General features: G+C 36.4%; 2 protein-coding genes across 5 annotated transcripts; one reads left to right on the top strand and one right to left on the bottom strand.

The window, feature by feature from the left end:
- Nucleotides 1–29,274: 29,274 nt before the first annotated feature.
- On the top strand, nucleotides 29,275–31,347 carry LOC131643890 (methyl-CpG-binding domain-containing protein 4). Its single transcript, XM_058914243.1, has 2 exons — nucleotides 29,275–29,527; nucleotides 30,612–31,347. Exons 1-2 carry the CDS (start codon nucleotides 29,480–29,482, stop codon nucleotides 31,089–31,091), a joined length of 528 nt encoding a protein of 175 aa, XP_058770226.1. The 5' UTR covers nucleotides 29,275–29,479; the 3' UTR covers nucleotides 31,092–31,347.
- A 977-nt stretch (nucleotides 31,348–32,324) lies between these two features.
- LOC131643889 (piezo-type mechanosensitive ion channel homolog) lies at nucleotides 32,325–64,322 on the bottom strand. Of its 4 annotated transcripts, none has more exons than XM_058914239.1 (21): nucleotides 63,893–64,322; nucleotides 63,110–63,190; nucleotides 60,893–61,049; nucleotides 60,647–60,804; nucleotides 59,893–60,049; nucleotides 59,599–59,785; nucleotides 52,834–52,949; nucleotides 46,387–46,471; nucleotides 44,596–44,811; nucleotides 44,333–44,510; nucleotides 43,015–43,143; nucleotides 42,675–42,848; nucleotides 42,317–42,550; nucleotides 40,263–41,804; nucleotides 37,415–39,906; nucleotides 35,934–36,329; nucleotides 34,361–34,519; nucleotides 33,548–34,054; nucleotides 33,303–33,450; nucleotides 33,056–33,200; nucleotides 32,325–32,849 (listed from the first exon to the last, which is right to left on the bottom strand). In XM_058914239.1, the coding sequence occupies exons 1-21, from the start codon at nucleotides 63,939–63,941 to the stop codon at nucleotides 32,714–32,716; spliced, it is 7,446 nt and encodes a 2,481-aa protein (XP_058770222.1). In that variant the 5' UTR covers nucleotides 63,942–64,322; the 3' UTR covers nucleotides 32,325–32,713. The 4 variants fall into 4 exon arrangements, with proteins under 4 accessions (XP_058770222.1, XP_058770223.1, XP_058770224.1 ...); XM_058914240.1 differs by having other exon boundaries at nucleotides 43,015–43,140; XM_058914241.1 differs by lacking the exons at nucleotides 60,893–61,049; nucleotides 63,110–63,190; nucleotides 63,893–64,322 and having other exon boundaries at nucleotides 60,643–60,779.
- Between the last annotated feature and the right edge of the window lie 7,767 nt (nucleotides 64,323–72,089).

Genomic DNA, 72,089 nt, shown 5'->3' with positions numbered 1-72,089 from the left:
AAACATCCCAAAGAATCTCTATGTAAGTTATCAAGCCAATCAAAGCAAGTTGAGTCCCTCAAACCTTGACTAGGTCAGTAGTTGATTCTAAGGGCAAAATGGTCATTTCAAGTCAATATACAGTCAAAATTCAAGATATTTGGTCAGCAACATCCTCATAACCCTAAAATCATCATTTGATCAAGGGTTGATCATGATGATGCAAGGAAAGATCAGAAAAGTCAAAAGTCAAAAGTTACTATTTTTGGCATGAACTGAAAAGGTCAACCAAACTTTGAAAATTCACCAAATATTCATACTTCATCAGAAAAATTCCCACTAAAGCTCATTTTAAAGGGAATTCATTCCTCTATCCAATGGTCCAAGAATCAGAGCTCATAGGTCAATGATTTAAGAGATATGGCTTCATACATTATAGGTCCTTTTCAAAAGTCAACAAAAAGACACTTTTTTCAAAAAGGACATAAGATGAGAATGGAAAAGGATTTTGATATGAGACCAAGGACACTAGTTAGAGGACTCTCTGAGGTTTCCAAAAAGTCCTAGAACACCTCCATACCTCAAAAATTGAGGGAGATATGCTTTGTCAAAATTGAGCCAATTTTGGAGGGAAAGTGTGAAGAAAAAAGATCCAAATTGAAATCTTTTGCAAGTGAGCCCATATTATTTTCATCCAAACCTCATCTTAAGCCCATGCACGTCCCAAAAATATATCTCACTATTTTTTATTATTTTTATTAATTATTTTATGGTTTTTCTTTCATTTAAATCATAAATTAATCATATAAAATAATAAATAAATAAAAGATATGATTTTTGCTTTGATTTTAAGTCAAGAAATCAGGCAATATATTCCTCTAAATCAATGAAATTCGTGCAAGACAAAATTGATGAAAAAGATTGAAATTATGTTAATATAGAAAGATTTTAAGATGATTTCCAATCAAATTTCCAAGGTTACAAATATTTGATTCAAAGAGATTCTTCCTGGTTTTATTAACCTAATTCATACTACTATAAGTAGTGAACGAATTCAGACCCCTAGGTTGACAAAATTTTTCTGGAGGAAGAGCATCGATTCGAGTTCCAAAAAATCAAGAAAAGCATCAATTCGTTTTTGGAGATTAGCAAGGATTCAAAGTATTCCAAAGGCTCTAATCGATTCTCTGGTCCTCCCTGAACGTGTACCAGTCCCTATCATTGTTTGTGGCCCTCTGAAGCACGAGTTACAGGTTCTTAAACATACCAATATTGTTTGAATTCGAATACCATGATTCATGCACCATAAATAAGTTTCGATTGCATATTTAGGTTGGTTTTGATGTTTTGAATGATTCTGGTATGTTTGATTGATGTTTTATACCGTATACACTAAAGCGCCATTGTTAAGGTTTTGGACCTTGAAATAGGGGTTTTTGTTTTAAGTAAAATTGGAACTAATAATTGGTACCATTAGAACCGTGAGACCTGGACGATCACGTCCATGGGGTCGCGAAACATTTCTTGTTGCATTTGGTTGTATTCGTATTCGCAGGGGCTATAGCAACGAACCTGTCCGTAGGTAAAACCTATGGCAACGGACGGAGGTTGAAGATGATGTCGTGGCAAGACATCATTGGACCATTCTTACGGAGCGCGCGCGTGTTCTTGTTTGAATTTCCAGGGATCACGTGGGCGCATCATAAACAAGGCCATGGTACATCTTCCTCATCCAGCCATCAGATCTCGCCACTGATCAGATCCAGCGTCCCTGAAGCCGCGGGTGCACCATGGATTCGCAGAGGCGCGCCACACACGATCATACGCTAAGTTCCTCAATTTTTCTTTATATATTTAATTATATAAACCCCTTTTTTATTATTTATATTTCTATGTGCATATGTTTTTTATTTGTTTTCTTTTTTTTTACTTATAAAAAATATATTTATTTTATAAAAAAACTTTTACTTAATAAATATTTATTTATTTATTTATTTTATTTAATTTACTTATTTTATTTAAATATTTGTAAATTTATATTTATTTATTAATACCTAACATTATATATTTATTATATTATACTATATCTATTTTATTTTATTTATGTATTTATATAATTAATATTTATATTATTTTCTAACATATTTATTTAATTTATTTAAATTATATTTATTACTTCTGTTTATTCAAAAATTCGTACTTACTTCGTTTTAATCCCCAAAAATTCATAAAAAATCACTTTTACATTCGATTTAATTTTATTACCCCGATTTAATTAATTAGGTCGCGAGACCAATAATTAATTAAATCGTTTATATTTTCTTATTTAAATTCGTACCCTAATCAGGGTTTACGAAGATCATGCCCTACACTGAATGTTTTATCTATGCCTTTTCAGGGTCGACTTTCCAAACATCTCCCGACAATGCGCCTGATCAAGATTCAAAGCTAAGTACATTATTTAATTTAAAAACTATTTTGTTTCCTTTTAAATAATCAGGGTTTGCCTTGCCTTCATTTCTCTTCTGCCTTTGCCTTTTCAGGGTTAGTCTCAAGGCACCCTCCGTCCGCCAACCATATCAGATCAAATTCGAAGCTAAGTGCATATTTACTCTGCTTATTTTATTTTTCTTTATATCTTTATTTATTTTTTTAGAGTTAATAGCATTTGCCTCTGAACTGATAATGCACTTACCCTATTTTGTTTGCCTTTTCCAGGGTTTGTCAAATTGCCGAAGCCACGAGTTTGGTAACCCTAAACTCTAATCTTTTATTCTTTCTGTTTAATTATTACTTATGTCAAAACCTACTAAGGGATCCGCTGGTTTCATTGTCCCCTCCCCATATTACTGTTGTTCTTGCCTTATATTATCCGCGTGGCTAGTAATTTAGGGAGTGATAACCTCGAATTGAACCTAGAATGATTAATTACAAGATAAATAACTGAATCGAATCACGTGATTGGTGCACACACGCACGCTTTTGGGTAACCCTCTCTGTTGCCTGTTGCCTTGTTGCCTGTTGCCTGTTGCCTGTTGCCTGTTGCTTTTGTGTTTTTTGCAGAATAAGCCATGTCTCTCGAATATGAGGATACCTCAGCCATGCTGCCTCGATAACTAAAGGTCATGCGACCCTAAATGATGCTGCCTTCGATACACAAATATGACCTCGACCCTCGGAAGTTGCCTACGGAAAAAGGCTGAGGTATCTTCTGGCTGCCTACGAATAAGGCTTATTCTGATCCTTACCTTAGACTACCTGCCCTTCTATGGCATGGGACAGTCTTATGGCAAAGGATATTTCGATGACCCTTCTACCTCCAAACGAAAGGCTTCCTACCCTCTTATGGCAAGGATTGACCCTTTCATTCTGAAAGGCTAAAAAGAGACCTATCATCTGAGTTTAAGGTAATTTCCCCTAATTGCCTTGCAATGCTCATCTTTAATATTCTTTCTCCCAATTCTTCTAAAACTGGCTACGCTCATTTACGAGCTAAAGTCCATTTTTTTCTTTCATCTACTTCTTCTAAAAAACAAACGAGCAAGCAAAGCAATTAAGAGCCCATGGAAAACCATGGATGCAAAGGGTGTCTTACACCTTCCCTTTGCATAAATTACCCCCCGAACTTAGATTTCTTTAAAAAGGTTTTTTTCTGTTTCTTTTTGCCTTTCCGAATTTGTTTGGATAAAATAAAAGTCGGTGGCGACTCTTGCTTACCGCGACATTTCGATCGATAAAAAGTCAGTTCACCGTATTACAGAACTGGCGACTCTGCTGGGGATTTTTGGAATAAAAGAGGGGTTACCTTAAAAGTTTAGGATTCACTTTAAATGTTTTCTATTGTTTGCTTTGTTTGTTTTATTTTTCAGGGGCGTTTTGGGAATTAACTGAAGGACGAATCCTATTCCCGGATTCAAGTACATCTAAGATAGGAAGTGGCATAGTCATGGCGACCTCCTTCATGTATATGGAGGATTGGTCAATATGAGAGTTCACGCTTGAGTTAGGCCTCTATAGGTGTTTACATGCTTCTCTTGTATGAGGGAGGTTCGTGTGGATACCTGTGGGTGAGTCGGAGCTTAAGGACCTTTAGTTACCTTTAACCCATCTTGACTTTTAGGAACGTAGTGGGGGGACTACTCTTGGTGTATGTTGAGAGCATAGTCGCTACCCGATACTACAACTCAGATAGGTTCTTTCTCAAAGTATCATTGCATGGTATGTATGTATCATGTTCGATGGTGCTTTAGGAGGGCTGACAATTCTGGGTAACTCGGTAGAACCCGTTGCTGAAATCTCCTTATCCATAGAAATACCCTTGGGAAGGACACCTGATCAGACTCCATGCAAGCCTTAAGCCAAAAATTGTGTGACTTGCGTGACTTGTGTGACTTGTTTGCGTTTGCTACTAACCTTCGTTTCCTTGCAGGTTTTGTTAAAAGGACTTGTTTGTCCTTACCATCTCATACTAAGTCCAACGAACTACATTCGCATAACATCATGACATCATGACATCATAAGCATAACATGATTTAACTAACCCTTTCAAGGATCTTAAGAATTTAGGGCGCACAATTTCAGGTGCTCTTATCAAGGACTGAATTCCTATCTAGGGGCAAGAGGACTTATTTTCCTCTGGCCACGTACCTTCCAATTCAAAGACACCGCACCTATCAAGGGGCAAAAGGATTTATTTTCCTTTGGCCTTATACCTTCCAATTCAAAGACACCGCACCCATCAAGGGGCCAGAGGATTTATTTTCCTCTAGCCATGTACCTTCAAATTCAGAGGTATCCCAAATCAGAGGCGATGACCCACTCGATATGGTGAGCTTGATTCTCAAAGAAAGACGTTCAAAGATAAAGTTCAGATTTCTTCAGACAAAGGCGCGACCAAATCATTTTCTAAAGTTGCTAACTAAATTCCTAAAGATCCTTGAAAATATTCCATTTGCATTCATAACATCGCATAACAGGTTTCTTACAATAGGTCTCTCATCCTCCCTCGCTGTTTATTTCAGCATTATGGCCTTGAACAATCTGTCAAAAATCTCCAAACTCAGAACAACCAATTCCAAGAGATGATCTTTAACTTGGCCAAGGGACAACAAGAACTAAAGGCACTTCTGATCGAGAAAGAGAATGATCAACATAGGCAACAAGATGGTCAAGGTAAATGGAAATCCACACCCAAGCGATCATTCACTCCATTACACATGCCGATGTCTCAAGTTCTGCAACAACTGCTCAACCAGAACTTGATAACCTTATTACCTTCATATTCAATCCCTACAAACCCTGCTCCTGGGTACAAGTACCATGCAAGATGTGCTTAGCATTCAAACAGTCCTGGTCATGATACAGAGGATTGTGGACCGTTGAAACACAAGATCCAAGACCTCATTGATGACAAGATCATTGACTTCCACTCACCTGAGGAACCTCATATGGCTAATGCTGGGCACAATCGGAAAGGTCGCAATGAACCCAACCAATCTGTGAGGAAAATTCTGATCACTACACCAGTTCCACAACAAAGACGCAAGTCAGATACACCTAAGCGCCAATTCACAAAGATCAACATGACTTTGGCCGAAGCATTGCAACAATTGCTGAAGAAAGAACTTGATTACTTTAAGGGATCCTCCTGTAAAGCCTAACACTTCCGCCCCTAGCTACAAGCCCAATGCGAGGTGCGCATATCACTCCAATAGCCCTGGGCATGATACGAATGATTGTTGGCCATTGAAGAACAAGATTCAAGACATGATCGATGCTGGTGAAATTGAATTCCATCATCCCAAGACTCCTGTGGTGATCACTACTCCAATGCCTAATCACAAAAAGATTGATTAATACCTAGAAGGATGAACTTTTTAGATCATTAGATTTACTTTCATTTGCAATTTCTATTCTGTTTGTTTAAACACTCCAATCATGATAGACATTATCTGTTTTAATAATTATCATCAGTGCATTGCATATGTTTGTCTTGAATACATTATTTCGTTATCACTCATTTTAAATTGCGTATTTACTTTGCATATGTTTTGTGTTTATTCAACTCCTGCTAAGCTGTAAGCCTTTTGAGGGAGGATGACGAAAATGATACCGCAACCTCATATAGTATGCTTTTGAACAGACTATGCTGACGATGTACAGGCATTGTTTCAATTCCTAAACAGTGGAGATATAAGGATGTTAATCCCTCGTCAACCCCTTTGAGCCTAAGAAGTAGAAGTTTCTTTCTTGTACTAATTAAAACCTTTGATCATAACCTGGGGCAGGGTAGTTCTCAGTTAATTTGGCTGTGCACTCTATTTTAAGAGAATCATTCAGTACACCTTTCAAAAAGGGTTTTAACCACAAGCGTTCATCCGCACACATCAAAGAAGTGTTGGAGATGTCAATTAAAAGTCAATGATGGTTCATCAATCATTAAGCAAAGCAGTCAACATCTTTCAAAAAAAAAATGAATGAAAAAACATATATGCAAAGAAAAGCCTGCTAAGTCAAAATCAAAAAGATGACTTAGGCAAAAAATCAAGGCATCCCGCTGACTGTAAGCTCAAAATAGACAGTTCAGGCAAAAGTTAGGGATATCAAAAGATGAGAAAAGAGAAGTCAATAAATTCTCGAACAAACACAAAGTTGTAACTACCAAAAGGAAGAAGTGACTGCCATCTCAAAAGTTCTCTATGCTGGTGAACTATCATCATTACCAAAGACGCAAATCCAAAAGTCTCTTAGAACCTGAATGCATAAGTTGAATTAAATGAGCTTAGGACTGAAGATCATCACGAAGATAGGGGTGGGTACAAATAAATTTTGAGCCGTTATCCTTTGTTTCTTAAACCGTGAACCAAGCCACGTTACAACCCTTGAAAGTCCTAACTGAAGCATAGTTAGTTCGAAAGCATACTGTCACCAAAAAAGGTATCCTGACTCCTTTAGGTTTACCAAAAAATGCTGAGTTGATATTTCATTTTTACAAAACGTCACGTTGCTACAAATATCATGTTTTACAAATATCACGCTTTTACATCTTTGTTTTAAGGCTTTTCAAAAACTCAAGACGAACATATGCATTGCATCTCATGATTTCATTATTAAACATATTCTGCTACATGATTTCAAATTTTAGCATCAGAAAGAACTTGCAACAGGGTACAATTAATGACTGAAAGTTATCCCGACAGAGAAGATTACTCCGAGAAGCAATGTCTCCTACGTATACAAGGGGCATGACACGTTTCGCCCAATCAATCTGGGGCAATCAAGTCAAGATTCCAAGAATCTCTCAAATGCCAAATAGTTAAAGGCATACATCCCATGTGGGTTCCAAACTATTTCCCAATCAATCTGGGGCAATCAAGTCAAGATTCCGAGAATCTCTCAAGATGCCAAAGCAATCAGGGGCATGCATCTAAGTAGATATAAAGCTACTCCCCAATCTGGGGCATTGTCTTGGACCTATGATTACTAGGGGCATGTTGCCCATAGTTCACCTCTCATAAAGTCCTTGCGAGGTGAATCTCTTCAAGTTCCTACTAGCAGGGGCAAATCTATGAAAGTCCAGTTTAACATCTTGATCAATACTCAGTGGTGTGTCCCAATCAAATCCAGGAAAGGTAGTTACTATGATACTGGGGGCAACCTTCACCCATGTCTCCCCACCGAGCCGGGTTCACAAGATCATATCCCCACAGAGTAAACATTAAGAAGATACCTTCAAACGCTCTCGACAAAGACATGGCTCCCCAACAAAGTTTACATCTTCAACACTGCTGGTTCTCCAACACTTTGCTCTTCTCCAACATAGGATACTAATAATTTTGTCCCCTATCAGGGTCCATCAAGTTACTGATCATCCCCAAGCAGAAATTATAAACCCCCAGCTTGAGCATCTTCAAAACAAGATCAGACATCAAAATCACAAAGGCATAGAGATTTATTTTCTCAATCAAAACAACATGGATCATAATCACATACCATATGACACAAACATATTCATGCATTGCATACATAACTTCATAATAAATTCATGCATGACATGCAAAATTTCTCATTTATTTTGAGAGGCTCATTACATAACACATGCATCATGACATAAGAAAACTAACCTTTACTTTTCAGGATATTACTGTCTCTACTTTCAAGAATTAAGTCGATACCTTTGACGGTTCCTTAATGATCTATCTCCAGAGTTAAGTCGACACCTTTGACGGTTCCTTAACAACCTTCCAGAATTAAGTCGATACCTTTGACGGTTCCTTAATGATCTATCTCCAGAGTTAAGTCGACACCTTTGACGGTTCCTTAACGACACACTTCAGATATAAGTCGACACCTTTGACGGTTCCTTATACAATCTATCTACATATCTGAGTCGATACCTTTGACGGTGCCTCAATGATATGCTTCAGATATAAGTCGACACCTTTGACGGTTCCTTATACAATCTATCTACATATCTGAGTCGATACCTTTGACGGTGCCTCAATGATATGCTTCAGAGTTAAGTCGATACCTTTGACGGTTCCTTAACAACCCACATCAAGAGTTAAGTCGACACCTTTGACGGTTCCTTAACGACATACTTCAGATATAAGTCGACACCTTTGACGGTTCCTTATACAATCTATCCGCATATCTGAGTCGATACCTTTGACGGTGCCTCAACAATATGCTTCGAATTTAAGTCGATACCTTTGACGGTTCCTTAAATAACCCAACACAGATTTGAGTCGATACCTTTGACGGTTCCTCAACATTCAAAAGAGGGAAGACAGCAAAAGCAGAAATTGCGTAACAATCTATACTCCAACAGCTATCAGATGGCATCTACAAGCCCATCTCCGACAAAAGTCCCTACTTCAAATAGGGCAAATTTCTTGGTATTCTAGTGTTCAATCATCTTCCACCTTCAGATACCGACTGGCACACAAACCACTCTACATCTTCAGGTTTAAGATAATTGAACAGGGGCAGCTGTCATACCCCAAAATTTGCCCACATTATTTCTCTTATTCAAGTTTCAAATCCATATGCAAAGCTCCTAGACAATTTCTCCTATACAAAGCTCTGAACTAGGGTTTGGTTCTTTAGAAGGAAAATCACTGAATCAATGGCTCAAGGTGGTTCCATAGGGTCACAAACATCCCAAAGAATCTCTATGTAAGTTATCAAGCCAATCAAAGCAAGTTGAGTCCCTCAAACCTTGACTAGGTCAGTAGTTGATTCTCAAGGGCAAAATGGTCATTTCAAGTCAATATACAGTCAAAATTCAAGATATTTGGTCAGCAACATCCTCATAACCCTAAAATCATCATTTGATCAAGGGTTGATCATGATGATGCAAGGAAAGATCAGAAAAGTCAAAAGTCAAAAGTTACTATTTTTGGCATGAACTGAAAAGGTCAACCAAACTTTGAAAATTCACCAAATATTCATACTTCATCAGAAAAATTCCCACTAAAGCTCATTTTAAAGGGAATTCATTCCTCTATCCAATGGTCCAAGAATCAGAGCTCATAGGTCAATGATTTAAGAGATATGGCTTCATACATTATAGGTCCTTTTCAAAAGTCAACAAAAAGACACTTTTTTCAAAAAGGACATAAGATGAGAATGGAAAAGGATTTTGATATGAGACCAAGGACACTAGTTAGAGGACTCTCTGAGGTTTCCAAAAAGTCCTAGAACACCTCCATACCTCAAAAATTGAGGGAGATATGCTTTGTCAAAATTGAGCCAATTTTGGAGGGAAAGTGTGAAGAAAAAAGATCCAAATTGAAATCTTTTGCAAGTGAGCCCATATTATTTTCATCCAAACCTCATCTTAAGCCCATGCACGTCCCAAAAATATATCTCACTATTTTTTATTATTTTTATTAATTATTTTATGGTTTTTCTTTCATTTAAATCATAAATTAATCATATAAAATAATAAATAAATAAAAGATATGATTTTTGCTTTGATTTTAAGTCAAGAAATCAGGCAATATATTCCTCTAAATCAATGAAATTCGTGCAAGACAAAATTGATGAAAAAGATTGAAATTATGTTAATATAGAAAGATTTTAAGATGATTTCCAATCAAATTTCCAAGGTTACAAATATTTGATTCAAAGAGATTCTTCCTGGTTTTATTAACCTAATTCATACTACTATAAGTAGTGAACGAATTCAGACCCCTAGGTTGACAAAATTTTTCTGGAGGAAGAGCATCGATTCGAGTTCCAAAAAATCAAGAAAAGCATCAATTCGTTTTTGGAGATTAGCAAGTGTCATACCCCAAAATTTGCCCACACTTTTTAGTGACAAAAATTTTCAAACTTGTTTTCAAAATTGGATTTTATAAAATCTTGGGTTCATTTACATCTTGAATTTTATAAATATTCGATTCAAATTCTATTTTAAAATATAGTAGTTTACTCTTAAAATTGCTTATATTTTAATAAATAGAAAATGCTGGCCGATGCTTCATACACTTTCAATTGGTTTTTTATTTCAAATAAATAATATAGCTCAGTTGGTTAGGAAGTAAGGCTTACATACAAAAGGTCACGGGTTCAATTCCCGCTTGGTGCATTTCCATCTTTTTAAATTTTTTTTTAATCTTTTTTGCACCTGGACGCACCTGGACACAAGTACGACCAGGTTCTTAATCTTGTGGATCAAGAAGGTCCATGGGCCTTTGGGTTGGATCATTTCCTTTTTAGGAATGGTTTTAACCTAATTCTCAGTCTATAAATAGAGCACTCCACACTCTTCCTTTCTCACTAACAATTTTCTAATCAACAATTTTCTAAACTTCCTCAACCATCAAACAACTTTTCTAACCCTGATCAACAACTTTTCTAACCCTGATCATCAACAATCACATCAACAATTTTTCAAAACCTCCTCCATCAACAATTTTCACAAATTTTTCTCATACGCTTTTCAATTTCTTTTCAAAAGTTTTCAATTTCTTTTAGCTTTTTGGCCAATGATGACACCTGACCTGAGGCCTCCCTCGTTTTAAAAATGATCTTTATAATGTTTTTGGCCAATGATTAATATATGAGGCCTCCCTATTTTATTTTCTAATTTATTTTTAATCGGATGACGATTTCTGATGGTTGTTTCTTTAACCCTTAAAGCTTTTTTTAGTCACGCACAAAACTTTGAGTAACCAACTTTCATCCACACTGCTATCCACCAAAAAAATTATTCTATATACACACTGTATATTTATCCCATTCATAACAAGAACCATGATTTTGTCTTATATATAAAATTCACGATTGTACATGTTCTAAAAAAATTTCGATTTTACTTTGATGTCTTGTTTTGTAAAACTACCTCACGTGTAATTGTTTTAGGCATAACCTCAGCCTTGTATATTTTAATTATTACCACTAACATCATGTTAATAACTTGCAAATTATTGTCACGCCATTTCAAACCATAAACTCAGATTTGTTCAAAGTTTTTGCAGGAAGTAATAAAACAAAAAATAAAAACAGTAGAGTAATTCTAACATGATTTGCACAAATTATCTCTTTTGTTTGTTTTTGTAGAAATAGAAAGATCAAGAACATGAAAAACAGAAGGGAGGTGTAACAAAAGAAAGGATTTTATTGTTGCCGTTTCAAATTGCAGATCCATCCGCGAGAACCCCTCCGTGAAACAAGCTCCGACGAGGACCTATGTCACACCACCACCATCATCGATCACCTCCAGCCGGACCACTCCACGTTGCTCGGAGATCCACCGTCATCGGAACCACTCCGGCCACAAGCGCGACCTTCTCCGCATCAACCTCGCTAACATCATCTTCATCAACCACCGCTCTAACATCAGACGGTACATTCGTTCATCTTTCGGCATCACCACCACCGCTCCAACATCAGACGGTACATCCTCACCAAACGTTCAACACAACAACAGCAACACCTGATCTTCATCGCGTTTTGGTCCCTCCGATTTGGTAATTTCTGTTACTTTGTGATGCTTCTGTTTGGTTTTGATGCTTCTGTTTGGTTTTGATGTAATTACAAGAACTGATTTTATGTTGTTAGACTTTGATATGAGAGAGGGAACCTTTTCATTATTGTTGTCTGGCTGGAAATTGATATGAGACAAAATAGAGCACAGAGGCTGAAAACGTGAATTGAAGAGGGTCGGTCCTCTTTACTTAGTTTTAGGGTTTATTTGATTGGGCCTGTGGTAAGAAGCCCACACGAATTTACTCACCCTGTACCTATATTCCGATCGCCACACCCCCTGGAGACAGATTCATAATATTCTTGGGCCTTCATGTACTTTGGGCCAGCGCCCTCATCCTTTTTACACCATCCTGCTTGCTATCTTCTGGCCCAATTTGTTTGTTTAATCATTTTTGGTTGCTTATTATTTCCTTTACTATTTTTCTTTTTTTAATTTGTTTGATACATCTAATAATACAAAAATATCTTTATTTTAGAATTAGACTTTTTATTCATTTCTTTCCCTATTATTTAGAATATCAAAAAGATTTTAGTTAATTTTAATTACTTTTAGAATCTAATATGTTTGTTTAGTTTAGATCTATTTGTCAGTTTTTGCCATGATTAATTATTTATTCGTTATATCTCTTATTACCAGTTTTTTATATATCCGTGACTAACAGTTTCTTGCTTTTGTGAGGTGCTACCATCTTGAGGCATTCGAACTTTCTCGTGGACATTTTAATTTGTATATAATTATTTTCTGCATTTTTATCTGCTTATGAGATGTAATAGTAATTAGGATTCTTTTTCTCTTTCCGCACATCCCCGTTTTTAATTATGTACTCCCCATCCCGAAGCCATGTAATAGCGTAGGATTTATCTTTCTGCTTTTTACTTTCCGCACCATATAACTGTGATATACTGCTTAGATGTATGGCTAATAGGATTGTATGATAAGATTAAAATCAACCGTTAGATCACTAACTTCAAAGATCAAATTAACTGAAAACAACACACTCGCACTCATTCACCTCTAGGGTACGCCCCTCTTGGTTGCCTTACAAACTAATAATGGTCGTGTCCCTCGAAATGTAGAGGTACCAATAGCAAATTGTCCCTCGATTAAAAATCATCAAAGATCATGGTCCCTCGATGACCCTCAAAGTGTTGCCTACGAATACATGATCTGGTCCCTCGAATTGTTGCCTTCGATAAATGATGATAGTCCCTTCGGATTGCTATGGTATCTCTACTTGTTGCCTTCAAAACGACCTCGATGACCCTTCGATGACCCACACGTCCAATATAACAAGGATTTCCTACTTCTATATAGTATGGATAATCCTGGGAATAGTAAAAAGCATAGAAAAAGACCAGTTAATTAGGGTAGTTCTCGTAACCTGCCTAGCTCAACAAAAAAACATCTTTTCAAAAACTTTTTCAAAGGCGAAGGCTACGCATTTACGCTAAAGTCCTTATGCTCCTTTCAAAACAAACAAACAAAACATGAGCTAAGCAAGTTAAGAGCCCGTAGATAACTACGGATGAAAAGGGTGCTTACACCTTCCCTTTTCATAACTTACCCCCCGAGCCCGTTTTCTTTTCAAAAGGTCTTTTTCTGTACTTTTTACCTTTCCTAACATTGGACAAAATAAAAGTCGGTGGCGACTCTTGCTCACCGCAACATTGTTGCTTTTAAAAATAAAAGTCAGTTCACCGAGTTACAGAACTGGCGACTCTGCTGGGGATTCTTTAAGAGGGGTTTACCTTAGGGCTTAGTTCATTATAATTGTTTTTAATTGTTTGTTTGTATGCTTTATTCTTAAAGGTTGTTTGGGATTGTTATTGTGTGAAAGATCCTACACCCGGATCTGAGTACCTTAGGTAAATGGCATGAGATCAAGGAGACTGCACAGCGTATACTGATGTGGTTGATCTGATGGCCATCGTTAGTGCGACACATTGGTTTGTCCTGGTGTTCCTTGGGATCCGACTCGAGGAAATGCTTGGCTACCACGTGGTGTCATTAAGCACTAATTTGCCCCTAGAACCTTAGTTGAACTAAACTTTGGCCTTTTAGAAAGTAGCGAGATGGCTGGCTTTGGTTCCGACTGAAGTTGGTTGATACTCGAAGCTACACTCATATGGACTGGACTTTCGGGACCTTTTCGGTTGGTGATTCGATCGCCGAACTGAAATAAGCGCCTTCGAGAAAGGTCAATGATATGAGCTCCCTAGAACCCGATCTTTATCTAGGACAGGTTGAACCAACTAAACTTCAGTGGGAGGGTACTTACCTTTGAACTTCATGCAAGCCTTTAAACCTAAGGCTACTTGTGTGACTTGTTTGTATTCATTATCTAACCGTTGGTTCTCTTGCAAGGTTTGTTTATACCCTAATCGTTTGGTTTCCTTGCAGGATTTGTTCATACCCTAACAGGTTTTGTGTGTAGGACTTACTTGTCCATATTACCTTATGCTTTTACCTAACATGCTGACTAACCTTTTTCAAGGATCTTAGGGATTCATAACACATACTTTCCAGGTACTATGGAAGGACTATCAAGAGCCTAAATTTATATCAAGGGGCAAGAGGATTTATTTTCCTCTAGCCAGATGCCTTCAAACTCAAGGGTACAATTCCTATCAAGGGGCAAGAGGATTTATTTTCCTCTAGCCACATGCCTTCAAACTCAAGGGTAAAATTCCTATCAAGGGGCAAGAGGATTTATTTTCCTCTAGCCAAATGTCTTCAAACTCAAGGGTACAGTTCTTATCAAGGGGCAAGAGGATTTATTTTCCTTTAGCCACATGCTCTTAAGCTCAAAAGTACCATACCCTGAATCAGAGGCTATGACCCACTGGATATGGTGAGCCTGATTCTTAAAGAAGGACGTTCAGAGATGGAAGTCGTAGTTCTTCAACAAAGCTGCAACTACATTTCAATGTTGCAAATTGGGTTCCAAAAAGATCCTTGAAAACATTGCATATGCATTTGCATACATATCATTGCATAACAGGTTTCCAGACAACGAGCTTATCATTTTCTGCCTCAAATCCCTAAAGCTTGATACTTACAACTCCTTTGTGGCTTCGTCAGAATCTTCTTCTTAGAAGTAATCTGTAGTTCAGATACGAACACTTGGTTTGGTTTCCTCTCTGGGGCACTTGGTCAGTAGATCGATAATTGCCAACCAATCCGAGATAAGGTACAAGACTTGATTGATGCAAAGGCTATCATATTCACACTTGCAGGCCAAATTTGAAGTTCTCCTTCGACTCAATGGACCTTCTGAAGCAATAAGTCCATACGGAGAAAATCTCCTCAATGTTGGCAATTCGTAATTTCTCATACATTTTCATGCGTAATCTTTCTTGTTCTTGTTAATACTGTCTATATGCAATACTTGTTTGTTTTTGAACTATAATAACGATGCATTGGATGTGTTTGTCTTGTAAAAAATTCATTCGCTCTCGCTCTAATATGTTCTTATTTGCTTGTGATACCAAACTCTCTGTGATAAAGCATGATGACTCTGAAGGGAGAATGACGAACACATAATACCAATAATCTCAAATGGTGTGCTTTCGAGTAAAACCCTGTTGATGATGTACAGGCATTGTTTCAAATTCCCAAACACTGGAGATATAAGGAAGTTAATCCCTTGTCAACCCCTTTGAGCCTTGAAGTAGGAGTTTTCTCTTCTATACGAAAAAACCCTCATATTTAACCCAGGGGCAGGGTAGTGCTCAGTTAACTTGATCGAGCATTCAACATTCATCAGGAGCACGTATCCAAGGATACAACAATGGCTACCTTTCAAAATATTGAGGAAAAGTCAATACCAGAATGGTCATCCCTCGTCAATCAAAAAATGAGGCAGTCACAATATTTCCAATCAATCGAAGATGTCTCAGGGTCACATGATTTGTGCAAAAAAAAAAAAAAAAAAAGAGAGAGAAAAGAATGAAAAAAAAGAAGAAAAGAAAAGAAAGTTTGCTGAGTCAACAACTCGAAACAAGTGACTTAGGCAAAAGTTAGGGCATCCCGCTGGACGTCAAACCCGGAATTCAAAAGAATTTGTCCAGGCAAAAGTTAGGGAAACAAAAAAGATCCTCAACAAAAGGGAAAAGTCGTGTGACCATAAATTCAAGATCATGTGATCAGACACCAAGAACAAGATGTATAGTGATTGCCATGACCAAACACCTCATTGATTCCTCAATCATCTCAAACTCCTCTTGAAGAATGAACGCTCACATCGAGTTAACTGAGCTTAGGTTGGAGAACATCACGAAGGGGGTGGGCACCAATAAAATTTCGAGCCTAAAAATCCTTTCTTCTAAAAACCGTGAACCTGGCCACGTTACAACCTTTAAAAGTCCTAATTGAGGCAGGGTTAATTCGAAAGCATACTGTAACGATAATACGGTAAACTGACTCCTAGGAGTTTTGCTAAACACTTGAGTTGGTATTGCGCCACCTTTCATAAAAAAAAATCGATGTTTTGACATCCTTTCAAAAAAAAAATCTTTAAACTTCAAGACAAACATGAACTTTGCATTAAAATTATATTTCTCATACTAAACATTCTTTGCATATGAACAAATACTTGACACCAGGAAAGCTTCCATCATGAACTGCAGATGAAAAAAAAAAAAAAAATTTCCTCTCAAGGGACAAGTTGTCTTCAGAACTCCGTTGAGTTCGAGCGAGAATATCTCAAATACTGATCACCCTCAGGGGCACAAAAAAAGTTGAATACCCTTTTGAGTAAGAGTTCACATATCTGGGGCAATCAAGTCAAGACTCGAAGACTCTCTCAGAAGCGTTGATCAATCAGGGGCATCGTTCCTAAACTCATGATACTGGGGCAGGTTACTTGTGGTAGCACAAATCTCAGGAAGCCCTCCCGACAGGCATGCTTTAGTAATGCTCCGAAAAGCAGAAAGATTTCCCATGACTGACTCAGTTGGCTAAAACGCCAATGTGTACAAGGGGCACGACATGTAATTGTCCAATTCATCTGGGGCAGTCAAGTCGAGATTCAAATAATCTCTCAAAGGCGCTGAACAGACAGGGATTTATTTTCCCCGCAAAACATTGATACAATTTACTATCATCATTAACAACATTTGCATTCATACATCATACATCTCATGAAATATGCATAACAGTCTCATTCATTTCAAAAAACATACAATACATACATCATGACATTGCATAAAACTAACTTTATCTTTCAGGACGACCAATCGGTCAGGCTACTATCGTCAACAAAATTAAATACAGCCTAAAGTATGGCTCTTTCAGATATGGTCTAATGTACGACTCGTTCTGACATCCTTCATCAGATATGGCCTAATGTACGACTCGTTCTGACATCCTTCATCAGATATGGTCTAATGTACGACCCGTTCTGGTATTCCTCTTCAGATATGGTTTAATGAATAACTCGTTCTGATGTCCTACTTCCAGATATGGTCTAATGTACGACCCGTTCTGGTATTCCTCTTCAGATATGGTTTAATGAATAACTCGTTCTGATGTCCTACTTCCAGATATGGTCTAAAGTACAACCCGTTCTGGTATTCCTCTTCAGATATGGTTTAATGAATAACTCGTTCTGATGTCCTACTTCCAGATATGGTCTAATGTACGACCCGTTCTGGTATTCCTCTTCAGATATGGTTTAATGAATAACTCGTTCTGATGTCCTACTTCCAGATATGGTCTAAAGTACAACCCGTTCTGGTATTCCTCTTCAGATATGGTTTAATGAATAACTCGTTCTGATGTCCTACTTCCAGATATGGTCTAATGTACGACCCGTTCTGGTATTCTTCATCAGATATGGTTTAATGAATAACTCGTTCTGATGTCCTACTTCCAGATATGGTCTAATGTACGACCCGTTCAGGTATTCCTCTTCAGATATGGTTTAATGAATAACTCGTTCTGATGTCCTACTTCCAGATATGGTCTAATGTACGACCCGTTCTGGTATTCCTCTTCATATATGGTTTAATGAATAACTCGTTCTGATGTCCTACTTCCAGATATGGTCTAAAGTACAACCCGTTCTGGTATTCCTCTTCAGATATGGTTTAATGAATAACTCGTTCTGATGTCCTACTTCCAGATATGGTCTAATGTACGACCCGTTCTGGTATTCCTCTTCAGATATGGTTCAATGAATAACTCGTTCTGATGTCCTACGCCAGATATGTTCCGGAAGCCTGAACCCCGGATGACTTGAATGCTATGCCAGAAATGTTCCGGAAGCTTGAACCCCGGATAATCTGAAGTCTACGACAGAAATGTTTCGGAAGCTCGAACCCCGAAAATCTATGAATCTCTATCCGAGATATACGTTTGGAAGCTTGAACCCCAAACATTCTAAAGATCTATCATATACACACGCTGGGAAGCATGACCCCCCCACTCAGCTAGATGGCATCTCTAAGCCCATCTCCGCTAAAAATCCCTACATCCGCAAGGGCAAATTTCTTGGTATTCTAGTGTTCAATCCTCTTCCACCTTCAGATCACGATTGGCAGACGTGCCAATCTACCTCTTCAGGTTTAAGAAGATTGAACAGGGGCAGCAAGGATTCAAAGTATTCCAAAGGCTCTAATCGATTCTCTGGTCCTCCCTGAACGTGTACCAGTCCCTATCATTGTTTGTGGCCCTCTGAAGCACGAGTTACAGGTTCTTAAACATACCAATATTGTTTGAATTCGAATACCATGATTCATGCACCATAAATAAGTTTCGATTGCATATTTAGGTTGGTTTTGATGTTTTGAATGATTCTGGTATGTTTGATTGATGTTTTATACCGTATACACTAAAGCGCCATTGTTAGGGTTTTGGACCTTGAAATAGGGGTTTTTGTTTTAAGTAAAATTGGAACTAATAATTGGTACCATTAGAACCGTGAGACCTGGACGATCACGTCCATGGGGTCGCGAAACATTTCTTGTTGCATTTGGTTGTATTCGTATTCGCAGGGGCTATAGCAACGAACCTGTCCGTAGGTAAAACCTATGGCAACGGACGGAGGTTGAAGATGATGTCGTGGCAAGACATCATTGGACCATTCTTACGGAGCGCGCGCGTGTTCTTGTTTGAATTTCCAGGGATCACGTGGGCGCATCATAAACAAGGCCATGGTACATCTTCCTCATCCAACCATCAGATCTCACCACTGATCAGATCCAGCGTCCCTGAAGCCGCGGGTGCACCATGGATTCGCAGAGGCGCGCCACACACGATCATACGCTAAGTTCCTCAATTTTTCTTTATATATTTAATTATATAAACCCCTTTTTTATTATTTATATTTCTATGTGCATATGTTTTTTATTTGTTTTCTTTTTTTTTACTTATAAAAAATATATTTATTTTATAAAAAAACTTTTACTTAATAAATATTTATTTATTTATTTATTTTATTTAATTTACTTATTTTATTTAAATATTTGTAAATTTATATTTATTTATTAATACCTAACATTATATATTTATTATATTATATTATATCTATTTTATTTTATTTATGTATTTATATAATTAATATTTATATTATTTTCTAACATATTTATTTAATTTATTTAAATTATATTTATTACTTCTGTTTATTCAAAAATTCGTACTTACTTCGTTTTAATCCCCAAAAATTCATAAAAAATCACTTTTACATTCGATTTAATTTTATTACCCCGATTTAATTAATTAGGTCGCGAGACCAATAATTAATTAAATCGTTTATATTTTCTTATTTAAATTCGTACCCTAATCAGGGTTTACGAAGATCATGCCCTACACTGAATGTTTTATCTATGCCTTTTCAGGGTCGACTTTCCAAACATCTCCCGACAATGCGCCTGATCAAGATTCAAAGCTAAGTACATTATTTAATTTAAAAACTATTTTGTTTCCTTTTAAATAATCAGGGTTTGCCTTGCCTTCATTTCTCTTCTGCCTTTGCCTTTTCAGGGTTAGTCTCAAGGCACCCTCCGTCCGCCAACCATATCAGATCAAATTCGAAGCTAAGTGCATATTTACTCTGCTTATTTTATTTTTCTTTATATCTTTATTTATTTTTTTTAGAGTTAATAGCATTTGCCTCTGAACTGATAATGCACTTACCCTATTTTGTTTGCCTTTTCCAGGGTTTGTCAAATTGCCGAAGCCACGAGTTTGGTAACCCTAAACTCTAATCTTTTATTCTTTCTGTTTAATTATTACTTATGTCAAAACCTACTAAGGGATTCGCTGGTTTCATTGTCCCCTCCCCCATATTACTGTTGTTCTTGCCTTATATTATCCGCGTGGCTAGTAATTTAGGGAGTGATAACCTCGAATTGAACCTAGAATGATTAATTACAAGATAAATAACTGAATCGAATCACGTGATTGGTGCACACACGCACGCTTTTGGGTAACCCTCTCTGTTGCCTGTTGCCTTGTTGCCTGTTGCCTGTTGCCTGTTGCTTTTGTGTTTTTTGCAGAATAAGCCATGTCTCTCGAATATGAGGATACCTCAGCCATGCTGCCTCGATAACTAAAGGTCATGCGACCCTAAATGATGCTGCCTTCGATACACAAATATGACCTCGACCCTCGGAAATTGCCTACGGAAAAAGGCTGAGGTGTCTTCTGGCTGCCTACGAATAAGGCTTATTCTGATCCTTACCTTAGACTACCTGCCCTTCTATGGCATGGGACAGTCTTATGGCAAAGGATATTTCGATGACCCTTCTACCTCCAAACGAAAGGCTTCCTACCCTCTTATGGCAAGGATTGACCCTTTCATTCTGAAAGGCTAAAAAGAGACCTATCATCTGAGTTTAAGGTAATTGCCCCTAATTGCCTTGCAATGCTCATCTTTAATATTCTTTCTCCCAATTCTTCGAAAACTGGTTACGCTCATTTACGAGCTAAAGTCCACTTTTTTCTTTCATCTACTTCTTCTAAAAAACAAACGAGCAAGCAAAGCAATTAAGAGCCCATGGAAAACCATGGATGCAAAGGGTGTCTTACACCTTCCCTTTGCATAAATTACCCCCCGAACTTAGATTTCTTTAAAAAGGTTTTTTTTCTGTTTCTTTTTGCCTTTCCGAATTTGTTTGGATAAAATAAAAGTCGGTGGCGACTCTTGCTTACCGCGACATTTCGATCGATAAAAAGTCAGTTCACCGTATTACACAACTGAGCTAGCTTCTCCATCGGATAATCCATTCTCACTGGTATAAAATGTGCAGACTTCGTCAACCTGTCTACCACGACCCAGATAGCTTCACAATTTCTGATAGTTCTCGGCAAACCCGAAACAAAATCCATCGATATGCTATTCCACTTCCACTCAGGAATAAACATCGGTTGCATAAACCCATATGGTTTCTGATGCTCAATCTTTGACTTCTGGCAAGTCAAACAAGAGTACACAAACTCAGCAATTTCTTTCTTCATTCCAGGCCACCAAAACAACTTTTTCAAATCATGATACATCTTAGTAGCACCAGGATGAATACTCAACCCACTACGGTGTCCTTCTTCCAAAATATGTTTTCGTAGTTCAGCAACATCAGGAACACAAACTCGGTCACCAAACCTCAGTATACCATTCTCGTCAATTCTGAATTCACCACTCTTGCCTTGATTAATCAAAGTCAACTTATCGATCAATTCAACATCAGCTTTCTGACCCTCTCTGATCTCTTCAAGAATACCGCTAGTCAGCTTCAGCATACCCAATTTGACGCTAGTAGGAGTACCTTCACACACCAAACTCAAGTCTCTGAATTGTTCAATCAAATCCAATTCCTTCACCATTAGCATAGACATATGCAAGGTCTTCCTACTCAATGCATCAGCAACAACGTTTGCCTTACCCGAATGGTAATTCAAACCAAAATCATAATCTTTCAGAAATTCTAACCACCTTCTCTGTCTCATATTCAACTCTTTCTGATCAAAGAGATACTTTAGGCTCTTATGATCACTGAATACTTCAAATCTCGAACCATACAAATAGTGCCGCCACAACTTCAAAACAAAAACTACAGCTGCCAACTCCAAATCATGAGTCGGATAACTCCTTTCATGTACTTTGAGTTGTCTCGACGCATAAGCGACTACCTATTGATTTTGCATCAATACGCCACCTAAACCCATCAGTGATGCATCACAATAAACTACGAATGATTATGTCGGATTCGGCAAAATCAAGATAGGAGCACTAGTCAACCTCCTCTTCAGCTCTTGGAATCCTTCTTCACACTTTGCATCCCAAATAAAAGCTTGTCCCTTCCTGGTTAGTTTAGTTAACGGCAAAGCTAACTTTGGAAATCCTTCAATAAACTTTCTGTAGTAACCTACAAGACCAAGAAAGCTACGAATCTCTGACACTGACTTCGGAGCTTCCCACTGAGATACAGCTTCTATCTTTGTAGGATCAACAGCAATACCATTCTTAGGAATCACATGCCCAAGAAAACTGACTTCCCCTAACCAGAATTCACACTTCGACAGTTTGGCAAAAAGTTGCTTCTCTTTTAACAGTTCCAATAGCGTTCTGAGATGTTCAGCATGTTCTTCCTCATCCTTAGAGTATATTAGGATGTCATCTATAAACACCACCACGAACTTATCGAGATAAGGATGAAAGATCCTGTTCATATACTCCATAAAAACACCAGGTGCATTAGTAACTCCAAACGGCATTACAGAATACTCATAATGTCCATACCTTGTTCTAAAAGCAGTCTTCTGAATATCGTCATCTTTCACACGTATCTGATGATACCCAGACCTCAGATCAATTTTGCTAAACACACGCGCTCCAACCAACGGATCCATCAAATCATCAATCCTCGGCAAAGGATACCGATTCTTGATAGTAACCTTGTTCAATTGTCTGTAATCTACACACAGCCTCATCGAACCCTCTTTCTTCTTCACTAGTAACACAGGCGCACCCCACGGAGAAACACTAGGACGAATGAATTTCTTCTCCAACAATTCTTCTAACTGCTTCTTCAGTTCGGCCAACTCAGACGGCGACAAACGATACGGTGCCATCGACACTGGACTAGTTCTCGGAATTAAATCAATAGAAAACTCCACTTCTCTTTCCGGTGGTAATTCATTCACATCTTCTGGAAAAACTTCTGGAAATTCACACACCACAGGTAATTCGCTACTCGCCACTTTTTCTTTCACATTCATCAATGCGAACAACATAAACACTGTTGCACCATCCCCGATAGCCTCATTCACTTGTCTAGCTGTCATTTCCAGATTATCAGTACTAACCTCTTCGGGAAAAATTACCGTCTTCGCAAAATAGTTGATATGAACACGGTTGAACTCCAACCAGTTCATTCCCAGGATTACATTGAGTTGTTTCAACGGAAGGCACACTAAGTCCATCCCGAATTCTCTGCCAAAAATGTCAACCGGACAATTCAAGCATGCAGACGAAGTAGTTACTGAACCCGACGCAGGAGTGTCAATAACCATACTTCCATTTATATCAGATATCTCAAGATTCAACCTCATAGCACAATCCAAAGAAATAAAAGAATGAGTTGCTCCAGTATCAATAATTGCAACTAAAGGTGTGCCATGAATGAAACACGTACCTTTAATCAGTCTGTCTTCTGGAGTAGTCTCTGACCCGGTCAAAGCAAAAACCTTTCCTCCCGATTGGTTCTTCTTTGGCTTGGTACAATTCGGACTAATGTGACCCTCTTCACCACAGTTGTAACAAGTCACACTCTTCCTCTTACAATCAGCAGCAATATGACCCACCTGGTCACACTTGTAACATTTCTTCTGATCATTCTTACACTCGTTCCGACGATGTCCCACCTCACCACAATTGTAACATCTGATACGAGCACTAGAATCTCCCCCACTGGGTTTCTTCCAATCGGCAGACTTACCTCTACCATATGGTTTACCTCTCTCCATAGGCTTCTTCCCTTTTCTGTTAACTAACTCGCGAGAGTGAGATGACTTCAGCTTGATATTATCCTCCTCAAAAATCCTGCTACAATCCACTAAGTCAACAAACCTCTGAATCCTCTGGTACCTAATACCCTACTTGATCTCATCACGAAGACCAGTCTCAAACTTGACACATTTTGAGAACTCACTAGCTTCATCATTGTTGTAGTGTACATAATACTTTGCCAGTTCCACAAACTTTGCAGCATACTCTGGTACCGTCATGTTACCTTGGACCAGCTCCAGAAATTCAATCTCTTTTCTGCCCCTGACATCCTCAGGAAAATACCTCCTCAGAAATTCCCTCTTGAATATAGCCCAAGTAACTTCTACACCATCAGCATCCAGTTCAGCTCTGGTTGCTAACCACCAGTCATCAGCCTCTTCAGATAACATGTGAGTGCCATACCTCACCTTGAGGTTCTCAGCACAATCAATGACTCTGAAAATCCTCTCGATCTCTTTGAGCCATTTCTGAGCACCCTTAGGATCATGCGTGCCCTTGAATAATGGAGGATTGTTCCTCTGAAAATTCCCCAATTGCCTATCAGCACCAATCCCTGCTCCTACAGCTCCCCCTCCAAGCACACCAGCAATCATGCCCAGAGCTTCAGCAATAGCATCATCATTTCTTCCACCTCTTCCAGCCATTGCTCTGCTTAATCAAAAACAATCCAGTCAGAAACAAAAGTATCGACAAATAACCCGTATTAGTCGCATACACAGAAAGACTGACGCTAAGACTCTGGTCACAATGACCGACTATGCTTTGATACCACTATTGTAACACCCTTCTAAACCCCGCGGCGATTAATCAAATTAAATTAGAGTAACATGCACAAGGGCGTCACAATTAATAAATAAAAATGAACCACATCGGTCACAAGTCATGCATTCACTGAAGGAAAACGTCTTAACATAACTCATAAATCAAATAACTCATGTTTACACAGCGGAATAATCATCGACTGGCATCACATCATTAATGCTTTCAATCCTCAAAATAAATTAAACAAAACAGAGTTAATGTCATAAACTAAAAACAGCGTTCCCCAGTGTTACACCTATCAGAGCATGACCCGACGCTAACCGACACATTGACTCATGAGCTAATCCTCACCGAGTCGAAGCCGCTATCCTCAATCTGAAAAATATAGTGTAAGGGTGAGTCTCATTCTCAATTAACAAATATTATTGCATTATAAATAACAGTACATTAACAGTTATATTATGCACCCAACTCATCTATATCCAGATCGTCCATCAACATACATACACATATCATCACAACAATATAAGAGTATACATATAGTCATGTTATCAAATCCATGCAAATGAATGTAACTGACTCTATGCATGTGGTACCAATCATCATCAATGGGAATCATCCACCGACCGATCTATCATCATCCAGATACGGCCCTGCCAGCACAAATTCCACACAATGGGAATTCTGCCATTCACTGAATCCTCTCATCATCTAGGATTCAGTCCTCTTCAATGCTTATGAATGCATGCAAACATATATATATATATATATATAACATACTTTCATCATCTCCACTCTATGAGTAGCATCATCTATACTCATTTCATCATCATCATCATTACTAAGCATGTTCATATATACATTAACATCATTCAATACAATCAATCATCAGTAAACCACAGAATCACATCACAAGGTTTACACAGTCTCATACAGCACACAAAAACAGGTCTATAGATCGAAAGTTACACATCATTGAACTTTCCAGAAAAAAATCACAAAACAGAAATTTACACATGCAGCGACCATACGCGTATCATAAGGTCCATACACATCCATACGCGTATCACCTTTCCCCGTACGCGTATCATACGCATTTCATCAGAATCCAAAATGGCCTAAAAACCAACCCATACGCGTATCAGCCTTGCCATACGCGTATCACCAGGACTAGTTTTCCCCTTTCAAAATTTCCATACGCGTATGAGCATCCTCATACGCTCTTTATACGCAAACCATCAGCACAGGGTATTTGGGACAGGGCACATGCGTATCATACGCGTATAGCCCCTTGGGAGTGTCCCTCATACATGTATGACTTCATCCCATACGCGTATGACACTGTTCCATACGCGAAACACCAGAAAAAATGTCCAGAACCTGCAATTTCGTAACAGTCCAAAACCCACTCGTTTCTACCCATACCAGTCCACGATTTTGAGTCTAAAACAGTCCAATTTCACGTTTTCATTCACAGGATTCATTCATACAAACTAATATATCATCATATATCAATCAACACATCCAAATCCCGAAATCTAACCCAATTCTTAGAACCCCAAAACCTAACTCTGACATACAAACAGAATTGACTCAACAACACAACTATTCATACACTATTCATCTATAATCACGATAAGAGATGATAATTGGAAGAGTCCCCCCTTACCTTAGCCAAATTCTTGCTCTTTGGTCTCTTCCTCTTTGTTCCTCTTCTACGTTCTTCGTGTTCCAACTTTTCTCTTTTCACGTTCTGTTCTTTCTTTCCCAATTCTAATTATTTTATGAAAAATAATATTAAATTAGTAAGAGCTTTACTACACCACACCCCCTCTTCTTACTAATCTCACACATGGCCCAAATGCCATCAACCATCATTTTTCCATTATTTTCATAAAATCCATAATAATAATAATAATTATTAATTTAATATTTAAATTAAATTTAAATTTAAATTATACGGGTGTTACACTAAACGTAATTTAAAACAACTAAAACTTTGGAGTTGTTCTGCTCTGAATCTATTTTCATCATACAACACATGGTAATGTGTTGGTAGACTATGCTCCGGGAGAGTTCAGTTATCTTGGATAACGTCAACGAAGTTATGTTTTACTGTTGATGTTGGCTAGGCTTTTTTGGGGACTTATTTTGTTTGAATATGGATTAGAACACTAGTCTCATCTGTCTCAGTTTGAGACACTTTTGATGTTTGTATTTTTATTATACTGATGTAATTTTATTTTTATTATGTTTGACACTTTCTGTAAGATTTATAAGATGTTTTTTTTCGTGTACTATATATACCATTACATTTACATTACACTACTATGATATACTATGGAAAAATCATGATTCTTAACTGTTTCAAGCAAATGAATACACCATTAGAAGCGAAATTTCACCACGAACTCGATTCTATAAAAAGTTTTTAAAATATATCAGCAATTCTTCCGTATGTATAACTACGAAATACTCTTTTTGAACACTTTTCGTAGATGTACCTACGGAAGAATTGTTGAACTTAAATCCATTGTATTTTCCCACTGTTTACTATGGTTTTTTACGCATTCGTAGATGCATCTACAGAAAAAACCAAATTTTTTGAAAAAAATATTGCTTCCGGATGCACATCTACGGAAGTAGGGGGCATAAACGAAAATTCTCCAAATAGCTGAGAGAATCATGAGATACATTGAGAAATTAAAAAAAAAAAGGTATTTTCATATCAACCATATTTTTTGTCAAAAAAGTACTCTTAAAATTGATTTTTTTTTTGTTAAATATAAGACACCTCCTACAATGTAAACGAGATTCACTTTAAAAAACCAAAACAAAATATTCAAAGGAAGATACAAGAAGTACCCCGAAACAAAACTAAAAAGAAAAAAAACGAATTAACTTCTAAATACAACAAATCTAGCCTATAAATAAACAACAATAACCAAAAAAAAACTTTTAAATTGACATTTAATAAAATTATTTATTTATAATTGTTTATTTAACAAAATAACTTATTTCAAAATTACAATTAAAGTCAACACTACTTAATAAAATATTTGGATAAAAATATATCAGAAACTCTTTAAATTATTTTATTATAATAAGGTGATCCTTTAAGTTATTTTTGCTACATAGTGAATGATCCTTTAACTTAAAATATATGTCTAACGTGTGTACTGTTTAACATATATTTTGAGTAAAATTAACAGAAATTAGATTTAAAATATAAATTTTGAGTCTTACAAAGTAAAATAATTGATATATCCACAACTTCATTAATTATATATATATATATATATATATATATATATATATATATATATATATATATATATATATATATATATATATATATATATATATATATATATATATATATATATATGAGAATGTATTAAATGAAAACTTTAGTTATTATGAGAACCGAGAACTTTTAATAATAATCGTAAGATTTAAATCAATGATTCAGATTTTACTTAAATTTTAAGATACTGTAATTAATAGATAGATTCTGGTTTAAATGCATATCACATTAGAGCAAATCTGAGCATTGATTTTAAATCATACGGTTATTATTAAAAGTTCTCAATTCTAATAATAACTAAAGTTCTCAATTTAATTTTTAAGTTTAAATTTTTGTTTTCCTATGTTATTTATTTTACATTATTGATTCTTTTATTTTTAATTTAAACAGTTTTGTTTTCTCTCATATTTTTTAATTTAAAATTAACGATATTTTAATTTTTTAAATAATAAATTAATTATGAAACATGATAAATTACCGTATATAAATATATTATTAAACTTTATAGATAGAAATATAAGTTAAAAAACAAAAATATCATAAATTTTTTTTAAAAAAATGTGATAAATATTAAACTGTTTGAATTATAATTAAAGACACAAAAACTATTTAAATTTAAAATAGAATGAATAGAATGAACGATTTTGTTAATAGAAAAATATAATTTAGTCTAACTTTTATAAAATCTTAAAATAATTTTTCAATGTATCCCATAGATCTCTTACGCACCGCCCGAAATTCCATTTTTGTCTCCAGCTTCTATAGATGAATTTCCGAAAGCACTCTATTTAATCAAAAAATTTAGTTTTTTTTTTATGATACATCTACGAAAGCTTTAAAATATATTGAAATTTGAGATTTTCCAATTAATTGAAAAAATCTAAATGTTCTGTAGATATATCTAGGGAAAGATTGCATGAACCTAAGATTTTCACAATTAATTGATAATTAATTTAAAATTTTCTCAATTAATTTGTAACTTAAATTTGAAATTTGCCTAATTAATAGAAACACTAAAACATAGTGAAACTATGAAATCTGGTGGGCATTTTTGTCTATTCAATATTGCGTTAAAGATAGTATATGGGGTGAAGTGAAAAATCATCAAATTTTAGTGGAAAATACTAACCAGTACTTTGAGAACAATGGTTAAAATTCTGTAATCGGCCTATTTAATGCCTGAAAATTGAAAGGGCACAAGACCCAATTTAATTTATCGTACTCTTTATAAAAACATTAAAAAAACCGATTCACTAAAAAAAACACCCATTTCTCTCTCTTCTGTTCAACGCCACCTACCCAGAAAGAAGAGAAACGTTGCTGCCATTTCTCTTCTCCAAACCCTAAACACTCTTTCACAGAAGATCGAATTCTTCTTCTCCGAGGGCTCTATCTGTAAGTTCAATTCGATTTCATAGCTGAATCAATGTCAGGCACTCCAGATACCTCAAAAACTCCAACCTCTTCTAACAAGGTACTACTACTAACTACGATTTTGAACTCTCTCTAGAACCCGATTCCTCTTTTTTTTTTTTTAAGGTTTTTTTTTCATCCATTACTTTTGAATTATATTTCTTCATTATTTCTTTTCAAGTCTTTATGGATTTGTAAATGCATGTTTTCCGGTCACTGATTTGTTTATTGGTTTTTGTATGTGAACCACGGACACCAGAAACACTACACCGATACTGACACTAGTAATAATTTAAAAAAATGAGTATAATTTGAAAAAAAAATGAATAAATTAAACTTAATCACATCGGACACAGATACACTTTTTTTTTCCTGAGGTGTAGGTGCTATGTATTATGATTGCTTGTTAATTTATCTCTGTGTTTGTTGAATCCGAGGGGTTTAGATCCCTCAGTTACATGGGGTTTTTGAATTTGATTCCTTATGTTGTGGGAGTCTATCATATTCTGTTGGATCAAGTGATCAAACCCGGCGGTAAACTATAACGATTAATTTTTGTTAATCTAGTGGATTCTATGATTATCTAGTAAATTACTTAGTAATTAATAATTATTTTGTTAAACTGTGATAGAGTAGAATTTGCTCTTTCAATCAACCTTCATTTGTGTTTAAATTGTTTTATTGCTGTTAAGTATGAGTGGTTTTAGTGTCAGTTTACTATATAATAAAGGAAGCTAGTAGATCCACACAACAAGAAAAAATGCAAGCTTATAGAATCAACATTGAATTGCAAATTTTCATAGATTGCAAGGTCTCTAATAGGGTTGTAGTATTGGACTTAACTCATCCTTAACTTGAGTATTTTCTGCTCCACTGTCTCACCCGGAGCACTATTAGGCTTGGTGAGTGGATGATTTGATGGGTAGCCGGTTGGAGAGACTATGATACAATAATAGCCTTTTATACTTGACCGGTTTGTAAAGTGAAGAGTGTCACTCTCTCTATAGGTTGCTTTCAGACTTTATCTCTTTTCATTGTGAGACTTGAATTTTCTGTCATAGTATGAAATATTAATTATTTTTTGGTTTTAATATAAGAGCTGAACTTCAGCTGCTTTCTAAATTGCTGGTTAATTATTGTGACAGAGAGCAGTGTCAACTCAAGGATCAGTTGATATATATGCAGCACAGTGCAAAAGTTGCATGAAATGGAGAGTGATTGATACGCAGGAGGAGTTTGAAGAGATTCGACATAAAATCATCCTAGAGCCTTTTGATTGTAGCAGAAAGGCTAATTGTAGCTGTGATGATCCTGCTGATATTGAATATGATTCTACTCGAACATGGGTCATTGACAAGCCTAACCTTCCAAAGACTCCACAAGGTTTCAAGAGAACTTTGGTGCTCAGGAAAGATTACTCTAAATTGGACTCTTACTACATCACACCAACAGGTAAAAAACTGAGAACCCGCAATGAGATAGCAGCATATCTAAAAGACCATCCAGAATTAACTGGTGTATCTGCTTCGGATTTCGATTTTTCATCCCCGAAGATAATGCAGGACACTATCCCAGAATTTATTGAGCAGAAGGATTCTGCTAGCAAAAAAGCTAAGATAACTTAAGATGATGTCTGAGAAATATCATCACAAATTTGCTGCATGCTGTTGTTGATGCTAATTATGGTTGGTTTGTTTTGTAGTATATTATATATGTAGAAATTGTTAGGGGGAACATCAATCCTGTAGCATTGAAACATATGTTTGTTCTTGCAGTCTTTTGTAACCTAAACAGATATTCACCGCCCTGTCTGTGTTGAGTAATCAGAACACCCAAAACAATATTTACTATTCTGCTATGAACCCCTATCGATTTGCCTCAGACCAGTCTTTTTCTTCAAAATGATATTGCTAGTAATTTAGTGATGAATATGAGAATATTCTTCTGTGTTTATAAAATATAAAATACAAGTTGTACTTCTTTTTCAAAATATAATTTATAGTTATGTTGCGATAAGTATTAAAAATACAAACACGGTAAATAAATTAACTTTGATTAGTTAAATCTAACACGTTTTGCAACCTCAATTTGACCATTCAACTGTTAATTTTACTCAACATTAATCTTGAGTAATCAATTTATTTGCTATGTGCCCGAGACAAATTTATTTTCTATAAGCTATATTAAGTTCATATTTACTACTCTCTGTCTCATGTCTCACAATAAGTATTCTCTTTTATATTTTTATTTGTCTTAAATTATTTGTCCTTTTAGAATACCAATGTATAATTTATTACTCCCTCCGTCTCACAATAGGTATTTTCTTTGCAATTTTCACACTTTTTAAGAAAATAATTAATTATGTGAATTTTAATGATAAAACGAATATCATTTACTAAAATATATTAATAATAGATAGTGGAGTAGTTATATGAATTAAAATACAATAAATAAGGGCAAGTTAGTTGAAATAAATAATAAATATCGGACAAGAAATTTGAGACAAATAAAAATTAGAAAGATGACACCTATTGTGAGACGGAGGAAGTATTTATTTCTACTTACTTACCCTTATTTATTATATTTTAAATCATGTAACTAATCCGCCACCTATTATTAATAAGATTATTTTAGTAAATAATATTCATTTTATCATTGAAATCAACACAATTAATTATTATCTTAAAAATTGAAATCAACACAATTAATTATTATTATATTCCCTATGTATTTAGGTGATAGGAGAAGCACCAGGCTACATATTCTATAGTGAAGGTTTCCCATTGAATTACAAATCTAGCCAGTCATGCTAACACTAATAATTTGAGGTTGAATTAATCTAGCTGGCGATTGAAAGATGAGAAAAATGGTAGGAGAAAATTGCTGTTCCTGGTTAACTATACAAATTTGCTCAATTGCTTCACTATAACTCTGGGATTGAATATTGATTACATTTTACATTGTATACATGATTTCCCCTAAAATAGTTACTACAAACTTTCTATCATGCATGTATAATTTACATAATCATGTCTCACGATGCCACCCTTGCCAGAGAAATGATTCATAATCCATACTGAATACCACACCAAACTCGTTGCAAAGTATAAACTTCTTATGCGGTATTCCACCTGCATAGTACTGCCCCCGTCTGACCTCGTTCTATTTGCATGGCACTCAAACCATATGTTAGCATTAAGCCCAGTTAACATTTATGACCATAAGAAGGTGCTCAACCCATTACGTTTTAATCAGGATTGGTGTACTCAAGCAGCATGTGTGGGGACCGATATATCTTCACCAGTGTCCAGTAAAGTACCTCTTCAACTCCAAGCTCACCCTCAGCTCTTGCATTATATATATCCTCGCAAATGGCTATTAACCTACAAGAGAAGCATGCAACAAGTAATGTAAGTTACAACAGGATGCATCTTAAAGAGGTTTACCAACAGCTTCACAGTCCAATGACATGCTTCGTGTTTGAAAGTATGAGTATCAACTAATTAACTGGCTTGAAATTCTCAAAAGAAAAAATTGTTTATCATTTACTCATTTGCATGGCTTTCTTCAGTAAAGAAACCTATAGTACCTATCACAGGAAGGTAGGTTCTCGAAGGGAATTCTCATCCTTAAGTCAGAACACTGGAGTCTGATGAAGCGTCCAACAGCTAGAACAAAGGTTATGTAAAGCCCCCATATGCTGAACTTGCTGAGTGTGTCACCAAGAATACCCTCTGAAGCAATATGACAATATCAGAAGCACTAACCAAAGTATTTCTAGGCAATACAATGACATGAAAGTTAATTTTGGAGAAAAAATTACATGGCCAACTTACGTGGTGGTGTTTCCTCAGATACTATGATTGCCATAGGTCCTGTCAAACCACCACAAAATCTACTTATATTTGGTGGATTAACATCTTTAAAGGCCCACCACTCAAACTGCTCACGATTTAAAACAAGATCAGCATTAACAGCACCATCCTGAAAAATTGAATTCAAGATTTTCAATAACAATTTAGGAACAATCTAAGCCAGAGCATATATAGATATAACATGAGAAAGGAACACCATCTATTACCTCCTCCAAGGGTCTAACGTCGCCTGAACCAGTGACACGGAAGTATCTTGGATAAACATTATAAAGCCTAAAGCTGTTCATAGAGCCGTTAAGAACTTTTTGAACATCAGACTGTAATGGGAGATATTGTGGATCAATGGTCTTTTCATATTTCACAACTTCTTTCCCTTTTGGCCTGTCCCTTGAAAGTACCCAGGTGAAAAAAATTTCCATGTCGGTATACCATTCGAGGGACTGAATCAATCTAGCCTGAACAACAAGTGGAACAAGCCATAATGTACTAGCATCAGCTTGACAGCATACCAACTGGATATCATTCTTATTATATGCATTTAAATAGCCATTGGGATCAGGATTGACTTCCGAATTGAGTGAATCCCACTGGATTCTTTCACACAGAGTAGTTTGGTACAAATTCAACCTTCCACTGACTGTCTTGATATCAACTTGAAAGCTAGCTTCTTTAATGGGGTTTGCAATGTTTGTGGGGTTACCACTGCTATACATCTGAAAGGGAAAAAATATACTTCAGAACATTTATTATATGCTATTGTGGTGATGGGAAAACTAGTAAGACTTAAGATTAATAAAACCATTCAATAACAGTTTTCATTAAAATCATCATATTCTTCAACAAAAAAATGGTTACATATCTCTGACACTTTTTTCGATCTTTCATTTAGAAGTTCTAATAAAAGAAGGTAACACAAGAAGCACAGCTGAACATTAATACAAAGGGCTTTTTAAGCATGTCATATCTCTATCGATAAATATCTGGATCCAAGATAAATAAAACTATCTTCATTTTCTTACCAGCATTGGAGCCCATATAACACATATCAGTACAAAAAACAGGCAAATGCCGTTGCAGCATTTGGTCATTTTCGTTTGCTTCTCCCCCTGTTTGTGTGTAGCTCTATTCAAGACTGAATCACATTTGACAAGGTACAAACTTGCGTTTATGTCCTCAAGCTATCAAAATTGGGGGAAAATATGCATGTGTTAGTTCCTAACTAAGAAGAATTCAAAAGTAAGAGGAAAAAAAACAGCACAACATAAAAAGCAAGCTTTTCCAAATGAATTTTCATAGGCGCTCGCGCTTATTGAATAAACTGTGATCTGAAATGCGCTACTTACACCAAAAATAAAATCTTTATGATGCCTACTAAAGTTTCCTACAAGACATTCAACAGCAGAAAAAACAAAAAGAAGTCCTAAAGTCATATCTAATGATATGTTGCCGCCTTGCCGGCACATATGGAAGAATTTCAGAGGTGTTTTTGTATAGAATAATGAATGAAATGTTTATCATTAATATATTTTTAATTTTTAAAATATTATAACAAATTATATTTGAAGAATTTATCTAATTCTTCCATACCCCCCAAAATCCTATCCTTCCAAATCTCTCAATTTTTTCTACTTCATCCTTTCCTTTTTTCAAATTCCTCATTTCCCTTTTCCTCCAAACTCCAAGAGTTCCAAACAAAGCCTACAGAACTTCAATAAATTTGTAATTGTATAAGAAATTTTACATTGATTTACTACAATCAAAATTTATCTTTTCCTGTTAGCTATTGTTGGCAGAAAATTTACTAAGAGAAGGCCGTGTAAAATTATTCAAGGGCAGAAAGGTCACAGCAAAGTGGCAATCAACCATCATTTCAAAATTAAAGGTACAAAGACATACCGGAGACAAACACAATCACAAAATCCAGCTGAAAAAAACCACCAAAAGGAACAAGCTAAAGACATTAATTACCAGGAACATAGAACACATTAAAACAACTTTTCTATGATTTCCCTATTAAAATCATTATGAATTGCAAGCGAACATGAAAATTCAGTATAAGAAAGTATTTCTGGGTTGTTACACTTAACTTCCTTTAAAAGCAATATATTCCAGAGGTGAATTTTGATTCTGTCAATCACTTATAGCTTAATTGCACTTTTGGTGCACCTAATTTATCAGACTCGGGAAAATAGTCGCCCCTTATAAAATATCATTTTGGTCCCTCAATTATCATATTTGTTGCAAAATTGGTCTCATCTCAGTTTTGAGCTCAAAAAAGATATTTTATCTTGAGTTTCAAAACTGGGGCAGGAAATCACCACTTTTGGGGCTAAATTCATTTTCGAGGCTAAAAACCAAGGTTGGGACCAAAATTACAACAAATATGACAATGGAGGGACTAAAGAGTTTGATTTTAAAGGGGAGACTATTTTCGTGAGTCTGATATAATAGGGGAACTAAAAGTGCAACTAAGCTATCATGTATCAATTAATATGGCCATTTATCAGAGTTGTTTCAAAAAAAGTGTCAAATGATGGAAATTATACTTTTTTTAATTAATAGTGGTTTAAGCAATACTATTTACATTTATACCTTTAGCCAGTCATACATGGTGAGGGATGTAGTTGTGCACGACCAATCAAGTACGCATCGTAATTCATAAAGGAATGGCAGAGCACGATAAAGTCTATATCCTAAGTAGTTGATTCGTGAAACTTCACTGGTCAAAAATTGTAGATACAATGTGCTCTTGTTAGGAATGCCATATCGGATTTGTACAGCCTGCAATCCTAGGGAAACTGCTTTCGCAAGAAATATGGCACGGAGAGCAAACTGAGCTGCACGCTGTCGAGATGGATCCAATTGCCAATCATACTCTGTAACTGAATACGTGAAGAGAATGAGGTTGAAAATATAGAATATCACTTTCCCCGTGGCAAATGAGCAGAGGTATATTATACGATCAAGTACAATCAAGAAGAAGATAGCCTGAGTAGAAGAAATAAATTCTGTTAGCAGTCTATATGACTTGACACAAATGTAAAATGGAATAAATTGTCCAGTAATTCCAACATTACATTAATCCAAGAGTGAACCAAATATGCCAGTTAAAACTAGTCATTCTCTTTTGAAGTGAAATAAATTATAAAGGAAAACTATCTAAATTTTTGTTACTAATTGAAAAACATAGAGAACCATAAAAATAAACTGAACCATTTCAAAGGTTCTAAATAATTTTCCAGCATAAGAAATGTCATGAACTGAAAAAGCCAAAAGCTTAAGCCGCCATGAATTTTATTATTACATATCTAACATGATCCGTAGTGCAAGAGTCATTTTAGGCGTGAAGCATGAGAAATGAACATGTCCACCTAACTTGTGCTGAATTACAACTTTTATTGGAACAATGGGGGTGCAAGGATCAATCCTTTACTCACTTGGTATTAATAACGTTCTAGAGTGAAAGAAAAAATTAGGCCGTTGTAGATTCAACGGGGAGGTGTTCTAGAAAAGGGGGGGTATTTTTGAGAGAAAAATCTAAAAACAAAGGTGGCCTAGCCCAAGACTATAATAATTGTGAATGGAAGGTGGCCCTATCCTCTTTCTCAAGCAGCTTGCATTAGTACCTCAACAAATTCTACAGAAGCACTTCAGCTGAAAATGAGCAAGAGGATGGAGCACTATACTGGTAATAAGAATACTGTCAGATGCCTAATTTCAACCTTGAGTACAAGGATGAATTCGAGGGGGTGGTATTTTTAGCATAGAAAATAAGGAAAAATTAGTTAGTGACCATTAGAGGGGGTGGCCTTCATATTGTTTGGATCTGTAAACATCTAGTGAAAAAAGTAAAACACTGTTTTGAAGGGTCAACCTTCAGAGGAGTGTCTTCTCTCCTATTTTGTACTAAGGAGGGCCTATGAGATATCATCCCATTAAATTCTTCAGTAACAGCTGAGAGCATCCCTAAGGGGGAACATGCACAATATTAAGACCAAAATATTCTTTCTTTTCAATTAAACTTTGGTCAAAAGAACAAAAGGATAATAAAAAAGGGAAAATTAAAGACGTACCATCAACATAAAGACATATTCTTTTGGAAACTGGTCTTCAAGCTGATACACTTCAAGGAACTCACTTTTGTTTTTTATGACAGACTGGTAGAAGATGGCAACAAGAAAGAATACAATCAAATCTGCACAAAATATGTAGGCATACAGATCAATTTCTCTCTTGCCTCCACCAATTACAGAAAGAATACGGTAAGGGAAACCCACTTCTTCTACAAAACCTGCACGCTGAGCCTTGAGAATTTCCTTGGCAACATCAGCTGCTGGAGTTAAAGATTTATTCCATTCTGCTAAAGAACAATCAGTTACAGGTGAGGCATACACAACCTCGAAAACCACCAAGGCAACACTGGAATTCTCTTTACTTCTTTCAATGCTTTGAATGTTAACCCTACTAGCAAAAGGGCAAATATTTGGGTTCTTTTCCTTGCACTTATCATTGTGGATAACTCTGAGTAACTTATTAATTCCAGATTCAATTCTCTCTGGTTGAATCCCATCCTCTGGCCAGAAGTTGACATCCATAGACACCTGAACAAAATAAGGGGATGATTCTGCTCCCTGTGTGAGTGATTTCCAGTACCTAAAAAAGCTTCTCACTACCAGTTTTACCATGTTAGTCATCTGAGTTAGCAGATCCCATGCTTTCTCTCGCCAGCTATAACGAGTTGGATTATCTTTTGTGTGGAGATCATTCCTCTTAAATTTGAAGTCGGTAGAAGACATCCATTCGCCATCCTTGGGTGTTATGGAACTTTGAATGAGGGTAAATAAATAGACAAGAAAAAGAGGCAATGTACTGACAACAAATGAAGATGTGACCTTGTGTGTTGGAAAACCTAATTCTCTCAACAGGCCAGGATCAATACTCAACCCACAGTGCTGGATGATGATTTGATACAAATACTGAAATAAAATGTAAAGTTCTGTATAGATCAACATAATAACCCAGAAGATGTAACTTGGGCCTGTATTCACCCATAAAGCATACAAATAAAGAGTGCCAAGATACACCATTGATAGCAAACTGAAGTTCCATAAGAACACAAGAACAAAGCAAAAGTAACATACTACATCATTGTTGGAACGCATCTGGTACCATATATAACGAAAGATCCTTCCTAACTGCAGACTTGCAGCATCAGAACTTCTATCAGACTGCAAAGATGAAGCTCGATCCAAATATATATGCCGAGATTTCTGACTTTCCATCTCGTCATATATCTGATCCACTGTGTTTGTGTGTTCATTGGAATCAGAATCTTCTTGTGAAATGTTCAGAAAGCTCACTAAGTTATTAACTGCCTGATTTCCAATGGACTGCACCTGGGAAACACCATCACCTAATAATTGTACAGCAGATTTCAATGGGTTTTCTTTTGCTTGCCCTTTAACTTTTCCCTTTTTTCCCGAATCACTAGAAGGAGTATCAATGTCTATTTCAGTAATTTCACATAGAGGAGAATCGACTGATTGCTTTATGTACTCCTCTGTTAATGGAGTTTCTACATCCATGCAAGCAGATGATTCATGTGATTCAGTTGGGAAAACAGCATCCTGTCTTATTGCATAATCTAGTCTCCCCAAAACCTGGTCTTCTTTATCAGGGATTCCAATGTCATTATTTGATACAAGAGAAGCACTCCTTCTCCTTCTTAAACCCTCACTGCTGTGAGAAACTCCATCAATGCAATTAGTGGATGTGTTAATGCTCTGGAGCTGTATTTGCAGGTTTAGCATTTCAGATTTCATCTTCTCCACCTGCATATTACGCTGTCGTTTTTTCTCCTCACTTTCACGAATTTGTTGTAATTGTTCAGTTTTCCATGCAGCCTTTTTCTCTTGCTCACGCACAATTGCGCCAATTTGCTCTGCTTCCAGGTAGCGACACACATAATCAAACTCTTGAGAGGAAAACATGTATGACTGAAGTGATACCAGCACAAAAATGATAATCTCTACAATTGCAGATCTTGCAGTAATCCGAAAACCATAATCATATTTATAAAAACCAATCATCTCATAGATGGTATTTGCTGTGTCACACTTTCCAGCACTTGGCCCCCCAACAAAAGGAGACTGATAAGCAAGAGAAAGTATAATAACAACAAAATTGTAAACACGCAAGAACTTGAATATTTTGTTCTTCTTCTTCAGTATTTCAAGTCTCATGCGAAAGAATACCAGAGCAAAGGCAAGATAACCAAGATGCAGAATATCATACTCCAGTGTTCCAGTAATCAAAATTAATATTAGCACAAGATCTAACAGGTGGCAATAGCAGTAAAGCCTTAAATAATCAAGAAAGGTCCACATGCTTTTAGTTTCAAACGATAGATCTCTCCAAACAAATGTGTTCTTACGTTGAGACATAATCTGACGGTATGTTGACGACCCTGAAAAGCTGGACAGGCGATCAGCACGAAGTTTGAAACAAGCCAGCATGAATACCACAAAGTAGCTGATCAGCATTCGGGGATCATCAACAACAAGTCCTACATCAGAGAAGGTAGTGAAATGATCAGGACAATGAAGGCTTCAATGCACAGAAGTATATTTAATAGTACAAGCATATTAAATACACTGGTGGAAAAGCCCTGAATTTTTTTAAAACTGATGAGATATCAGTAAGTTCCATTTGATTCATATAGTGAGATGTTCCAAAGAGGAAAACAAAAAGACTACAGATAATTCAGGAATCTGAACAAAATTAAAGAGCCAATAAACCAAACATTTAGGCTAAAATAAAGCTGTCAAATTCCATATAAACTTGAAACATTAGAGCCACAAATATTGGCATGAACATGGAATTCTTTCAGAATTGCAATTGAGAAGGACAAGAGGGTCCTACCAAGCCAACATTTCTCACAATAATGGAAATGCAGAGTTGAAGTTTTCCAGCAGTCATGGCAATGAATCTCACTTGTAGCATGGGAATTCAAAGGTGACATATCCTTCCAGATGACAAAATATTCCAGGATGAGAATGGAAGCAAACAAAAAGACAAAGATGGGCCAGATTTTGCGGATAACTTGCCGATTCAGAAGAATACAAGCAGCAAGCAGTGCAATATATAGCATGGATAGTGCATTTAACAAGGCAAAGCTTGCCAGTAGTAAAGTGATCATGTTTATCTCCAGACCCAACAGATTAAATATATTCTCCATCCAAAATTTCATATATATTTTTAAGACAGTTTTCTGTGTTTCAAACCGCTCCTTTCTCAAAGAAACAATTCGCATCTTGTCCCACTTGTGGCTCTCCTTGTTGCTTCCCCAGATAAACCCGAATGAATACTTTTTGCTGTTACTGTCAGAACCTCCAGTATTAGCAGATGGAATATCATGTGCTCGAGGCAAACCAGAGGTCACAATTTCCGGCGACTTGCTAGATGCCCCTTCTTGTAATGCAGCTGGCGGGTGATGATTACACGACGGTTTACTTTCCTCATTGCATATAGTAACATCATCAAATGCATCTTCTGTGGAAACAAACAAAGGACAAGGTTCTTCCCACTGTTCATTGTTTAGAACTATATTTGGCATCCTTTCCAGCCAACGGAAGACATTGTATTGAAGAGTACAAGCCACGATAACCAGCACTTTCCCCCTTAATCCTGATTCTAGACCCCAAAATCCTGGGCTGTATACACGGAAGCCCAAGATGACCGATAAATTAGAGTACTTTTGTCCAGGAAACATTTTAGCTTGCTCACCCCACATCTGGAAAAGATACTCGGCTGTCACCAAAAAACCTGTGTATACTAAGAAAGATTTGGATGGGATACTAGAAATTTTTGGTAATGTGGAGCAGAAAACCAAGCCAAGAAGATACAAGAGCCCAAATGTACTGATTGGGGATAAAGATGCATAAAACAAAGCAATAAACAAGATCTTCTGGCTGTGCCAGATAAGCAATCGCTTGATAAACCCAAGTGGCCCTGGTTCCAACTGATCCAAGTAAACCTGTCTGTTCTGCTTGCTCTGCCTCCTCTCATAGCTATAAAGTTGCATAACAATTAAGACTGCTAGAGACTCCCAAACATTGTCAAAAGAAGATGCTTTTGAGTCATATCCCAGATAAAAATAGAGATCTATCATTCTGGACAAATACATCTCGAGGCTTGAGAAGCTGCTCAAGCTGTATATGAAGATAAACACTGAAACTGCATATACTTTCAATGGAAGCCAAAGCTGTCTTTTTGTTCTCTCAACAAGTTGTCTTCCAATAATCCACAGAAGGAGAAGGAATATGTAACCGAATGATGTGTAATTAGGCTTCACCATGTATACTGTAAAAAGAATAGTCAAGAAAGCAATGTAGGTGCCACATGATCGGTATATAGATAGGAACTTCTGCCCAATTGCACTGAGGTATGATGCAATTCTTCTTTCTGTAAAAATGAAATGAGGATAAAACATATTTCACAATCAACAAGACAAGATGGCAGCTTCAAAATTGTGGCAGTGCAAAGACTTAGTTTAACTAGACATGTGTTTCTACAAATAGTTAGTTATGCAAGTCTGTACTTGAAGTTCCCCAAGCAGACTTGCTTGATTACAATCTTTTCATGATCCAAGCAGAGCCTGTGTAACAGTATGTTGGTCCTAGAATAATTGTTGGAATTACTCAACCATAATGCCATCAACAGGCAATTGGCTTAGAAGGGATAATATCTAAATTTATATGCCCCACCCCCACCTTGCTTTTGAGTAATTGATGTAACAAAGTTCATCTGCTTGACAACTTCCTACTACTCATCTCCAGGTACAGATTAAAGATAATTAGTATATCAAAAAGTTTGAACTGATCCTATATTTATATCAATGTACGTATCTATGATACACTATGTCTAGTAAATAAAATGAAATTTTACAAAGCACCATAAATGATTTAGATATGTACCATAAGAGAAACTTTCAGCACTGTTTCTCACAGACGAGGAAGAATATACAGACAATAGAACAGATTTGTTAAGCCCGGCCTTCAAGATGCTAAATCCAATAGGAGGGCTAGGGGCATGCTGTATGATAGCAGAAAATGAAAATAACATCTCAAAACCATGGTTATGAATTGTGCAAAAGCAAGCAAGCAATGCTACTTCCAAGAAATCCCAGGCACTATCTTCTTCAAGAAAGCCTGAAAGGATTCACAAAACATATGGTGAATCTTCCATTACTTTATTATCTAACAGAGGGGAAGACATATTGATATGGCATCGCTATAAGTTAAGAAGTATAAACCAGCTAAATCCATCTCATACCTAATTGCATTACAATTTCCATGCTTACAGAGCCTTTCTTCTCCAGTGCAGAAGAAACCAAATTAATTTGAAGAATATACAATAGTGCAAAATGAATCTCACAGAGAAGAATCAAACCCTGTCTTAACTTTCTGCTGATACTGTGGCTCAAAAGATAAATCAAGAAGAAAATCACTGAAGAAAAAACATAGAGAAGCTGATCAATATACGTATGATACTGTCTTCTGATAAAATATAGTTTAACTTATGGGTTTAAAAAATCAAGGTAAAGGATTATATTCCACAAATCAGTAAAAAGGATTTAATGTAAATGAACACGGAAGTGTTTGATGAAACATACTATATACAGCATGGATGAAACCAGGTTTTATAGCAATGAGAAAGATCAATGCCAACATTATAGCCCGCGAGCATTTGCGCATTCCCCATGCTATTGTTGCAACAATCAATACCTTGGTCTCTCCCTCTACTGTGGATAAGAAAGGTTAAGATGACAAAACAGAGAATAAAAGTACATCTAAATTAGTTAGCCAATTTTCCTTTGAAGAATAAGGATCAAGAAGTCGCAGAATTAAGATGGTCAATTAAGAGTGACCACAAAATAACATACGGAAAGCTTCAAAATAGCAACGGAAAAATCATATTATAAATTAATAAACTATGTACAAGTGTATAATATGCGAGCACAGAATAGGCAAATACACAAATTTCTATGGATGAAGTTAATCATAAATAAATAAAAAATGATATTAAGAGTTTCACTAGCCACAACAACTTGATGTTAGGTTACTCTGTGTGTGCATGTGCGTGTTCTGCCGACAATTTTAAGGGTTAACAACTTGATATGCATGTGTGCATGTGCGTGCCAGGAAGCTGCACCAGTCAGGTTTGAACTTAGCCGTGGCAGGTGCACAGCCAGATTTTGGTACCAACACGACAAAGTAATTCAGGGGTTAGTGATTAGATGCTTTATAGTATCCTGAAATGTTTTCAAATGACAAAGTAATTAAGAGATGCTAAGAATAGATACCCAGGCCATAAAAATCCCAGGACAAAGCTTTTCAAGCCAAAATGACTACCCCGTCCAGACTATATACACACTGTAAAGACCTAAATGTAACCAGCCTCGTTGGGTTAAAGTATTGCTAAAAATGGTAAGAAGAATTCATAACGAAAAAAATTTGAACCCCTGCGAGAAAACATATTCTTTTGCTGCCTTAGAAAACTGACAACTCTTCCTTTAAATATCATAATCCACAATACTCTGACTCTCCAAAATGATTTTTAGAGGAGTTAATTTATCAAGAAAAAACAAAATGGATAGACATGCAGTTATCGTATATACACACATTGGTGGAAATCAATCCCAAATATTATAAGAATCACAGCATCTCATAACAACAAAGATTGTGATCAACTATATTGGTTCATTGTAGTAATTCCTGTATTTTTAGAAATTTTAGTAGAAGCTGGGTGTTTTTTCTTATTTTAATAATATTTAGTTAGAGTTGGGCAGTTTGGGTGCGGGTGCTTTTTCTTCAGTATATGGCCATATACAACCACAAATAAAAGGGAAAGTAACTGTACATAAAAGAGTAAATCTAAAGAGGGATATGAGTTTTCCAGGAAACAAATACGACAAGATTGTAATTGAATACCTTTGACCGAGGTATAGTCATTTAAAGTTTGTCCTCCCTCATCAGACAAGCAGAGGAAAACAGAATTGTTCACAAGATTACCCAATGCCACCAAAATTCCAAGACAAAATTGTGCAAGCAAAAAAAACCCAGGTATTGGATAGTGCCACAGACCCACCATCTCCCAGATTTTCATGTCCTGGTAAACAAGTATCAACTATTTACAGGTATTCAAATTAACACTTGTCTGTGATAAAAATTGCAACAGCGAAAGACATAATTACCTGTCCAAGTCTCCAATTCAGAAATGTAAATGCCACATTAAATATATAGGTGCTAACAGCCCAAAAGAGAATGAAAACAAGAAGCAGGCCATTCAGTCGGTGCAGACGAAATAAGGAAGGGAAAGCATAGATAATGTAACCAACGTAAGCAAGTAGTCCAAATGCACATAAGCTTGCGAAATGGAAGCTCCAAAAAGAAAGGGCAAACAAGGAGACCTGCAAAAAATTAATTTGGAAAATTTATTAACAAATACTACCTTCATCCCTAAATATACACAACATCGACTAAATCATACTCTTCACAATTATAAGCAAAAATAACTACTTTCACACTGATTAAGAAAGCTAGTTAAGTGTAATTAATTTTCTCGATAAACTGCCACTAATTTTACCAAACACTCAAATTCATTGACCAACGTATCCTCTATAAGCTATTAAGTGCTTATGTACTATCTTCTACCAAACAAAGCCTTAAAGGCAAAAAATACAAATGATGATAGAAATAGTTACATTATATCCTACTCCTAATTATATGATATTCTCCTTATTTGCACAATCCTATTTTGTTTTTAACAGATAGTACAAGCGGTAAGCAATGTTAATAGAAAAAAACAAATAGTGATTAACTAATGTATCATTGAGGTGATTTCTTCTAAATCTCAAAATTTTATCTAGAAAATACAATGTTCGTTGCAATTACCAAGAAAAGAAAAAAATTAAACACGAGCTTTCTCATAGGTTTTCTACTCATTTTGATTAACTTGTTGAGTTCATAAAAGCTTATAATCAAAAGTCACGCATAGGATGAAATATGGGTCTCAAAAATAAGTGGAGACAATCATCTTCTTATAAGTCGGTTTTGTAAGGTTGAGTCTCCTCCAACCATAATACTAAGATGGTATTAAAGTCTATCCAAAATCCATTGGACCATTTGCTATTAGATTTCCACTATCGAGGCACCCGTATTTTTATCCACACCAAATCCAAGAGGAATTAACATTCAACCCGCACATTTTTTTATTCCAAAATTACCCTTGAACAAGTTAGTGGGGAGTGAAGAATGAAATTTCCGGTAGAATTTTCAAAATTTTCGGTACCCCCAAAATTTCCAGTATATTTTTTTGAAAAAAAAATAAAAAATTGTACTACCGGAAATTTCAAATTTATGATAGTACAATTATTTTGTTTTATTTTTGCAAAAAATACCGGAAATTTCAAAAAATCCGGTAATTTTTTCAAAATTTCTGGTAAAAACTCATGGAAATTTCTAAAAATCCGGTATTTTTTCGAAATTTCCGGTAGAAACGCATATTTTTTGAAAATTAGTAACTTTAGGCAAGGGTATAATGGTAAAAGCATACCCCTTAGGGGGGTGGCAGGGCTAATTTGAGGGGTGGCAAGTTAATTCCTCCAAATCCAATATTGTTAGGCATGAGCGGGGTGTTAAGAATCAGACATCGAAAGAAATATAGCCCGAAAATATGTTTATCAGTGGGGACAACCTTTACCTTACACGACGGTTTTGTATGGTTGAGTTAGTCCCCAACCACAATTCTAAGAACATTTTAAAAAAAATATTTCCTAATAATAATCTAATCCAAACATGCAGTGTGCACCAACTAAGGAAGGACTGATACAAAAATACAGCTCTATCATCGTTTATTATCCATAAGTAACAATGAATAGATTATAATATATTAATATGTTCCAGGAATATAGACCTCTATCATCGTTTATTATCCATAATAGCAAACAGATTACAATATATTAATATGTTTCAGGAATATATACCGGGAAACCATACGTGAAAAAGTTGATACTGAAGGATCGAAAAACAGCTCCTCTGAGTAAAACATTTGTGTGCCTCACACCGGATCTGCACATTAAATTCAGAAACACAGCAGGATTTAGAGCTACATCCACTATTTCCCAGAACATATTGGGTAAATAAAAGTGATGCAGCAGATTTAAAGTAAAAAACATCATCAGATAAAAAAAATTAACTAATTAGTTGTTCCATATTCTTTTCAACCTCGTCTTTGTAACATCATCCATCTAAAAGAAGAACACCGTAACAATAATCAACAATGTGATACAACAAGACAGTGAGTTAAACATTCCTTAATCCTTACACTGAATACTTCAAAACAGTAGTCATGTCACATAGCATAATTCAATATACATTAAGGTTAGCTACTAACTTAGGGTTGTTTTTTGTTTTGCTTTTCGTTGTCATTTCCGATTGATGTGTTTACACTAATAATGACAAAATGACCTTATTTCTAACTTATCATGTGGTTTTAAGGCTTGCAAATGAAATGAAGTAAAAATAAGGTAGTGCTTCTGTAATTTTTTAGTGAAAAAATGAGCTGAAAATAAAAACCAAAAGCACCCAAATGCAAAAATTTACAGATGCTGAACTATTGATTCATAGAATGATTTTTATGATAACAGAACATTGTAATATTGTAACCGTACATAAAATATTTGTATTAGAAACTTTAGTTATGGTGGTAAATTGTTTGTGGATCTATATCGCATAAATATGAGCTATACATTTTTATTCGTACCGTCATCTGTCTATGTAAATGAAAAGAATTTGTAAAATCAAGAAAACGTAAAATGTAAGTGTTTGACTATGAATGTGAGAAGACTATATCACTGTCTTCTCACTTTTCTCATCGTCTTCTCACTCATTCCTCATCATTCTCATCGTCTTCTCACTTAGTTCTCATCGCTTCCACCCCATCCTCTTCTCACGTCAGCCGATTCCTCCCCTCCCCACACGGATGCCTGCTATTCTTCCCTCCAAGCGCCGCCACCTGCAAAGAGGCATACGTTCAGGTTGGTTTTCCTCTGTTCTTCTTAATCCTATGTTCTTCTTCTTCTTTTCTTCCTTTGTTCTTCTTAATCTAGGGCAACAATGGCACAAGAAGTGGTGGTAGAATAATGTTGAAGAAGATGAAGAATTGGAAGAATATAATGGGGTGGAGGATAAAGAGGAATATGTTGAAGAAGACAACTTGTTTCTGATGATGATCTATGATTTTTACGTATGTTTGAATTTTAATATAATAGTATTCTAAGTTGAATTTTAAGATGTGATGTTTTGAGTTTGGTTAACACTTGTTGAATTTGATTAAGAGTTTTTGATTAAGCCTAGTTTTCAAAATGTGTGGATAGACCTAACTCATCCCTACAAAACCAGCTTTTAAGGTGAGGATTACCCCACTTATAACACAACAAAGGTCATATACCCAACATAATGAAAGTGTTCGAGGTAGCAATACAGGCAAGCCAAATGCCGCAATTAAGGCGACTAGAGGCAGACCGCAATGAAGGCGAAAATTCCAACACACTCTCATGCTCGGGCCTCAATGAGGCCGAAGCGTGGATGATGCGAGAAGTCCAACAATGAATCTATGATGGACTTTGATACCATCTCAGAATTTGGTTTGGGCCTAACTCAATCCTACAAGATCGGCTTGTAAGGTGAAGATTGCGCCTACATATAAATACAACAAAGGTCATATCTTTAAGCAATGTGGGACTGAATCCACCACTTCAAAGTTCAAACCCAACACAATGAAGGTGTTGGATGCTGCCATGAAGGTAAGCCAAATGCCGCAATTAAGGTGACTAGGGGCAGACCGCAATGAAGGCGAAAATTCCAACACTTTGCTTTGATATTTGATTTTTTGAATCTTTTATAGGTATTGTGTTATATGTTTAGTTTTTTATTAAATATATGTTTTATAGTTATTGTTTATATAATTTGTTGGAAATAGAAAAAATACATTGTATGTTTTCCATTAAAAAGAGCATTTAAGTTTTAGGTTCATGTATATTTAGATTCATGCATTTAGGAAGTTGGACTATTATTTATTTCTCCTAGTAAACATAATATGTAATTAATTATATAGTGTATAAATATTATGGATGCTGAGTGCTTTACTCACTCAAGCACATTCAGAACACTCTGATTTCTATTTCTCACATGGCATCAGAGCTCCTAATCTAGGGGACTCTACTTCCGCTAATATCAGTATTTAGAAATCTGACTGGGCATTTTTATGCTGTCAGAACCCTTAAATCTTGACTGGGCAACACGTGCTGTCAAGTTTTTTCAATTAAACGCTATCTATACTTTTCCGGCAGCCGTCCGTACTGTTTCATACAGTTTTCTGCAGCCCAACGTACAACTCTGCACATTTTTCAGCCGCTGTTTACACCGTTCCAGCCGCTGTCTATACCGTTCCAGCCGCTGTCTGCACGGTTCCAGCCACTGTTTGCAAGTTCCAGCCACTGTTTGCAAGTTCCAGCACTGTTCCAGCCGCTGTCCCTGCATTTTCTAGTATGGAAAAATCATCAAGTAATTGTAGTGTGGCGTATTCTGGTAAGCTTCCACTCTCATTTGGATTTCATGTCTCAGAAACACCTTCTCATTTATTTTGGATATTAGATTCAGGAGCCACAGACCACATGACACCCTCTTCAAAACAGTTCTCCACATATTCCCCTTGTCCCAGTAATAAAAAAATTTCTACTGCTGATGGTACTCTTGTAACTGTAGCTGGCTTTGGAGATATTCAAATAAATCATTCTATAACCTTAAAAAGGGTTCTCCATGTTCCGAAGCTATCCATGAACCTTGTCTCCATACAAAAACTTACAAATGATTTATCCTGTAGTGTGACTTTTTTTAATGATTGTTGTATATTTCAGGATAAGGACTCGGGAAAGACGATTAGACGTGCTAGAGAAAGGAATGGCCTTTACTATCTTGAAGAACCAGGTCACTGTACAAATGTCCACTTGTCTCACTCATTTATGTCAGAGTCAATACTCTCCAAAAAGGAAAAAATCTTTCTTTTTCATTGTCGATTAGGTCATCCTTCTTTTGGAATCATTAAAGTTTTGTTTCCGTCTTTATTCAATAAGGTAGATATTGAAAGTCTTCATTGTGATGTGTGCGAGTTTGCTAAACATAAGCGTCTACCATTTCCATTAAACAACAAAAGAAGTCTTTCCCCTTTCTATCTTATTCATTCAGATGTTTGGGGTCCCTCTACTAATCCAAATGTAACAGGTGCTAGGTGGTTTGTGACTTTTATAGATGATTGTACCCGGGTTACTTGGGTATTTTTACTCCAAAACAAGTCTGACGTTAGTACTGTTTTTCCAAAGTTTTTCTACATGATTAAAAATCAATTTGGAGTAAACATTAAAAGACTTAGGTCTGATAATGGAAAAGAGTACTTCAATCATGTTCTTATTTCTTTCTGTCAAAAAGAGGGAGTTGTCCATGAGTCTTCTTGTGTTAAAACACCACAACAAAATGGAATCGCAGAAAGAAAAAATGGGCATCTATTAGACCAAACCCGAGCACTATTGTTTCATAAAAATGTTCCCAAATATTTATGGGGGGAGGCCGTTCTCACTAGCACATATCTTATTAATCGATTACCCTCTAGAGTATTAGGGTTCAAGAGTCCTATGGATGTTCTTTCTTCCTTCTATCCAAATTTGTCAACAAGTAGTAATCTCAAACCTCGAATCTTTGGGTGTGTCTCATTTGTCCATGTGCATAGTCAAGACAGGAAAAAACTCGATCCTAGAGCCCTAAGATGTGTTTTTGTCGGTTATTCCTCTACTCAAAAGGGATATAAGTGTTTTCATCCTCCATCTAAAAGATTCTTTGTGTCGCGAGATGTAACCTTCCATGAAAAGGAACCGTACTTCACTCAACCTTATCTTCAGGGGGAGAGTTTTAAGGAAGATAAGCTTGAAAGTCTTGATCTTTCTGGTCTCGAGTCAAATACACTCAATTTGTCTAGTATTAAGTCAAATACATCTGGTCATGACTCAAATACACTCAATCTCCCTGGTCTCGAGTCAAATCCACCTAATTCTTCCAGTTTCGAGTCAAATAGACCCGATCTTTCTGGTCTTGAGTTAAACACACTTGTACCAAACCCATCTGAGCCTGAAGAACTGGGAGTTGAGTCAAATCAATCAAATATACCAGTAGTTGAACGTGAACCTGAAGTGGATGTGAGATATGGAAAGAATCTGGTTTACATGAGAAAGTCAAAGGCCGTTCCTGAATCGACACAAGTTCAAGAGCCTGACTCGACTCCTTCAAATGAGGTAATTAATTCTTCTGAATTGCAGGATAAAATTATGACCCAAACAACAGATGATGACCTAGACCTTCCAATTGCTATTAGGAAAGGTACCAGAAAATGCACCAAACAACCTTTATATCCCCTTTCAAACTATCTTTCTTTTCAAAAATTCTCACCTACCCATAGAGCCTTCCTTACAAACCTTAACGATACTTCCATACCTACTAATGTTTCTGAGGCATTGTCCGATGAAAAATGGAAGCAAGCCATGAATATTGAGATGGACGCACTGAAGAAGAATGGAACGTGGGAGATAGTGACTTTACCAGAAGGAAAGAGGCCAGTTGGATGCAAATGGGTCTACACGGTAAAATATAAGGCTGATGGATCAATCGAAAGATATAAAGCCAGGTTGGTTGCCAAAGGGTTTACACAAACCTATGGAATTGACTACTCAGAGACATTTGCACCGGTTGCGAAGATGAATACAGTGAGAGTAATTTTGTCACTTGCTGCCAATTATGGTTGGAATTTACAACAATTTGATGTGAAGAATGCTTTCCTACATGGGGAACTTGAGGAGGAGATTTATATGCAGGTACCACCGGGGTATGAAAAATATGTGTCTGACAATACAGTTTGCAGGTTGAAAAAGGCGTTATATGGCCTAAAGCAATCACCTCGAGCATGGTTTGGAAGATTCACTAAGGTTATGACATCCTTGGGGTACAAGCAAAGTCAAGGGGATCACACCTTGTTCATCAAACACTCGCCACAAGGGGAAGTAACAGTTTTGTTAGTATATGTGGATGACATTATAATGACTGGAGATGATTGGAAGGAGCAACAGATCTTGAGTCATTGTTTGGCTAAGGAGTTTGAAATAAAAGCTCTTGGAAAGCTGAAGTACTTCTTGGGAATCGAGGAGGCACATTCCCGAAAAGGCATTTTTATATCACAACAAAAATACATTACAGATTTACTCAAAGAGACAGGAAAAACAGCGTGTAAACCAGCGAGCGTTCCTATGGATCCAAATCTTAAATTGGGTAATACAGAAGAAGATGTTGCAGTAGATAAAGAAATGTATCAACGTCTAGTTGGGAGATTAATTTACTTGTCTCACACTAGACCTGATATTGCATATGCTGTAAGTATGGTTAGTCAGTTCATGCACTGTCCTAAAGAGATCCATTTACAAGCAGTTCATAGAATCCTGCAGTATCTCAAGGGAACTCCAGGAAGAGGAATTTTGTTCAAAAGAAATGGAAATACAACACTTGAGGCCTACACTGATGCAGACTATGCAGGATCAATTGTTGATAGAAGATCCACTACAGGGTATTGCACCTTTCTTGGAGGAAATCTTGTGACTTGGAGGAGTAAGAAGCAAAATGTAGTAGCACGTTCTAGTGCTGAAGCTGAATTTCGAGCCATGGCACAAGGCATTTGTGAATTACTTTGGCTTAAAATTATTTTAGAAGATTTGAAAATCAAATGGGAAGGACCCATGAAGCTCTACTGTGATAATAAGTCAGCTATCAGTATAGCACATAATCCAGTTCAACATGATCGAACTAAGCATATTGAGGTTGATAGACACTTCATTAAGGAGAAGCTTGACAGTGGGCTGATTTGCACCCCATATGTGTCCTCACATGGGCAACTTGCGGATATTCTCACTAAAGGATTGAGTTGCTCAAATTTTGAACGAATTATATCCAAGCTGGGAATGGAGAATACTTATTCACCAGCTTGAGGGGGAGTGTTGGAAATAGAAAAAATACATTGTATGTTTTCCATTAAAAAGAGCATTTAAGTTTTAGGTTCATGTATATTTAGATTCATGCATTTAGGAAGTTGGACTATTATTTATTTCTCCTAGTAAACATAATATGTAATTAATTATATAGTGTATAAATATTATGGATGCTGAGTGCTTTACTCACTCAAGCACATTCAGAACACTCTGATTTCTATTTCTCACATAATTAGTCCAAAAAATAGTCAAGTAACAGTTATTCTGCTATCTCACTTTTGGGGTAGGCCGCTCCCCGGTGTCTAGGATTGATAACTCTAGCATAAACAATATTTATTTTCTTTTGCTTACCTTGATTCACGAATGAAAAATGAATGCTTAGAGGGAAGAAGTTGCTCGGTTAAGTTACAATCTGTCCCGGAAATAATACAACCCATCTCCTCCAAATCAGATTTAATGAAAGACATCTGCATCACAACAAAGAAATAATTGTAAAACAAAACAGTGTCAGAAACAGCAAAATATTGGTGCACAACTGAAGACAAATAACTTAAGAGAATAAAAAAGAGTTTCAGCCACATATTATTTTTTATAGAATAGACAGATATTGATTGTTCTCCATGTTGAAAGAAGATGTCAATAATTCACATAGCTCCTCTTACAGGAGTACCAGATGATAACCGTTTCATTTCATGAAATTAGTTTGTTTGAGACTAGAAAGTAAGCTGAAGATTAGCAGATGATATGATGTCCTGCTGTCTACCAAAAAACAAATGAAAAAATAACATGTAAGTAAATATTGGAGTAGAGATACTCAGGTTGTTTCTAACCTTGCTGAATACATATTACTGTTGTACAGTTGTGAATTGTTTTTCTTAATCATACTGTTAATTAATAGCCCAGTGCATATATGTTTATGAATGCATGTCTTGAGATCTCACATTAACTATAGATGTGCCCAAAGTAATTTCCCTAATAAGACTTGGGAAATCCTCAGACTCTTCACACTTTGAGCTAGCTTTTGTGGTTAAGTTAGGGGTTGTCCGTATACTAATATGATATCAAAGTTTGTCCTAGTTCTGTTATTACTTAGTCACCCTGTTAAGAGTCTCACGTTGAACAATATATAGCCTGGATATATATATTTTATAAGTGGGTGCAATTCTCATCTTATAAGCCGATTTTGTAAGGATCTAAGACACCCATATCTTTTTACACTCTAGATGCTCAGTCCTAGGATGGAGAGGATGTTGTTATTGGGCCAGCTGCATTTGTCCATGCTCTAAATGTTTAGTGAATGAGGGGGTGTATTGGACCCCACATCAACTAGAGATATGGCCAAACTATAAGGATTGGGCAACCCTTACTCTTTGAGCTAATTTTTTAGCTTGAGTTAGTCCTAGCAAGAAGTTTGACATCTAAAAATAGATGAGATCTCCTGTAACTTTTGGTTCGATCAATAATAAGTACAGTTTCATTTCCCTTTGCTTTTTGTCTGATAACCATAATCTTATGCGAAATTTGCAAAGCTCTATGCATTTCCAAAATACAAAACACCACAGTTATAAGCTGACGACAATAAAGGGTCTAACAGTTCAGAAACATATAAAAAAAATGGTTGCTAATCTCAGAATCAGAGAAGCACGAAGCTGCAGAGAATGTACTGGTTGTTTGGAGACAATAAAGAGCGAGGTACTTGATTATCTAGAATTCATAAGGTAGTAAGAACAACATCACCCTGATAAAAAGAAGGAATAGAGAGAGATGCTCTCTCTTCTCTCTAGAATACCTCCTCCCAAACCTTTAGGGTTTGTTGGTGGCTGCCCCCCACCTTCATGGTGGCTCTCATCTACCACTTTTATGGTGGTCTCTCCTCCCTCTATGAAGGGTAATCCCTCTTTCACCCAACCCCACTCTCATACGTCCATCAAATCTACCCCCCTCATCGGATTTTCCCTCTTTCCACTGCAAACCACCACTCAACCATCCTCTTCTCTGTTGAACCGGCCGCCTCCTGAGCCACCACCACTACTAGAAGATGAAAATATCCTCAAGGTTGGTCTTAGCATCTCAAAGTCGCCCCTCTCCTCGGTTTATGCTCTATTGGCTACGATTCGCGCACCCCCAAAGCCGCCGTGGTTTTACAACAGGTTGTATTATGTCCCTCTTTTAGATCTAGCTTTTTATGTCCTTGTGTTGTCTATTTTAGGCTTTGGTCATTTGGGTTTTAAGACTGCACTCATGGTGTTTGATAAAAAGCCTCAAAGGATTTTTGTGTTTTGGAGTAACACTATCTCTAGTCAACAACAAAGTTTTGAGCTTTCCATGAAAAGGGACAATTTTGAGAACAAAGGAAGTCGATATGCGCATACACAAGTCAAAGAAATCATCCTTAATTGGATTTGGAAAAAGACAATAGATTCTCATTCTTATATTGTCACTAATGGTGCTCTTACAAGAGTTGGTGATTTGATGATATGTTGTTGTTTCTGGTTTGGTTGTATTCCTTTAGCTTTTGATAAACCTATGTGTAATGTCTTAGATACTTCTCAAATATGGATGGGGTTTGTCCTATACCATAAGTCTATTGGTGTTTGTAATGTCTCTTGGCTTTTCTCTTAATGAAATAGCTTTTCCCATCAAAAAAAAAAAAAAAAAAAAAAAAGAACAACATCACCCTTAAAGCAAAACAAAAAAGGATATATCCAATAATAGCCATCAAGTAAGAGGATTTGAGTGGTTTCAATGCAATGCCTATTTTTTTGCTCAGTGAATGGAAATAACAACCAAAATGGGGTAGCCGAACGTAAAAAATCAGCATCTCGTAGAAACCACTCGGACCCTACTTCTCCATGGTAATGTTCCTCTCTGGTTTTGGGAGGATGCGGTGCTCACACTCTCACAGCATTAATCACATGCCCTCATTTGTCCTTAATAATAAAATCCCTCGAGTTGTCCCCAACAGTGGTATCAAGAGTCTCGTTTAAGATCCGATGGACCACCTTTTATGGTTTCCGCTATCAGGCCACCCACCATTTATTTTCACGCTCCAGTTGTCTAATACTGGGCGTGAGGGGGTGTATTAAGAGTCCCATATCAGACACTATATGGCCTAAACATGTGCTTTTAAGTGGGGACAATCCTTACCCTACAAACCGGTTTTGTAGAGATGATTTAGGCCCAACCATATTTCTTTAACAATAACATTTGTTGGCCGCCTTTTTAATAGAAAATATGCTTAATTGCAATTTTAGTACCTCTATGTTCACACTTACAGAATCGGTCCTCCTATTTGAAAAGGTGGAGCATTATATTAAGTTTTATCCGCATTTATCCCCTTTACATTGCACTTGTTTGTCTACTTTGTGTTCCGTTTCTATTCCTAAATCTCCAAGTCTTCCGTTTCTATTCCTAAATCTCCAAGGTGAAACATTATTTTATCCTAGTGGAGGCAAGTAATGATTGATGAGATGTGTTCTCCAAAGTAATGGCACTTGGGAATTGGTTCTTCTAACCCTAGGAAGACTTTGGTAGGTTGTCATTGACTTTATACGGTGATGGTTGGATATGATGGTAAGATTTTTTTTTTTGTGTTGCAAGATTGATCGATTTAAGCAAGGTAGTAAAAAACGAGATCCTATGCGGGGTCGTGAGTCGGAGTATCATAACACGGATAGTAAGATCCTCCCAATTTCAGAAACTCATACTCATATATATTGCACATATAATCATGTAAAAGACATAATTTACTAAAAAAAATCAAATCACACCCAAATTCAAGGAAAAATGTTCAAAAGATGTGCATAAGAAAGGGAAATGCTCAAAGGGTGTGTACTGACTGAATGTGAATAAAACTCAGAAGAGTTAAAGTACGAGAGATAGAAATATGGAATACAAAGGATTTGATTGTATTGAATAGGCTAGGTGGCTCAGAGAATTAATAGTGTCTATATTGGGAAGTTACAAAAAAACAATAACGAGTCTATTGAGAAGATTTTAAGAAATTAATCGGAATCAAGTGTGAGAAATAAATGTTGCATAGGTTAGCCAAAAAAATCCTGTTTTAAAAGTTTCAGAATGAAAACGCAGGAACGCCGATACCGCCACTCCTACCGTCTTTGCATTGGGATCCCACCGTTCCCATCTAATTAAATCCAAGTATTTTGCTTCACAGGATTGCCAAGCCCATCAAGATCACAAAATCGTACGATCCTACAAGTGGGATCGCGATTTTGACTACCACGGATTTAAGGTTTACTTGGTGGTCAAAGAATATGCTCAGGTTTTTGGGTTGGACTATAGTGGCACTTACTCTTCTGTAGCCAAGATGGCACTAGAAAGACTCTTCTCCGTTGTAGCCATTCGACCCAAGCCTCTCCATCAATTTGACATCAAAATACATTTTTACATGGTGATCTCAAAGAGAAAGTGTATATTGAGCAACCACTTGGGTTTGTTGCTCAGGAGGAGTCATCTACAATGTTTTGTCAACTATACATGTCTTTTTATGGTCTTAAATATCCTCAGGTTTGGTTAGGCAGATTTATTTCCAACTAATTCGTATGATTTGCAGTGAAGCAGAACATTATGTCTTTTATCGTCACTCGACCTAAGGATGTGTTTATCTTATTGTATATGTAGATGATATTGTCATATACTCCCTCTGGTCCCATTTATAAGAAAAGATTCTCTTTTTAGATACATTGAATAAATAATGTATCTGGACAACATATTGTTCACATATATTATTTATTCAATGTATCTAAAAAATGAATTTTTTCTTATAAATGGGACCGGAGGTAGTAACTCGTAGTAATCAACATGGAATACTCCAGTTGAAACATTTTTCGAATCAACTTCAAGTTAAAGACTTTGGTGAACTCCGTTATTTTTTGGGTATTGAGGTAGCTCAATTTAAGGATGGTCTTGTAATTTCACAAAAGAAATATGCTATAGATATTCTTAAAGGAAACAAGTCTACATAATGCAAAGCCAGTTGATACTCCTATGAATCCAAATGTAAGAGATTGGTTTGGAAATTAAACTATCTCAGTCACTTGTCCAGGTATTCTATTGAGATTGGGGTAGCTTAATCAAAGTCGGTACTCAAAGGATGTATGCTCTTGATATTTTGGACGAGACGGATCTTACCAGTTGCAAATTAGACAACACTCCTATGGATCGCACCTAAAGCTTCTTTCAAATCAAGGGAATCATATACTGATCTAGATACATACCGAATACTTGTGGAAAAATTGAATTATCTTACCATGACCAAACTAGGAAGGTCTTTTCCTGTCAGAGTAGTAAGTTGGTTCATCACCTCTCCTTGTGAGTGACATTGTAATGAAGTTGCTAGAATTCTGAAGTACATCAAAGGGTCTTCTTGAAAGGGCTTGTTTTCACTGGATAGGAGATGCAAGTGATAGACAACTCACGTTTGGTTATTGTGTTTCACAGGTGGACATTTGATTTCATGGTAGAGCAAAATGCAAATTGTTGCTCGGTCGAGTATTGAGCTATGGCTCATTCCACATGCGAGCTTTTGTGGTTGAAGCATTAATTACAAAAACTTCATTTTTGTGAAAGTGGTCTGATGAAACTTGTGTGGGATAACCAATTAGCTTTGTGCCTCTCTTTCAATCCAGTTTTTCATGAGAACAAAATATATAGAAGTCATTTGTTACTTTCTTAAAAAGAAGATTATCTCTGTAGAATCATCAAAACCTTCTTTGCCAATTCCAACAACAACTTTTTGATATCTTCCCTAAATCTCTACGAAATCCTCGGGTAACTTGTATATGTGACAAAATAGATGCATATGATGTATATGCATTACCATAAGGGGGAGTACTACTGAGATATTGAAAATATTATCAGCATCTATTAGGATGTTGTTATTTTGTCTTGATGATATTGAATTAGCTTTCCTTTCTTATTTAATCCTCACATAATAATAATAATAATAATAATAATAATAATAATAATGATAATAATAATAATAATAATATATAAAAGATTTTTCGTATCAAGGATTACCAACTAAAGCCTATTCGAGTTGTCATCTATTCTGTCCACGGAGTTGTCATCTATTTGAGTTTCATGTTATTTAAACTAAGAGATGAAATAGTGTGTTTGGATGAGGGATTTAAATGAGGGAATATAATGTTTTGAAGCATTTTAAAGTGAATTGGACAAAATTTATTATTTGAACAAAAAATATGAAAATTGTTAAAAAATTTAAAAAATTTCAATTACCTCATCCAAACATACTCTAAGGACATCAATACATTAAAAAGAGGGAACTCTCAAAATTGTAGACAAGTTTTCAATCTTTGTGTATTAATTCATGCATGTTAGGTCGTACTAAAGTAAGAAACAAACAAATATACAACAAGTAAAGAGGTTTATGCAACAACGGACCTGCTGTTCCTAATATTAAAATGCGAAAGCCAGTATTTAGTAGGGGATGAAATAGCACCTTAAAGCCTTAATATCATCAATGCACAAAAAGAGAAAATTCTCAAAAACATAGCCAACTTTTAACTCTTTTGTATGGGCCCATTTGCTTCAGGTTTTTTTCAAAAAGAAGTTTTATAATGTTATATATTTTTGTTTTAAATGAAAAATAGGTCTGAATAGTTACTCTTAAAATGTTACTTTAGATATTTCATCATTTTATTATAAATGTGTATGGATATTAAAATTTCAAAAAATCAATTAAATTTGAAACTATTTCATAAAAATTATTTTTGAGATACATCTTTTTAAAAAAAATTGTGATTTTGACTATTTTTAATCTTCAATAATATAAATTTATGTTACACGATGTCAAAATTAGTCTTTTAATTTATAAAAAACAAATTTAAAAAAAGTTTAATATTTAAAAATACATTTATATAAAAATCATTTTTGAAAAATAAAAGAAAAAATCTACTTTTTTTAAGCTAAAACAACGGGCCTCGTATTCTGCATGTTATGCTCTACGAAATTAAGAAACAAAACCGCAAGTATCGAGGTTTATGCAACACTGGACCTGTTGTACCTAGTATTTCTTTAAATAACCTCTTCCAACCATATTCAGTTTGACCAAAAGTTTATAATATGGATACTTACCATTATATAGTAAAGTATGAGAGAAAGGCTGGAACAAATTTTGGTCCACTCGGTATTTTCAGATATTTTGTAAAGACCAAGTAAATCAGCCATCCATTGAATCATGCTCGGATATTCCACAGGAAGTTGATATGTGTAAAGCAGGAAAATATTAAAACTTGCATATAGCTGAAGAAGCCTCCACCACCTTTAGAACCATATACACAGACGTAAGTTCAAATACATTTAAAGAGTATCAAATACCATCTAAAGAGATGACGATCAAGCATGAAGGAAACATCCATACAAAATCACCTGAAAAGCCCAAGAAAGTTGCTTGTTAAAGACCAATCCACGAGGCCAACACAGCTACCAATAAAAAAAGGCAGTGAGGCCCATGAAGGATAGCTAATTCCAACAACTAGCTGAATGGCAGGTAACAACAAGCAAGATGCCACCCGAAGATGAGAACCTAAAAACAGAGGAAAAAAAGGGACATTATTAGCATCAAGTGACAGGGCTAAAAAATAGTATAGGAGTGGAAAAGTACAGAGAAACATAGGGTGAACCAGCAAGTAAGTGGTTCATTGTGGAGCACAACTAAAAACCATTGGATTATACTATATTTCCAAGTTCTAGGTAGTATGTTCAAGTTATGAGTTTTACATAATAGGAGGAAAGAAATAATAATAACTTCAAATTTAATTGATAATAATTGGATACTAACTTGATTAAAAAAAGACCAAGTACTAATCTTTATTTATAGGGACACAAGACTCTTAGTTTTAAAAACTAAATAAATAAGGAAAGCGGGAAACAAATCATGATAATAAATACGGAATATGAACACCAATCCTATTAATAATTTGAGATGCTCAAGTATTAAAAATTGAGCCTCCGAGATTAACCAGGGTATTTTGGGATATTGTTTTATATTCGAATAAAGACAATCATGCAAAAACCAGACATTTCACATTGCAAATTTACAAATGCCGCGTAGAAAAAAATCAAAAAAGCAAAAGAGAAGAGAGAAAATAAACAAGAGGATCGAAATAAACTACTTACAAACCTAAATGTTCGACAATTGATATTAAACGACCCCAATATGAATCCTGCCATGTATTCAGAAAATGTCTCTTCCCATATATATCAAGTAAAGCAACAAGAAGTGCTAGCAGTTGTATAACCAAGAAATAAATTGCAAAAGGAGATTTCCAAGACTGAACTCTGCAAGAGGACACCCCAAAAACAACAAATCAATTTATTATATTTAAAATAAAATAAAAAGAATAACTGAAAAAGAAATCGATCTCACGTCATAAACCCAATCAGTTTTGTCCACCAAGCATCTGGTATCCATGACATTGGCTTAATAGCCCATACTACCAGATAAGTCACTTGAAAAAGTATTGCAACTACAGAAAAGATAATAATTGGCCACAGTAACAACAACCTCCTTCGGAAGTGAAATCCTACAACAGGAAAAACAGCATTAGTTGTGATGAAATATACAGATCAAAGACAGCACAAATGAGTTAAACAGAGCATACCAATAAACATAATGAAAAAACGTCAATCCATATGAATAACTTTGGGCATAATTATTATCTCAAGGATAAAGTTTTAGGTTTTAACAGCCACACACATGATAAAGATAAATATTCATCAACTAGCAAACCCTTCTTCAAATAGAAGCAATCACTACCTCCACCGCCAAACACAATGGCATGCAAATCTCTGTTGCGAGGTCCTCCGCTAAATCCTTTTCTTAGGCCCAATCCTCTGTTTCGACCTCTACTGCGGTGATTTTTTCTCATACCATCACGAAAAAGCTTGATGATTATAATTTTATACTCTAGATGCCAATCTTGCAAGGCTCGTATGATCTTCAATGATGTAGTTTACCCAAAGTTATTTCTATTCTTTTTGTTTGAACAAGATCCTGATCTTGGTCATGTAGTGAAAGCCTATCTTGCATGGGAAAAACAAGATCAACTGCTCCTTTAATGCCTTCATATGCTCTCTAGTCTCCAGATACATTCTTTAGATAGTTATTGACAGTGTTCATTTGTATGAATTGAACTATAGGAGAAAGTACATTACTACTTCCAAAATTGTTTGAAATAGAAGAATTTGTTGGAAACCATAGAATTCAACAGTTGGGTTTACATATTTTTTAGATTCATGTATGTGGCTAAAATTCATTTGTGTCCTTAGGGAGTTGAGTCTGTATCTATTCTTGTCCTTGATTCTTATATTCATATCATGTAATTAGTTCAGATATTCTTAGGATCCAAATATTAGTATCTCAACTTGTTGTTCCCTACTCCATTAGTACAGCACTTTGTGACAATCAAAGTGTCACTTCTTTGTCTCACAGTCTGTGAAGCACGGGTACTCCACTTTAGGCAAAGTACCGATACCGAGTACGTCCGGGTACCGGTACGCGTCGGGTACGTACCGAGACCGTGCCTTTTTTTTTTAAAGCTAGTACTCCGCGAGTACATATTGGATACACTAACTCAATTTTTTCAAATGAGATAAAGAGATAACTTATGGATTTTCTATCCCTAAACTTCAATCCATTACATTAAAACTCCTTTCACTGCCAAGTTTTTCATCTTGTGCTGCCTGAGAGAAATTGGAGCAAATATGGATTTATTCATTCATTGAAAAGGAATAGGCTCAATCCAAAAAGGGTTGAGGGTTTAATTTCTGTTCATACAAATCTTCATCTTCTCTCGAGAAAAAGTAAGGTTTATAATGAAGGAGCAACAAAAATGTGCGCTATAAGTGGAGATGAATTGGATCTATTTGATGGAGTTGATATTCTTGAAGTTTATGGTTTTTCTCTCGATGAACTTGGACTAGAAACCGCTCTTTTAAATAAAGTTGGAGAGGGAAATATTGATATTCAGCCATGATTTATCGACTCTTTTTGAACAAATTATTTTTTAATTTTAATGTTTTGTTGTAATTTAAACAATATAATTTCTTTTTATTTTTATGATTGTATTTTAAAAAAGTTATACCCGCGTACCCGTACCTTAGTTTTTCTGAAAATGCCGTATTTCGTACCACTACCCGCACCGGATACCGGGTACGTACCCGTACCTTTGCAACGCAACTCACAGTCTAGTTCTGTGTGCATACATGAAGGATGTGGAACTGGATCTTTGTTCGTTAAAGCTTGTTGTTATTAACATACCAGCTCAGGACCAGTGGGCTGCTCTGGCCACCATGGCATTTCCTTGCCCCCATCGAGATTTCTTATTCTTCGAGACAAGATCAATGTGGTCGAGCTTGTTTCAGCTTCTGACCCACCTTAAGCTTGTTGGGAAGTGTAAGGAAATAGTAGTTTCTCCGATAATAGACTTTCTATTATTGTAGTTAGACTTACTAACTCAGTTAGTTCTGTTAGTAATGACATTTAATGCCTGTCTCTTTAACTCTCAACTCATGAACCCTGATATAGCTCAAATCTTTAAGCAAAAATAACTTAAAACCAACCAGAAAAAATTAAACAGCTTACCTAATTGTGATACATTGTATAGAATTAGAAGAAATGCTACCAAATCAATAAGAGATATCAAACTCCAGTTGATCAAAGAAGCTGCAAAAAATGGAGTGAATAAATTAACAACATACTGCAACAAATTGAAGTAACATCCATACATTTATACGTAAAGAAACAAAATATAAATATCAAAAAGGAATAAAAAACAATATTAAAAAACAAACATGATTAATATTCTTCCATTCATTGTTTAGCTAGTCTAATCATATAATGTCATTCAAATGTTAAGATTAACCAAGTGATTAGACTCAAGGTAATGAAGAATTGCTTGGGATAACCCGAGTTTGACTAAGCACGGACACCGGAAACACAACACCAACCCTGACACGTCAACACCGATAATAATTTGAAAAAATAAATAAATTAAATGTAATCACAAGTGTCAGTTTTGAACTGAAACTGACACGGACACGCCTTTTTTTTCGAGGTGTCTGTGCTACGTTTGAATCTGATCGGAGCAATTTTTAAAATGGAAGACTCTAGTAAATAAAATCACACATTAAATATGGGGATACTCAATGCTATCTATTGCCTGCTAACTCTCAATTAAAAATCTATCACTAACAATCTAGTTGGATTTTACAGTTTGAAATAAATAAAACTCTAAAATCAAATTATCAGTCAGTAATTATGAACAACTATTGCACTAAAGCAAGTTTAACAAAAAAAACTGAATCATTCAACCGAGTAAGCTCACTCTTACTTCATTGCGAAAACACAAATTGCAATGAATCGTACCTGTTAGAAGCAACGAAGGAAGCACGAAACCTACTAGAAATTTCCCCATTGGATTCCGCGGCAAGACGAAGCAATCACATCGAGATTCAAATGCAACAGTTGGTGAGAAATTGAATCGGTGAAATGAGTTGATTGAATCACGAAGAAAGTACTTTCCGGCGCAGGGAGAATAACTCGCCGGAAACTACCATCAACTCGCGATTATTGGTTTCTTCGCTATGCAGTTTCAGTTTGTGCCTCTTTTCTGATAATAATGGAATAAAATGATAATAAAACAAACAGAATTTTGTTGATCGAGATTTTCAAAACCTGAAGCCAATAATGCAATAAATTAAAAAGTTTTCAAAATTGGTTTGCAAAAATGGCAATCGAGTCAAAATTTCTGCAAACTTTTTTTTTTGGATATTATTATTTCGATTTTAGATTGTATTTGGAGAAAACGACACGTTTGTCCAATGGGAATTTTCTTTTAATTAAAAAAAAAACGAGATCTGATTTTATTTTATTTTATTTGTTATCAATTCTAGGTCGTTTGAAATCATGTCGACTGGCTTGTGCTTAGAAGCTGGCTCAAATGGTACCGCACGTTTAGTGGCGGGTAAGATAGTCATTTGAGACACATAATTTTGTTGCCACCTTTCTTTCCTTTTAAGAAATTTATTATTAGTTAAATTATGTTTTTAGTTCAAGTAAATAAAGTACTATTTAATTTCTATTTAATTTTAGTTTCTATAGAAAAATTTTGAATAATGATCTTTTATATGTTTTCTAATTATTTATGAATTTGGTCCCTCCCGTAAATTTTCATTAACGCAGGTTGATAGGGCAATACATGTAGGGGTGGCAAAACGGGTCGCCCGTCCCACCTTAAACCCGCCAAAAAAAGAGTGGGGCGGGCATGCCCGCCAAGTGAAATGGGCATACAAATCATGCCCGCCCTGTCAACATGGCGGGTTGGCGGGCGGCGGGCTTGCCCGCCTATTTTTATTTATATATTTTTTCATTTTTTTAATAGATTAATAAAATTTTTTTACCTTATAATTAAACTTTTCACTTATTTTTAAAATAATTGTTTATAAAAGCAACTTTTTAACAATTTTTACTTTAAAAAATATTACATATATTTACAAATAAATATATAAAATAAACCATCAAGAATTGTAATTACTAGAATTAACTAAAAAAAGAGGGAATTTTGGAGAATGGGCAGGCTTTGGCGGGCGGCGGGCATTAGCGGGGCGGGCTATGGCGGGCGGTGGGTTTTGGCGGGGCGGTTTTTGGCGAGCGGCGGGTCTAAAATCCCAACCCAACCCGCCATTTTTTGGCGGGTGGCGGGCCACCGCCCGTTTTGCCACCCCTAAATACATGTGACATAACTTTTGTAGTTTAGTCGGTGTTGACTTGGCCAACGTGGATTAAAAAATAGTTATGTTTAAGTTAAAATTATTTTAATTAAGTTAGAAAACCAATCGTTAAAAACCCGACACCATTTCATTAACTTTGTACAATTTGAACCTTCACCATTTGAAACACAATTTGAAGTCCCGCTATTAGCTGGTGTTTTCAGTAAACAATCACGAGTTTTAATTCACTTGCATGATCAAACTCAAAAAATTTAAATGGACACTTTGTGTTAAACATTTGAGAAAATGTATTAGTGTTAAATGGTTTTTCAATAAAAAGATTCAAGAAAGTAAACGCATGAATGCTTAAATGGATAAAGTAAATAAAGAAACATAGTAAAGCAATTGGATAAAAATGTTTGAATTACGAGTGGAACGCAAGTTCATACATTTCTCACGAATTCTTTATCTTTGTGACTCATATGTGTGAATTTTAAAGAAAAATAAAATAAAATGTGAATCCCCGTTAGAAAATCGAAATCTTCTTATATACTATGCACATCAATAATTATCTGCAAAGGTTATTTCTCCAAAATTCGACATGTATCTTGTTGCGTAGGCTTTTGTCTTCTAATGTGTTTTCACGTGTCTTTGGTTTTGAACTGCTTCAAACTACTATTGTTGTTGAAAACGTCTTCAAGTTACTCAATCTTATATGTCGAAAAGTCCATTTGTCGAATTTGGGAATAGTCCACTTGGATTCGAAAACATAAATTAACTATCTACACTTAGCATTTACATATATCTCATATCACAATTTCATGTCGAAATGTTGAGCAAATATCCCCGACTAACAGAAGCCCACTGTTAGCTGAAGATTTCGGTTTATGTTGTTTATCCTTCGAAGGAGTTGAGAATCGAAGGAAAGATGGTTACTGATGGCCATCCCTTAAAAATGGCTACTGATGGTCATGCTTCGGAAAAATAAAGACTTCTAAGTTCGATGAAGATAAGTGAACGCTGAAAGATTAATGAAAGCATATGTCTTCGGGACTTAGACAAAATTCATAGAATATGTATTTAAGTATTACTACTTAGCGTGTTTTTTAGTGTTTGTTCAATACACTGCCACGCGTCGAAGATGGACTCAGGCGGGAAGATTTGAAATTCGAAGACGGTTTCGTAACCGTTCAACAACAGATGGCTTCGCTGGAAGTTCTGATGAGAAACGTGGCAGCATATTAGTGTAAGACCGTTAAGGTCGAAACTAGTATAAATAGGAGTCTTAATGTTAGGATTCTGTGTGTTCATTTTGTACAAATCACTCACATATTCACTCAAGTATCAAGCGTTAAGAGAAAGAGTTCGCTGAGAAAATGTACGTATGACACCACCATTTTAATACATGTGTATTATCTTTTCGTTTTTATCTTTCAGAATTACTGCATTTCGTTTATTTCTTGCCATTTACGTTTCTGCATCTTTACTTTAACGTCATTTACTTTCGAATTACTTTCACGCTATTTACTTTCAAAGTCTTTTATATTTCTGCAGTTTAAGATTCTTTACGTTTCAATTGTCCTTTTAATTTTTATGTCATGTCACTTCGATGAAGTCATATTTATATATAACAAAGTGATTGTCGAGACTATTTGTTTTGTTAATCGAACAACGCTTATTGAAGAAGACAAATAATGAATATGGTCAGAACAAACATTGATGACAATCTTCTTGACTATGTGTCCTAGGATCAATCTAGTCGATCCTGCAAGTAACCAAATCATATTTATTATAGTTTGGAAGACTAGCGGTTGTTTACCGGAAATCACCGTAAACAAATTGGCACGCCCAGTGGGACGGTGTCAAGCAGATTGTTTTAATCAATTGCTTTATTTTTGTCTAGACAATATCAAGATCTTGTATGAACCTTAGGAACGGTAAATTAAAGAACAGTGCACAACCGATTCCCAAACGAAGGTACAACAGGAAAATGGTCGTTACGGCCAGTGCAGGGGGTAATCAAGATCCCCCACAAGGTTCAGGATCAGGAGCGGCAAATTCGACTTCTACTCAAGAAACACGAGATGCAACGGGTCCAAATGGATCGAGACCTGCAGATAATTCCCAGAATATGCCTGAAAATAATACAGCACCCTCAGGGACTGTTCCAGTTCCAGTGTCGACAACCGCACCCTCATCCACAAGCGCAGAGGACATATTGTTTGCCTCGACAAATGCTGCAAACAATTTATTTGGTCAAGGCACGAACTCCGCTTTCGATTGGAGACCAAATAATCCATACGGAATGCCATACCCACATGGAACAGGCGTACGAGGGGCAGGACATATATATGCCCCAACTAACAATGCGACATTTTCACCAAATGTTAGTTCAGTGGGTCGAAGTGCACATAACACTGGTTTCTCTACCCAGATGCCTCACTTTACCACAAATAACCAAGCAGCATTTCGACAAGAAATGGATGCAAGCAACCATGATATGGTAGGGGTTTTGGCCAGAGAATTGACTTCAGTTTTAAGCCCACTAATGGCAAATGTTACTACTACGAATAGAGAAAACATGGAGACTTTCCAAAAGATATCATCTCAGATGAATCGAATGGCAGAATTCATGGGAGTAACGCCGCCCAAAAGGAAAGACAAACAGCCTTCGAATCAAGAAGAGAGGCCCATTTTAGAACGTGTACAAGACATAGTTCCATCATCTAGGACGGTTACCAGGGATGTAGGCCCCTCACGAAGAACAGAGGTGTTCGAAGGAACTCCAATAATTAACTTAGAAGCTTCAAATCAAAGAACTGTCCCCGTCCGACAAGAAACGGAGGAGGAGCAACCCAGATTAAGGATTGTGGGTAGGAACGAACACCCAGATGAGATTGTTCAAAGAGTCAGAAGAGAAAATCTGGCTACAGAAAATAACTTAACTGCCATGATAGAAAGGGTTATGGCCAACAATGGCCTTAGTACTGGACTTAGACGTCCAAACTATACATCCCCTATATCAGATTATATCATGCAAACAGAATTGCCTAGGGGCACCAAGGTACCCAAATTTACAAAATTTTCAGGCGAAACGAACGAGTCAACGGTGGAACATATTGCTAGATATTTGACGGAAGCAGGAGACTTAGCGGGAAACGAAGATTTAAGGATCAAGTATTTCCCTAGTTCACTGACAAAAAATGCCTTCATTTGGTTTACTACTTTGCCACCAAATTCGATAGATGCATGGGCATACTTGGAAAGACTTTTCCATGAGCAATTCTACATGGGCCAAACTAAGATAAGTTTGAAAGAATTGGCCAGTGTTAAAAGAAAATTCACAGAAACAATTGATGATTATTTAAATAGGTTCTGTCTGTTGAAGTCAAGGTGTTTTACAACAGTCCCAGAGCATGAACTTGTTGAAATGGCTGCAGGTGGTCTAGATTATTCAATAAGAAAGAAACTAGATACCCAATACCTTAGGGACATGGCCCAATTAGCAGATAGGGTTCGACAAGTCGAACGCCTGAAGGCAGAAAAAGCTAGGGCAAATAAAAGTTATAAGAAAGAAAGAGTGGCATACGTCGAAGCCAAGGATGCTGAGAATGAGTCTTTCGATGACTCATATAGCCCTGAAGAAGTCGAAATAGACTTGGCTGAATTGAAAGAAGCGCCACCTTATGCTTGCAAACTGCTAAATCCTGCCAATGGAAAAAATCCAGTAGAAAACGATAAGAATGATAGGTTCCCTAAGAAAACTTATACATTCGACATTACCAAGTGTGATGAAATATTTGATTTATTGGTAAAAGATGGCCAAATGATACTACCTTCAAATTCAAAAATTCCTCCGTTGGAACAACGGAAGAAAAGAGGTTTTTGCAAATATCATGGGTTTTTAGGCCATAAAACTTCTCAATGTTTTCTTTTCAGGGATCTAATTCAAAATGCTCTCAATGATGGAAGGTTGAAGTTTGCTGACAAGACCAAGAGTCATATGAGGGTCGATACCAATCCCCTAAACATTGCTGACGCCAACCTCTGCGAGGTAGAAGATATCAACATGGTGGAAGTTTCTGAAATCGAGGTCGAGGAGACTAAAGCAATGTTCAATGGAAAGCAGGCTACTGAAAGCCTAAATAGTGACATAATCTTCAATACTGATGTTGAAGAATCTTCCAAGGCAGAAATAACTGAAGCCTCGAAGGAAGAAAACAGCGAGGCCACTGAAGACCTCAGGATGAAACTCCAGAAAATCCAGATTTCTGAAGTTCCTCCAGCAGCGGTCAACATGGTTAGCGCCAGACGACCAGCGTCTGAATTTGGCGAATTAAAGACATGGCTGACGAGGAAAAATGGGGGCATCGAAGTTCCTCCAAGAACTGAAAGCCTCAAAGAATATCTCTGGAATTGCCATGAGAGAAATGGTGGTAAGCAATGGATGTGTCCAAGGTGTTCGATCATGCTGAATCGAAGGGTCGAAGCCAACTTCGAAAGGGTTCGACGCGAAAGGTGGGAACACCCAGGAAGAGAGCCAAATCCCCTACTACAACTGTACCCAAAGATGGAGGAAAGCTTGGTAGAATTTTTGGTCAGATGCCACAAAGAAAACACTGAAGTTGCTCTCTACCCAAGATGTGGGGCAGTCTATGACGAAATGCTAGCACGATCATTCGAACGTGTGTATTGCTACATGAGTCAAGAAACTCAGGGGTTGCGTCCCAACCTGTACGGTTTCGACATTTGGACTCCAACAAAGAGGCCTGATAGCCCACATCCTAGGACTCGAAGGGTGACGTTCAAAGTCCCTGCAAATGCACCCAGGGATAGGTGGGTACAAGCTGATGCAAGAACCAACAAATGGCGAAGTTGGGACCAAGGTGGTAGAACTGCAATGGCATATAGGAAACAATTTCAAAGGTCAAATCGAGAGGCGTATCGGTTGGAGAATTATAAAGGAAAAAATCCTATGTCTCGGTCCCAGTGGAGAAGGCATCAGAGAATAAAAAAGGCTCAGAAGGAATACAGGCCAAGAGAAGCTGGAGACTCTAGTAGCAACCAAGTCCCATACCAGGGGGCAAAGTCGAACAAACCTCCGGTGGAACGCAGACTATTCGAAGCTGAAAAACTTTTGGATGAAGAGGACAAGATGCGTTCAAATTCTTGGAAAGAAGAGGATAGAATGACGAATGATTTTGACTCTGATGGAGTATCATCTATAAACTTGAATTGCAATGTTGTCTCGGTACTCCCTCACGAGTTTAATCAGGAAACTGAAGTAGAAGACTGTGAAGAGGCTGATATCGAAGAAATGGCAAAACACAGACCCGTGTGTTACTATGTGCTGAATAACGGTGCAGTAGAAGAACAGAATGCTTTCTTCGAAAGGCCTGATGAGGGTATGCGAAATCACTTGAAGCCACTTTATATCAGGGCTAAGATTGAGAACGTGGGCATAAATAAAGTCCTAGTGGATGGGGGAGCAGCAGTGAACCTAATGCCTCAATACATGCTAAAAAGAGTTGGTATGTTCGATACGGATATAAGGCCACATAACATGGTTTTATCCAACTACGAAGGCAAAATAGGACAAACTCTGGGAGTTGTTCAAGTCAATTTGACAGTAGGCTCAGTTACCAGGCCAACCATGTTCATGGTTATACCAGCAAAGGCAAACTACAACATTTTGCTTGGTAGGGAATGGATTCATGGAGTAGCGGCTGTACCCTCAACCATGCATCAGAGGGTGACAATTTGGAGAGAAGATGGTATAGTGGAGAATATCGAAGGTGATCAGAGTTATTACATGGCTGAGGTCAACCAGGTGAACAAAAACAACTTCGATAGGAACTTGGCAAACATAGGCCCTTGTCATGCTGCTGAAGAGATGTATACCCCAAACAAAAATGCAATGTACTATTTGACTTTACACCCAAATGGATTCCAATGGGATAGGGAGATCATGGATGGTCCACCAGATCCAGCAACATCGGAGAATTATCCAGCAGTACGGCCAACGGGCTGGGACGATGACATTAATCATGTCTGAGTCTGCGTTCTTCGAAAAGATTTCGGCCTATGTGGCCGAGAACAAAAGAAAAACGGCTCTCGAAGCCGGACTATCAAATGCAAAGATAAATACAGTCCTAACCAAAGAAGGAATACCAGAATTGGAAATACGTACGAGTTTCGAACTCCCTGAAGATACGGGTCCAGTTGAAGAAATCATAGGAGAAGAACCAAGTCAAAGGTTAGATGCAATATACGACGAAGAACCGTTGGGATTTGAAAAAGACCCGATGGCGTCGAACATAAAGATGTTGGCCCAAGATCCGCTTGAAGAAGTCAATCTTGGAGACAATGATCAAAAGAGAATAACATATATCAGCGCGAAACTAGAACCAGAATTAAAAGCGACGGTCATCAAAATGTTGAAAGACAATAGAGATTGTTTTGCTTGGGATTATGATGAGATGCCTGGTCTCGAAAGAGACTTAGTCGAATTGAAACTACCAATAAAAGAAGGGAAGAAGCCAATAAAACAAACTCCCAGAAGATTCGCGCCAGAGATTCACTCGAAGATTAAAGCAGAGGTCGAAAGACTCTTACGGTGCAAATTTATCCGAACTACAAGGTATGTTGAGTGGATTGCTAATATAGTACCTGTAATTAAAAAGAATGGCTCATTAAGAGTATGCATAGACTTTCGCGACCTTAATGCAGCTACTCCGAAAGACGAGTATCCCATGCCTATAGCAGAAATGCTAGTAGACTCGGCCGCAGGTTTTGAGTATTTAAGCATGTTGGATGGATATTCGGGATACAATCAAATTTTTATAGCAGATGAT

Source organism: Vicia villosa, linkage group LG1 (assembly GCF_029867415.1).
Source record: "Vicia villosa cultivar HV-30 ecotype Madison, WI linkage group LG1, Vvil1.0, whole genome shotgun sequence".
Classification (NCBI taxonomy): Eukaryota; Viridiplantae; Streptophyta; class Magnoliopsida; order Fabales; family Fabaceae; genus Vicia; species Vicia villosa.
The sequence above is the reverse complement of the archived record's forward strand: the minus strand, read 5'-3'. Positions and strand labels throughout refer to the sequence as shown.

Coding starts and splice junctions, on each gene's coding strand:
- LOC131643890 (XM_058914243.1), top strand. CDS start 29,480: ATGTCAGGCACTCCAGATACCTCAAAAACTCCAACCTCTTCTAACAAG. Junction 29,528..30,611: donor CTCCAACCTCTTCTAACAAG/GTACTACTACTA, acceptor TTATTGTGACAG/AGAGCAGTGTCAACTCAAGG.
- LOC131643889 (XM_058914239.1), bottom strand. CDS start 63,941: ATGGGGAAATTTCTAGTAGGTTTCGTGCTTCCTTCGTTGCTTCTAACA. Junction 43,144..44,332: donor TGACTATACCTCGGTCAAAG/GTATTCAATTAC, acceptor TCTTATCCACAG/TAGAGGGAGAGACCAAGGTA. Junction 36,330..37,414: donor AATATGTCTTTATGTTGATG/GTACGTCTTTAA, acceptor TCTTCTACTCAG/GCTATCTTCTTCTTGATTGT.